Here is a 68,505-nt window from a genome sequence, read left to right as displayed (position 1 = left end):
CAATGGGACATTAAGTGTGAAGACTCATATCCCGCAACACACTACTGTGGGAGAGTGGCAAGAGTGAAAAGAATAAGGGCTACATGGATTGCTAGTAAATACCATGGTAAGTTCAAAATTAATCCATACTTCAAGTGTCAAGAAATTGTTGACACTATATGGTTTGAGTGGGGGATCAAGATTTCACTTTGGATGGCTTTGAAAGCAAGAAGAATGGTTCAGAGGTTGATATTAGGTGAATATAAAGAACAATACTTACTCCTTCACAGATATGCTCAAGAAATTCTTAGGTCTAATCCTGATAACACAATGAAGTTCAAGTTGAATAACAATGTTTTTGAAAGAGTCTACATCTGTTTTTCTGCTTTGAAAAAGGGGTTCCTAGCTGGTTGTAGGCCTTTTTTGGATTAGATGGCTGTTTTTTTTTAAAAGTTCCTTATGGGGTCAACTTCTTGTTGTTGTTGGCAGAGATGGGAATAACCAAATGTTCCCAATTGTCTGGGCTTGTGTTGAAATTGAAAACACAAAGACATGGACATGGTTTTTGTGTTTACTTGCTGATGACTTAGGTACAGCCGATGGTGCTGGTTATACCATCATGAGTGACCAACAAAAAGGGTTGCTCAAGGTTGTTGGTGACATATGGCCTAGTGCAGACACAAGAGTTTGTGCTCGACATGTCTATTGCAATTTTAGGCAGAAATTTGGAGGTAGTTTGCAATAAAGGAGAGGGTTTTGGAAAGTGGCTAAAAGCACAACAGAGAATGATTTTACTAGAAACATGCAGCTCTTCTCCTTAATGTCAGTCAAAGCAGGTGAAGACTTGATGAAGAGAAATTATAAGAAGTGGGTGAGGGCTTTTTTGACTTCAACATCACAGTGTGAGAGCAATGATAATAACATGAATGAAGTTTTCAATGCTTACATACTTTCTAGCAGACACAAGCCCATCATAACCATGCTGGAAGATATTAGAGAAAGCCTAATGGAGAGGCTTCACAAGAAAAGGGACTTCATTAGAAACAAGGACATTCAAATCTGTCCTAGAATCAAAAAGAAATTAGAGAAGTCAAAGATAGATGCAAGAGGTTGGGTTGCATTTTGGGATGGCCATTTAACATATGGGGTTAGGGAAGGGGCAACACAAACTAAATATGTTGTGAGCCTACTAGACAAAACTTGTAGTTGCAATGCATGGCAGCTTAGTGGAGTGCCATGTAATCATGCTATAGCAACAATTTGGAAAGTCGTTGAGCATCCGGAACATTATGTATCAACTTGGTTCACTAAGGAGAAATACTTAAAGGCTTATGAGTTCCCACTTGAGCCTTTAAATGGACCCAAGAGTGGCCTGAGTCCCCTTATGCTCCAATACAAGCCCCGATGGTCAAGAAACTCCAAAACAGGCCAACTACAAAGAGAAAGCCATCTTTGGGTGAGGTAGAAGGCTGCAAGCAGTCAAAGAAGGGAGAGTTACACAAATGCACTAACTGTGGAGAAGCTGGGCATAACAAAAGAAAATGTCCATTGCCATTGATAGAGAATCTTGTGCCTCAGTCATCAAAGCCACCTAAATCATCACAGGTGGGTGACTCTACTGAATCAGGGCAACATCAGGCCCCAAAGAAGTTATAGCAGACACCAGCAACTAAAGGAAAGGGGAAAGGGGAGGGAAACATTGTGCCAGACAGCAGTAGTCAAGTAAATCTCCCTATACACAACAGAGGTGTGGGAGTTTACACTTATCCTAATGGTTACACCAGGCAGTGGTAAATATACACTTACTCATATTTTTATTTAACAAATTTGCTCATGTGCACTTGTTTATACATCCTAACATTATATATTATTTCAAAATTGTAGTACATTGTAGGGAATAAATTTCAAGCGTTAAACCCACTAGCTTGAACCCCACTGTGATCATACACTAAAGTACGGTGGCGTCCAAAAGGGAAGAAGATAGAGCAAAAGAGTCGCCAACAAGTTTTTTTAGGAACTTGTAAACCGTTCACGAGGTGAAGGTTACACCCCTTAACGATCCAAGAGCTCGTCAACTCCATAAGGTCTTGAACCAAATAAGGGTTCGGGGATGAAGGTACAAATCCAACCTAAAAGAGATTGAACCTACCCTTATAATAGGCCTCTACTTTATTCTGATCGTATTCATGTGCGCTTTTTAACTAACATGCAATCATTAGGATTAACCCTAAACCTGTTTATCTATGTTGGTTGAATTTAATGCACAAATAAATCTATTATTGGAGATCACTTGAAATTATAATCATATTAACCCTAAACAAGATTATTAATATCTTATTAAGCGTGATTACAAGTATAGATTCCCTTTAAACATGCATAAAAGGTGATCAAGCAATAACAATAAATATCAAGCAACATAATAAATAAAATCATAACAATAATTATAATTATAATAACAATAAAAATAATCATCATCACAATAATAATAATAATATTCATAATCATCACAAATTATAACAATTATAATCATAATCATGTTCATGTTAATATTAAAACATAATAGTAGCAAGATCCTAGGCATGATACTAACAAGATTAATAACAAACCCTAGCATGTCACTAAGCAATAAAAATCAAATCTTTAACCCTAACATGATACTAACATGAATAAATATTAGGAAGAACATAGGAAGCATCGTAACAATCATATTTAATATTAAAATTACCCTAGACATGATACTAGGAATATCATAATAACAATATAAACATGATCTCTACATCATAACATCAATAAAAACAATTAAAGCACTTACTTTGATGTATCGTACCTCTTTCTAATAACAAAATACACACGTTAGTAACTTCAAGGAAAATAATAATCAAACAATTAAATTAAATAATCGAAATAGAGATTTGGGACCAAACCCTCAGAAATTAAACCTTTCACGTCTAGGGCGAAGGCAACTTCGAATATGGCTAGGTGTTTCTAGATCTTGCGAATGTGGAATTTTGTATTTGAAAAGCAAGTTTTAGAGAAAAGAGAGAGAGATGAATTAATGAATGAATTGGTTAGGGAAATCTTAAGGAGAATTAGCGAATGATTAAAGAGAATGAAAGAGAATTGAAAACTGATTGTTGGTGAATGAAAACGGAGTGTTTAATACGTTATTTATAGAGAAATCAGCCAAAAAGATAAAATATCAAAATAGAGCACTTGGCACACGCAAAACGAGATTGGCGCACGCAAAACAGAGCTGAACCAGCTAATTGCGCCAATGGCTAGCATCGGCGCCAGGCCTGGAGTCAGGCGCCAGGCCTATTTTCAACGCGTTTTCGAAAATCAGATAAGTTTGCCGTACTGGAGGATAAAATCATATATTTTCCTCGAAAATGCTTTTTGATTTTAATTAAAACTTTGAAAAGTCAACAAAAGTCAATTTATCAATGCTAATTGAATTAGGAATGAAAAGAACCTTCTAGAAGAATCTAGAAGACTAAAACCATTCCTAATTGCATTAGGAATGATAAATCATATCAGGCCTTCCCCAAGATCATTGGGCCGCATATAAAGCTCAAACCGGGCTCATTTTAGTAAATTGGCCATAATTTCCTCAATATTCATCGGAATTGGGCTTATAATATATCGTTGGAAAGCTCTTGTCAAGCCCCATCCAACTACACTACTATTGGACCCATATCATTGACCAACCAAACTGGATTGACTGTTTTCTTAAAATAAGTTTTCAAAAACAGAGAGAAGAGAAAAGAAATTAAAACTATCCGCAACACTAGACTTTCCACACTTTCGCTTCATTCGATTATGATTCGACGTGAAAGGTACTCATCACCGAGTTTGGTTTTGGGGAGACACATTTGGGTGTCTACATACATCAACAAAAATCAAGCACTATCAACTCCTCAGTCAAATCTGACAGATTTGACAATAGATTAATGAGGTATGTTTCATTCAATTCATTCACTTCAATTGTCATTATAAACAACATCTAACTCATTGTGATTTTTTTTTCCAGGTTACTACACATTATGGAAGAAGAAGCTATCTTTTATAATGTTAAGTTGGTGTAACGACTATTTTTTGGAATCTCAACAAATCTCTTATTTTGACAGTTGGAATATTTAGTGAATACTTGGAATTTTTTAAATTTTTTTTTAAAAGTTGGAATATTTTGATATTTTGACAGTTGGAATGTTTGAAATGTATTAAATGCTTTGAGGACTTAACTTTTGTATTAGAATTGAAGGACTTAACTTTTTATTTAGAAGGACTTAACTGTTTGGCCAGAGCTCAGGTGGGTTAATTTGCCGGAAAATTAACCACATGTCCTTAAAGGTGAAAAAAATAAGTGTCAGCCGCTGTAAGGTCCTTAAAGGTGAAAAATGTCAAATGTTAAGTCCTTCCTTTATGCTTAATTCTCTAAAACAAGAAAATAAAAACAACAAAACCCACTTAGCTAAACCAAAAGAGGGAAAACAAAGTAAATGAGTACACCCTTGTGCATCAAACCAAATTCCTTAGAGCCCGAATAACCAAAAGGTTCTTACTAAAACCTTTTCTTGGACCAAATGTTGCCAAACGAACCAAACCCTTGGAGAAGGACCGATAATGCAAGCGGACACTAGAGAAGAGAACTGAAACTTGCCATAATTCCAATGCAACATACCGGTGGAAGTAGAGTAGTAACAATACACCCGAAAGTCGAAAAGCACACTGTTTCCAACAAAAAGACCCATCACACGACTCCACCCTTAGGAATTGAAAATCATAACCCCCTCCTAAGAGTCCGGGAGCTAAACCACAAGAGTTGAATTTTCCCTCGACTCTGCCCATAGAAACCTTACACCAAAATGCAGGTTTCCTTCACACAATTCTACCTATATAGAATGCAAGAAAACGGAGGACTTTGCTTACCCCCAAACATTAAAGATGGGGAGTCTCCTTCAAGATTGAAATTTTTAATGATGACTGTCTTTGTCATCATCAACACCAAAACCGACACTGGGATGATAGTCAGTGAATGAAGACCCAAATCATCCCGCAACTAAGAAGCAAAAGGACAAGCGAACAAACCTCTCCCCTCAAACTTACCTTCTCCCTACAAATTCCAAATATAAGGAATATTTCCTAGCTGCATAAATACCGCTAGCCCCTGGAAAACAACACAACCACAAAGGACATCACCCAAACTATCAAAGAGAGAAGCCATACATGCAACACGATAAACCCCCTTAACACGATCCCACCCCGAACAAGCAACCAAAAAGGCCACCAACCAAACTAGCAAGGGATTGAATAACCTTACAATCCCTAAAACCGACCAATAAGGCTCCAAGAATAACGATAACACTTCATAACCCTCCGTAACTAGAATTACTCTATTCAACTCTAACTCATGAACAAGCAGATAAAGAGTATTGTTGACAAACAACAATCAAACTAGAGCTACCCGAAAGAGCTCCAACTCAAGAACAACAACACAAATATTAAAAAGCAAAAACCCAAGCAATATAACAAGTCAACTTAACAGGTTAAACATAATTAAAGGCAAAATAAAAGAAACAAAAAAAACCTAACTGAACAAAGTAAGGAAACAGGAACTGCGCACACACCCACAAGATGGAATGAGCCATCTGAAGACACAAACGGAACCCAACCAGACTTCACCAGCAGATGCCAAAAGAACCAAAAGATCAATCATTAGGCCAACGCAAGAACAACCGCCTCCCCTTAAACTTGAATTGAGGAAGAAAACCCTACCCTGAACTTCACCTTTTCAGTCGGGAAACTATTAACGGAATTCCTTTCAACGACGACGTTAAGGATACCGCATAGCCGCGTCACACCCATAGCTTAGAATACCGTATGCGTCGACTCTTCTACGGGGCGTGCAAGAACACAAGCCACGAGGCCGTAAAAGCTTGATAGCTATGCGCACCATGTCGCAAGCCATGCAGCACAACCCCCGCACACCACTGCCGCACCAAGCCACACACGAGCAGCAAGCCCGCACCAAGCAGCAGCTTGCGCACACAGCTATGCTGCTGCGACACTACTCATGGACCTTGCATCGTTTTCCTCTGATTCTAGTTTTAAAGTTTTTCCGTTGATCTATGTAGTGGCGGTAATAGATGGTCGAGTTTTTTGTCATGCTATGTCCTTGTGTTTGTTATTCCAATTATTGTTGGCGGTGCTGTAATTTGCCCAAATTAGTGGTGCTACTGTTGTGGATTGACTTTTGTGAGAGATTTAGGACTTTGCTTTATTTTTTGTTTCATCTACATTTTTTTTTGTCTATGTTTTTGGAGGAAAACCCAATTAATATCCTACATAACACAAAACTTGCTTATGTCACCAAATTTTCACTCTTCTCCCTTCCCCTCCCATGGCTACTATTTCCTTCTTTCTCTTCCCCTCCTATGGCCATGCCGGCAACCAACCACGTGCGACTCTAAACCGGCCAACTAGTCGAACAAAAGGCACCCTAGTAGCAAATTATGTAAAGTGGGCCCATACTAACCCTTCATGGAAAGGTATTTGCTCATGCGGTGGTCGGTTAGTGGTGCAACTGGTTGTGCAGGAGTCAGTTGATGGTGCTATTGGTCATGCAGCGGTACTAGTGGTTACACGGTGGTGATAGATATGGGGTTGTGACGACTGAATTTACAAAATAACCCTTGATATAAACAAGTTTTGTTTATATAGGGTACAAACTAGTATTTCCTCGTGTTTTTTATTCAGTGGTGGGACGAATTTTTAGATTTCTATTGAGTTTTTCTTGAGATAAGGGTCATTCCATACATATTTATGATGTTAAAGATAATACAATACAAACTAGTAAAGTGAAAAAAATAGAAACACAACCATTATGTGGCCGAGAAATGTTTTATTTTATTTTTATTTTTTTAAAATGAAGAAAATGAGTGTTACTGGTTATTCTAATAAGCAATAAAACAGAAATTACTTATCTCTTGACGCGTGAACCAAACTGACATTAGATGTGTCATGGAGAACCACTGTCCTAAAAGACGATTCCACGCTACCTCTCGTTGTAGTAGACTAGAAGCGGTCGCCCTCCAGGATAAGCACGACGCCGGAGTTTATGTGCATTCACAAACCCGGCTGGAATTCAAAATACTTGCCCAGAAAACAGAAAAGAAAGAACTCGTGTTTAGATAATTTTAGAGAAGAGAGAAGACTGTGTTGTTGTGTTTTGGCTGAGAAAACCACCGAGTATTTATAGGCAGAAGAGGGAAAATGGCTAGCATAAAACGAGGGAAGAACCTAGCTAAAAAACTGTCCCGATGAACTCGGTCAGTCAAGAGCAATAAACAAGGGATGAAACAGTAAGCTATAATCAAGGGATTAGTGGCTGATTAAAATCCGTAACAGTCAGAAAATCCCAACAATCAAAAAGAATATTCTGTCAACAAAGAAAGGAAATAAAATTTCTCCAAAAAGATAACAAGGACCCATGCCTGCGCATCGCATTCCTCAAGACCCCAAGTCCCGAGGCCCGAGCCCGACCCGACCCGGCTCGGCGCGCGCGTGTATGGTGTAACACACACCTCCCACTCACAATAATCTTATCAAGACTAATATGAATCATAAGTTTTCATACGACGTGGCTAGCTACACAATATAATCGGGTTACGCATTGAAAAGGAGTTACTCGTCGTTTAGAGGTTACTTGATTAATTCATATTACCTAGTCATTGTTTTGGTGTGTGTTGCAAAATGCTGAAAATAAATTGATAAATACCTAAATTTAAATATTCCAAAATCGAAAAGGTAGTTTGGCACTACAAATAAAATCGATTCCTTTACCAACTCGCGTTCACCTCGTTCTCCCTTAATTCGATCCCCAATTCATCTTCCCTCTTTCTCTCTCCTCTTCAACAATGGCGCTTCTCCACCGAGTCAACAACACCAAATCTCTCTCCTCCCTTCTCCGCCCCTTAACCACCTCCACCCACCACCGTCTCTTCTCCTCCGATTTCACCAAAACCCTAACAATCGAAACCAGCATCCCTTTCAAATCCCACATCATCGAACCCCCTTCTCGCTCCGTCGATACGACGCCGTCTGAACTCATGGACTACTTCCGTAGCATGGCTCTTATGCGGCGAATGGAAATCGCCTCCGATTCCCTTTACAAAGCCAAGCTCATTCGAGGGTTTTGCCATCTTTACGACGGCCAAGAAGCCGTCGCTGTTGGAATGGAGGCCGCCATTACTAAGAAGGATAACATAATCACCGCGTATCGTGATCATTGCATTTATCTTTCGAGGGGTGGTTCGCTTGTTAGCGCTTTCGCCGAATTGATGGGGAGACAAGATGGGTGTTCGAGGGGTAAAGGTGGGTCGATGCATTTTTACAAGAAGGATATGGGTTTTTACGGCGGTCATGGAATTGTTGGTGCTCAGGTTCCGTTGGGTGTTGGATTGGCTTTTGCTCAGAAGTATAATAAGGAAGATACTGTTAGTTTTGCTTTGTATGGTGATGGTGCTGCTAATCAAGGTCAATTGTTTGAGGCTTTGAATATGGCTGCGCTTTGGGATCTGCCTGCTATTTTGGTTTGTGAAAATAATCATTGTAAGTCAATTTTGTTTTAATTGATTTTATAATTGTGCTTTTTTTTGTTTTTTGTTTGGTTTGGTTCATTTTCTTGATTTGGGGTCTTTGATAGTAATTTATGGGTGTTAGGTGTATTGTGTGTCTGAATTGGTGTGCGTAATTGGTGCAATATATGGTTTTGTTTGATGTTTTGATTTTGTGTGAATTTGGTATGATTTGTGGGAATTTTGAAAGAGAAGAGATCTTGGATGATGGTTTGTGTTGTAATTGAGACAATGATTAGATCTTTCAATGTGTACTACACTGTCAGTAGCTAAATATGGGTAATATTTATATGTATATTAAGAATAAAAACAAAACCTTATCTTTTCTTATTGCAGTATTTGGTTAGATATTGGAGTATGTACATTAGTTTATGTAAGATCACCTGTGGCTCCCTGCCCTGTGAATCAAGTTGGCTGCAACCTACAACGAGCTATGATAGAATAAAATTTGGTTCACTGGACGCTAGGATGTGAATTTGTCTGTTGGAGCAATTAAATGAATAATTGGATTATATTTCATTTTTGGTTGAGTAAATTCTATTTAGTCTTCAGTTAGGACTTGTTTGAAATTAACACCACCTTAAAACTAAGACTCTACGAGGCTATGCCTATTGAATAGTTGTTTTGGTGGGGGTTATAATTAGCTTCACAAATTCTATCTAGTCTTGATTCGGGTTATTTGCTAATATACTGGGTTTTTTCGGTGTGTTATGTTTCTGAATTGTTGTGCATTGCTGCTATTTATGGCTGTGTTGGATGATTTGATTTCGTATGATATTGCTTATGATGTGGGAATTTTGAAAGAAATGAGATCCTGGATGCTGGTTTGTATCATAATTGAGACAAAAGCTTTTCTTTTTTCATTGATGGTTTTTTGGTTTGAAATTGGTGTGTGTGCTCTTGTTTATGTTAAAGATCCCTAGCGATTCCCTGCCCCCATGAATTCAGGAAGCTGCAACCTGCAACAAGCTGGGACAGAGAAATCTTAGTTGTTAGTTCATTGAACACTAGGATGCAAATACATTTGCTGGAAAAATAAAGTGAATAACAGGACTCAATTTCATCTTGGTTGAGTAAAGTTTATTTAGTGTTGTATATAGACTTGTATGGAATTAACACACCCTACAACTACAAGGCTATGCCTAGTAAATTACAGAGTATTGTTGTGGTGGAAATTATAATTACCTTTATAATGCTCTAATTTGGGGTATTTGTTTTAAATCTTGTTGTATTGTATTGTATTGTATTGTATTTGCGGTTGATTCTAATAAATGTTTAATTCATTGGGTTTCAAATGTTATGTCTAGTGATTTTACTTAGCTCATGGGTTGTATTTGCTTTAGATGGTATGGGAACTGCAGAATGGAGGGCTGCAAAGAGTCCAGCTTATTACAAACGTGGAGATTATGTTCCTGGATTAAAGGTTTGATATGATTTTGATTTGTGTTTCTGGTTGATTGGCATTTTGTGTACTAGCATGTTGTTCATAATGGAGGCTATTGGTAGAAATTGGCGGTTTAGCACCTGTAATGGAATGCAGTTTGGTAATGTTATTGTCTCATAACATTCTTGTGGAACTTTTCTGTTGCAGGTTGACGGTATGGATGTATTGGCTGTGAAACAAGCTTGCAAATTTGCCAAGGAATATGTTTTGAAGAATGGGCCAATTGTAAGTATATGCTAGGACATTATTCTATTTTTCCTCAAAAGCTTCTTACCATTAGTCTTTTTAAGATTTTGGTAATACGTGGGATGCATCGCTCTACCTAATTTATCATTTTTATTTTCATGTCTGTCTTTAGATACTTGAGATGGACACTTATAGGTATCATGGACACTCAATGTCTGACCCTGGAAGCACTTACAGGACACGTGATGAGATATCTGGAATTAGACAGGTAAAGAGCTAGCATTGGGAATGTGAAAAGAACTTAAATTTTCAGTTGGAGAATGTAGAGAGTTATTTGATAGTTTAAATGAATTTCATCACAGGAACGTGACCCTATTGAGAGAGTCAGGAAGCTGATATTGGCTCATGATATTGCTGCAGAAAAGGAACTAAAGGTAATTGTTCTCTTAACTTCATGATGTTTTTTTTAAAAGTAAGCTATTTTGTTGATTTTGTTCTTGGGCTTTATGTTAGAAGTACTGTTTTGGCGTTAATTTGTTATGTGTTGACTATGTACCCGGCCACTTTAAATTCTATCCATTGTTTGGAGTTTTCTTTTGATTTTTCCTTGCAATGATACAGGATATTGAAAAGGAGATCAGGAAAGAAGTGGATGATGCCATTGCTAAGGCTAAGGTAAAAGAAAACCTTTTTTGTTCTATTTTATACTTCATATAATAATTTTATACCTTTATTGGTTTGTCTCAGGATTCACTGTTTTCTAAATTGTTATTTGTTGTTGCTAATTTGTGGTTTCAGGAGAGTCCCATGCCTGATAATTCTGAGCTTTTTACAAATATATACGTGAAAGGTTATGGAGTAGAGGTAAGTTTACAAATTTCTCTGTACATACAATGTTTCCGTTTTTCCATGCTTTGCACCACAATTAATTCATCTTCTTTTAATGCTGCCGTTGTCCGCAATTAATCTTCAAGTTAGGTTTGGGCATGCATATGAAGTTTTTTTTTAGTAGTTAGCTTTCTTGCTGTATAATGAGGAGTTAAGAAAAAAATTTGATCGAAAGATAGTTTGTGGGTGAGAGAGCCCATGTCGCATGAATTGAGTGTATGAAGTTTCCATTACAAGTAATAGGAAGAGTTTTTATGGACATCTAAAATCAATACCTTAAGATTAATTGTGGACATAGGGAGTACTTATTTGTAAAAGCTTTTGAAGCAAGTGCAAAGTTCCAAGTGCAAAGTTATTGTCATGTTGTAAACCTAGCTGTTGCAAATCTTGCAATGGGTATTTAGTAGAGTAGACCTCTGAGAATCATCACTTCATTTATTAATGACCTTTACTCATAACAAAGTGTGCACTCTTTTTCACAAAGCTGTGAAATTTATGCTCAGTTCATGAGGTTGGCTTATTGTCTTGTCATTTGGACAGTAACTGTTGAGGCCGTCCGCTTTTTATTTGATTTGTAGGCTTATGCTGTATTTAAATTAGGGCAAATTTCATGTATAACCCACCTTGATAATTGTTGGCAACATCGGGCTAAGGTAACATTTTTAGCGAATGGCCAGATCTATTTATTGATTTTGAGTGGCAATCCACGTTTAAATTTGTAGGGGAACTTTATTATTAGTAGGCAGGCATCGGTGTGTGGTATAAGGAAAGAGGGTCATAAATGAGGGGAGAGTAAAGGCATAACATGAAAATATTGATGAAGGTGAGAATGTCGGATGATTGAAATCTGAAATTAAGATCTCCATTGACCTATCCAACAGTGTATTCCCATTTCTGCCAGGCTATGCTTCAACTTGTCCATTTTCAGTTTGAGCTCATCAATCACAATTTCATTTCCTACAACTTTGAGGGGTTTACATTTATTGACACCAACTTTGAAGAGTTTTACATTTATTGACATTAACTTGTACCGCTAGTTAGATTGACACCAATTTCGTTTAAAAAAAAACTCGTAAATAACATTAATGATGCCTGATTGGGGTCCACTTGCTGAAAACTAAACATTTAGGGCTTGTTTGGCATCATTTTTTGTTTTCAGTTTCCCATTTTTTTTAAAACCATAAACATGAAACAAGAAAAAGGTGTTTCCACTTTTCTGTTGTCAGTTTTCAAAATTATCATGATTTTAATAAGTTTAAATACTTTCTGATTCATTATGGGGCTTATATCATATACTTTTAAAAAACAAAAAACCAGAAAACTACAGCAATGCCAAACGAACCCTTAGTGAATTAAAATCATTTTTTAGTATTTTGAATAGATTATCAAAACAGTAATTAAGTTTAATGGGTTAATTATTGTTTTTTAAAAAAGCCCCAAATTAAAATAACAAAGTCCCAATTTTTTCTCTCCCCTCCTTTCTTCAATAAGTCATCTTCTTTGTTACTCCCTCTGTCCCTTTTTTACATTCCTGCTTTTCTTTTTGGGTATTCCAAAATTACATTCCTGTTTTTCTTTTTGGATATTCCAAAATTACATCCCTCCTTTCCTTTTTTAGTAAGTATTTTTTTTTTCCAAATTTTCCAAATTATCCCTCTTTTTTTGTAATGTAATTAATGCTCAATCTTATTTTCTCACTCTAACTTTTCTATTCTCACTCCTTAATTTAGATGAATATGATTGATTCTTAATTTTCTAATAGGAGCATGTTATTGGTCCTTTTTTTTTAGCAAAGGATTGATGACATAAAATCATTAAATATTAATCTATCTTTGTTTTACTCAAAGACATCATTTAATGTTTTGCACTTTCCATTGTGTTTTGTTTTATTGTTATTTGTTTTATTCTTAGTTCCTTAATTCCCGTGTAATTTTACAAACATGTTTGTAAAAAAGGGACGGAGGGAGTACAAGTTTAGTTGTTTGCAATTTAAATCAACGTGCTTTTTATTACAAAATGAGAGAAATCATATGTCAATACATTAACTAGAAGTACTACACTATTACTAGACATAGTTACACCTTAACAAATTGGCATTATGCCAAAATTAATAAATTAGAACAAATAAAAATTAGAGCCAAAAGTAGTACGATCGTTCGAAAAGTCATCCTTTTGGAATTTCTTTTTATGGTAACTCCCGAAGGTTTGCTGCTTCAAAAATTTTACCCCTGGAACATTCTTAGACCTATGCGATTGATGACTTGCATATGGATTTTAATTTGGACACCATTGAATCACCTCCAACTAGTTTTTATTGTGGCTGTTAATTTGTAAAAGCAGCGTAATTCAGATTAACTCCTCACCATCTTTATTTTCTTCAATGTTGTCTCATAAAAGTTAGGGTTTTTATAGGAGCAACATCAAAGAAGATGAGGAAGAAAGGAGGAGAAAAATTTGGGGTTTTGTTATTTTTTATTTTTTTTAAAATAATAAGTAACACATTGAACTTAATTATTGTTTAAATAATCCATTTTAAAGTACTAAAAACGATTTTAATATAGTAAATTATAACTTTTGGGCAAGTGGATCCACTCCAGCATCATTAATGATATTTACATTTTTGTAAATCTAAGTTGGTGTTAACCTAAGTAGTAGTATAAGTTGGTGTCAATAAATGTAAAACCCCTTAAAGTTGGTGTCAATGGTTGTAATTTTGCCTTTTTCATTCGTATTCCTTAAATAAATCTACTTTTGCATTATCATATTTTTTGAATTTTTTTATTATTATTATTATCATCCTTACATATTTAAGACAATCCACTAGAATGACAATGACACATGTTAAAAGTTTTAATAGTATGCATTATAATGGCATGCCACTCGTATCAACACTATTGACAACATTTAAAACCTGAAACGTGAAAATTCATTGACGTATCGTTTCCGAAACGTTTCGGAAACGTATTTGAAAGTTTCCGGGTTTTGCGAAACGTCTAACACCATTTGAAAGTTTGGAAACCTCGGGGAAACTTAATCAAGGGTATAAAAGCGTTTCTCCTTTAATGAAGCAATTAAACCTCGGTGGTTTGGGGTTTATTTTTTGTTTTAATTTAAGAAAAAAAGGAAATATTACAAATTACCGTCATCGTCATCATTCATCTGTGAATTGTCTCCATATATATTCATATGCTTGAGAAGAACTAAAGAAGAGAGATGAATGACGGTGGGAACATTGTATTAGAAAAGAGGAAAAGTTTGGTCTTAAATCAATTTGTATTTTATTCTAAATAAATATCTTTTATTTATTTAATTATTTTTTTGTTTCCCCGTTTCTCATAATTTAATAATTTTTGTTTCCCCGATTCCTTGTTTCCGTTTCCCGTTTTTGTGCAACCTAGTTTAAGACAATCTACTGGAACAGCAGTTGTTGGAAGTTTTAATAGTCTGGACTCTGGACTAGAGTTAAACTATACCTTATATTGTGGTTTATGTAGCTGGAACAGCATTGGTGTGTCGTAGTTGCTTGAAACAGGCTAAGGCTGAAATAGCTTATTTATTTATTTTTTTGACGGGAGGGTGAAATAGCTAAAGGGGCAGGAAAAGGACAACAGTTTACTTATGATGATCGCATGACAAATATTTCAACAGACCTAAATTGCGTATCATTGTTTCACCTTTGCAGCCCGTGCTACTGGATCTGATTTTTTTTATTTCTTTTTTTTTTTTTTTAATTTTTTTATCCCAGCACTTAAAAACTGTGAATTCATGATTTGTTGGCCTAAGTGGCCTTGAATGCCCAACTTGTCAGTCCTTTGCTAGAAGGTGGCTTCTGCCTTAGGTTCCCTGCCTGATAAAATCACAGTTTTGCTACAATATGCTAACAATGCTGTGACTGCTGTTTAATTTCTTAATGTCATACCCCTAAAATATTTTCTGATTGACGTGTGATTTTTATCTTTTGCAGTCATTCGGTGCTGACAGAAAAGTACTTAGAACTGCTCTACCATGAGCCAAAGTAACATTTTGATGTGAGTCGTATGGAGATGAGATGGAAACTTGAAATAAAAGATTTTGACCCAATTTTTATAGGCTTGTGCTTTCTATTGTTGTATAGGTTTTCTCGCTCCTACAAATTAGGGCCACTGCCTTGTTGCAGTGGATGCGATACAGCTCTAAATTTGTCTCATGTATTGATTAACGAAATTTCATGTGTGCTTCAGGATCTAGTTGTGTTGCTTTGATTAGAGCTTTATACGCAAGTCAATAAGTTGACTTACGTAAAGCGCTTTTTGTGCTTCACAAATCACAATATACAAATAACACACCAAGTTGTTGCTGAAAGCACAAAGGCCTTGGCTGATTATTGTTATTGTTTCTATATTATACACTGCTGATTTTTTGAAACATTAATTTTTTGTTTACGAGTGTTTTGATGCTCTGTGTTGGGTATTCATTGCCTGTTGTATCACTTGTATTCTTAAACTATTGATGTTGTTAGCTATGACATTGACCAATCAAATTTAGAAATTTAGGCCATATATAAAACAAGTGTGCGGAATTGGCCCAGATTACATAAGAATTTAGATTGGGTGTCATTTTTTTGACTCAATATTGTCAAGTCCACTGGCCACAAGAAAACAAGTATTATCTGTTATCCGAGTAGTGGTAAATATGGTACCGAGTACTATTTATGTATATCACTTTATACGCTTGATAATGGTACTTTCTTCATCCCACAATATAGTTCTTGTTTGTGTTTTTTCACAGTATTTAAAAAATAGGAGGAAAAAGTAATGAAGTATATTAATAAAAGTGAAAAATACAATTATTTTTGACTTTTAATTTTTTTTTGTAATTCTACATTTTTTTTTTTTTTTGGAAGTTCGTTGTATAATTTTATTGGGAATAACATACATCATTAATGTAATACTGGGTATAATGTATACTACAAGTACTTTTAAATATTTTCAACACAACTATTTAACAATGTTTTTGTCTACAATTTTAATTTTACTAATTTTGGCCTTATTATTTCATTTTTCTTATATACATTGTATTTATTTATTTCATATGAATTGCATCATTAAGTCATTTTTATATTATATCACAAATTACTATTGTGCATCCACGGACACTAATCCAGCAATATTCCAAACACAATTAATTGTTGTACTCTGTATAATTCAAAAAATTAATGTTTTATAAATTTTAAAATAATTCAATAACTAATATTCCAAAGATTATTATTTGGGCTAAATATAATAATTTGGTGTAATAAAAGCTCCTCTCTTATTCAGTATATTAGCTCAGATTAGAGCTCAAACTGTTACAAAAGAGCGAGCTCAAATATGTTCACAAATGTTTATTTAAAGCCGGTGTACAATAAATTAGTGAATGACGGAAGTTGTGGTTACCAACAACTGCCAATTAAGTGGTCCCGCACGTGCAAACTCATGATTGCGAAAAATAAAGGGGGGAAACAGCTGCCAACAAAAAGCACTTTCTCTCTCTTCCTCATTCATTCACTCACCAGCTTCTTTCTCTCTCCTCGTTTTTCCTCTGAATTGGCAATTTCTCTCTCTAAAACTTGCGATTTCGAGCGTTTTCTCTCTCCTCCATTGTTGATTTTCGAGCTTTTTCTCTCTTCTCTTTCACTTGTGAAGTTGTTATTTGCTAAATTCAGGTTCGATTACTTTTTTTTTTTTTTGAGATTTTTGTTAGTTTAAGTTGTTTTGATTCTTCGATTTTTAGGTTTTTTTATTTTGATTTTGTTTTCGATTTTCGTAGTGTTTGATTCTGCAATGGTGAAGAAGAAGATTACAAAGAAGGCTGTAGATGCTGAAGAAGGTATGTTTACTTAAATTTTTCATCATTTTTTCAAATTTTTCAATTGAACTTTCGCTTATATATGTCGAATTAGTAGTGCATGTTATTTTTTTTATAGGTTTCAGTTGATTTTTTATGCATATTATGATAATTGAATTTGAATTTTGAAGTTATTATGTTTAATTTTGCTTTATTTTAAAAATTTGTTATACATGTGTTGTGGTGTTGTTATATGTGAAACAAATTTTGCATGTTTGTTTTCAAAACTTTTATTCATTGCTTATTATTCTTCAAATTTTGTATGTTAGGTTTTAGTCAAAGAATGCTAATTAAACTGATTATTGGTTTAGGTTTTATGTTTTAGTTAGATTATGAGTATAGTAGGCATATCTGCATTGTGTTTGTGCATCTGTGTTTGATTAACATGCATATGTGCATTGCTCATTGTGATTGAGTAATAGACATATGTGTGATTTATACGCTTTGACAATGTTCACTTTATGATGTTAAAAGGGTGACTTTATGCTGTTAAAAGGGTCACTGTATGTTGTTACATGAGTAACTTTTTCAGTTAAAAGGGTTACTTGTTGTATTTAAAAGGGTCACTTTATGCTGTTAAAAGGGTCACTTTATGCATATAAAAGGGTCACTTTATGCTGTTAAAGGGTTCTCTTTGTTTTGTTAAAAGGGTCACTTTATGTTGTTAAAAGGGTCATTTTATGCTGTTAAAAGGGTCACTTTGTGCTGTTAAAAGGGTCACTTTATGCATTTAAAAGGGTCATTTATGCACATTATTCTAAATTTTTCCATGAGTAATTTCTGAATTTGTAATTTTTGTTATTTCTCTGTAATAATTAGATACAGGTGGTTCAATAGGTGGTTATCGTTATAAAATGCCTACAAAAGGAAAAGGAAAGCCTAACAAGCCTGCTAAGGCTAAACCAGTACCAAAAAAAGACCCAGATAGCTCTTGAGAAGAGCAAAGCAGTACCTAAAAAGGTTGTGAAAATTCCTGAGAAGGGCTTAATTATTTATAAGAATGATAAACCAGAGTTTGAGAAGGCCAAAATAGTTCCTAAGAAGGCCAAATTGTACCTAAGAAAGCTAAAACAGTGGAAGATTCTGATTATGAAATGCTTTCTGATTCTGAGTCTTTTGTGTAAGTATACATAGTTTTTTTCTTACATTTTTAATTATATTTTGTTTTTAGTTTATATTGTTTCAGTTATATTTTTTTTATATAAATTTAGGGAGCAAAGAAGCTTGATTACAAGGTGTAGACCTTATTCATTGGAAATTTTGTTGCAGAACTTTAGTCCTGAGCAAAAACATGTTGTTGAAGAAATTGGTTTTGGAGGTTTATTACATCTGAAATTGAAAACTCTTAATCGTCAAATGCTACCTTGGCTTGTTAAAAACTTCAATGGTGGTAGCTGCATGTTTACCATCGCTACTGGTAAAGAATTTGTTGTTACTAGAAATGATATATGCGATGTGTTTTGCTTGCATTTGAGTGATATTTGCGTTCCTGAACTTAATAAAAATTCTGAAGATGAAAGTGTAGATAAACGTATCGTTTAGGCATGGAGATCTGATTATGGTCTTTCTGGTAAACAACCTCTTCATTTGTCAAAATTGGAGTCTCGGATGGTTGATTTGGTTGATGGAGGGGAAGAATTTAAGAGGTGTTTTGTTCTTCAAGCTCTCTCTAGCTTTTTAGCTCCTACTACTAATAGGACTGTTTCATTGAAGTTGCTGAAAGCTGTTGAAAAAGTTGATGAAATTAAAACTTTCGATTGGTGTTCATATGTTTTGAAAAAGTTAAAGAAGGCTGTTCAGAAGTATAAGGATGATGAAACTGCTCAAAATGTTAGTGGTTGTTTGCTGGCTTTGCAAATTATGTATTTTCATCGTCTAAATTTTCAAGGTGAAAAGGAAAGTAGTACTCTTCCTTTGATTCAACATTAGACGGATGTAAAGATTAAGAAGCGGATTAAGTTAGAGATCAAAGCTGGTGGTTATGGGCAGGGACCGTTGGATACTTTTACATATCCTGTGTCACAACTTAATTTTAGGGAAACTGTTTTTAAGCCAGCTCCTACTTTGGGTTATGATAAGGGTGCTTCTACAAGTCGTACTGTAGACACCCATTTGTGTCTCCCAAAAACCAAACCCGGTGATGAGTACCTTTCACGTCGAATCGTGATCGAATGAAGTGAAAGTGTGGAAAGTTTAGTGTTGCGGATAGTTTTAATTTCTTTTCTCTTCTCTCTGCTTTTGAAAACCTATTTTAAGAAAATAGCCAATCCATTTTGTCTGGTCCATGATATGGGTCCAATAATAGTGTAGTTGCATAGGGTTTGAAAAGAGCTTTCCAACGATATATTATAAGCCCAATTCCGATGAATATTGAGGAAGTTATGGCCAAAATACTAAACTGGGCCCGGTTTGAGCCTTATATGCGGCCCAATGATCTAGAGGAGGGCCTAATATAGATTTATCATTTCTAATGCAATTAGGAATGGTTTTAGTCTTCTAGATTCTTCTAGAAGGTTCTTTTAATTTCTAATTCAGTTAGCATTGATAAATTGACTTTTGTTGACTTTTTAGAGTTTTAATCAGAATAAAAGAATGTTTTTGAGGAAAATACGATTTATCCTCGTGTACGGTCAATTTCTATCTGATTTTAGAAAATGCGTCAATAATTTAGTCACCGCCAAACGCCAGCATTAGCGCTTGACGCTAAGCTTGGCGCCTGACGCTAATGTCAGCGTCTGGCGCTAACCTCGTTTTACGCGTCAGAACTCTATTTTGATTTTTAATCTTTTTGGCGATTTTCTCTATAAATAGCCTCCTAAAAACTCCGTTTTGATTCATCAACTCTCATCAAGGATTTCTTGATTTTCTCTCTCTCTTTCTAGCCTAGCCTTTTACAAACAAAATTCCTCATACATTAGCACTAGACACACCTAGCATAATTCGAAGTTGCCTTCGCCCTAGACGTGAAAGGTTTTAATTTCTGAGGGTTTGGTCCCAAATCTCTATTTCAATTATTCAATTTAATTGTTTGATTTATTATTTTCCTTGAAGTTACTAACGTGTGTATTTTGTTATTAGAAAGAGGTATGAGGCATCCAAGTAAGTGCTTTAATTGATTTATTGATTTTATGGTTCTTAGAAATCATGTCTAGGTTGTTATTTTGATTCCTAGTATCATATTAGGATGTTTTTCTTAATTTGATGTTTTGAATAACATGTTTAGGGTAAAGAATATAATGTCAATTATGATTCATGCGATGCTTCCTATATTCTTTCCTAATATTCATGTTAGTATCATGTTAGGTGACAAGGTAAAGTCGTATCCCCTAATAAAAAGTAATTCCTAAATCCTCTAACTAATGTAGATAGGGAAGTAGGGTCGAATCCACAGAGAAACGAGTCTTTCTATTCCTAATCAATTAAAGTAATCTAAATTATGAAGTAACCAATATGTAAATTTAAATATAAAACTAAACTACGAAGATTAAGAATAAAGAGAAAATAATATATAAAAGGATCTAGGGCATAAGTTCACTAATAAATAATATTCCAGGGTAGAATATAATAATCATTCATCAATGCATACATTAATCATATAATAAAGGGCTTTCGCTACGTATTACAATCACACAATTAATTTACTGGTATTAAATCTCATCTTTCGAATCTCGACTTAACCATTTATAAATTAACCTGCCTATTGAAACTAGACCTAAACGTTAATTCTCATCTGTCGAATCTCGAATCAATGTTGTTAAACTCGTGCATAAAAGATCTGCGCAAATCAAGTCACAGAGCATTAATTCAATCAATAGGAAATTAATCTAGCATTGACAATCAACAACAATAAATTACCCCTTCATATTATTTATGGATCCCCATAAACCCTAGAAATAGAACTACTCACACATAGTAAAAACTAAACTAATCAAAACAATAAAATAAACATGATCAAAGGAATAAAATAAACAGCTAAGATTAAGAGAAGAGAAATTGTTACCAAAATAAATCTGGAATTAAGAATCAAATTAAGAACAAAGTATAAGAGAGAGAAACTAATCTAAAAGCTAAGTAGAGAGAGAAAATCTAAGAAACGGTTAAAAGAGTAAAGAGAAGGTAAAGAAAAGGGTGTAGAAAGGTACTAAACTCGTTTTACGGAGAAGTATTTATACTCCGTAAGAATCCTAAACTAAAACAAACTTAAACGTCAAAATTAACTCCTAATAATAACACGCGCCCGATCGAGCGAGGCACCGCCCGATCGGGCGCGCCTTTTTCCTCTCAAGTACATTTCTCGCGCCCGGCCGGGCGCGTCTCCGGGCGCCAGCCTTTGCTTCCCTCGCCCAGCCGGGCGCGCCTCCGGGCGCCAGCCTCTTTGGCAGGGCGACTCTCTTGGGTCACTGATTGGACTACGATTGGGCTCCAATTCTTCGGGTCAATCTGGGTTTCCTCTTCGGGTCTTGAATACTTGGTCCAAAAGCCCCGGTATCACATATACAAAGCCCTTAATCACCGGTTCAATGGCCCTAACCGCCCTGGGCTATAAAAACTGGTCGTGCTTCTCCAATGCTCGTAATTGCTCCATAATATATCGGGAAAATGCTCCAAAAGTGCAAATCCCTGCAAAATTCAACCAAATCTACGAAAACACTAGAAAACACCAATTAGTAATAAAAGTGGCTCTAAAGAGCCAAAAACGCTACTAATTATGACCAAGGGACGGGGGTAAAATACTATATAAAATAGACACATCAAACTCCCCCAAGCCAAACCTTTGCTTGTCCCTAAGCAAAGATCTCATCAATGAATAAATAAATATGCTTCACCCCAAAAAGTAAAAATCAAGCACAAACGATTCAGGATAAATCAAATAAACATGCTTTAAAATCTACCAATCAAATCCATCCAATTGCCCTTCTTCCCTAACAATTGTCAAATAGAGCAAACCACAAGAGCATATAGAATTCAAGACTAGTGCACACACACTCAACTCTCATTTATGTGGCGAGTAAAAAATGTACTCGATCGCTCTTCATCCAACCCCTTTATGTGAACAATGCCCTCCCAACTCACACTCTCGTGTGTGTAAAAAGATATACGCTCAACCTACTAGTCGACTCGAAATATGTCAAATCATAACTTGCATTGATAAACAACACTTTCACATTCATACAACTCTATGCACAAAGGTCGGAAGGTCTTTAAAGCTTGTAATGTAAGGCTAGGGTAAAGGGTAGGAATCATTTGGGAACAAGTGAGAGAAAAGCTATGCTTAAGGGAGCAAATACTAGTAAAACCCATTATCAAAATAAATAATGATCAACATCTCCTACATAACCAACTCTAACAAAAATCCACCAAATATACTCCAAACAATATAAATAATCCCAACTCTTACAATTTCACTCATAAAAATATAATAATGAAGAAGTGGAGTGAATAAACAAACTTTATTTGCCAAACTTGAAATTTTCATTGAAGCTCTTATTTTTTTTCCTCTTCTTTGATTAACCTCCAACTAGAACATTTAAACATTGAACACTTTTTTTTTCTATTTTTTTTTTTTTTATTGAAGTTCACTTATTTTTCTTCTTTTTTTTTTTCTTGAACTTCTCTCTTTTTTCATATCATCATGCTTTATTTTTTTCTCAAGAAAATATAACTTTCAAACTCATCAAAAATAAACATGATAAAAAACAAAACAACTTCTCAGATCCCACCCAAATTGTGCAAATAATAAGCACACTACATACTCTCTCACCTCACTCACTAATAGCTCCCCTAAGCCAAGCTTGGTACTAGTAACCAATGGGGAAAAATAGGCTTGTAATGTGGCTAATAAACAACAAAAAGTCAAGGCAACAACATGGGTAGCAAGAAGGGAACAAATGTATCTACATTCATCTGGAGGCTACCTAAAAGAATGAACGCCTTCGTCCTCCTCAATGTGCATAATAATGAATCATATAAACATTACTAATAGTTGCAAACCAATACTCAAATTCATTGACATACCAGGAACTAACACACATTCCTAACCAAATCAACTAGTCAAGCACTATATTCGCAAGTAGTTGGACAAAATTGACGCAAGTTAAGGAATCCAAACAATCAAACATCAAATCGTGATCAACTAATCCACAATATTTATCATCATATACCAAGAATCAAACAATTTTCTCAAGTGTGGGGCACAGGGAAGCATGATTTACAATTCATTGGAACGTATTTTTGGATTTTTATTTTTCATTTTTTTCATATATAAGAAAACAATAAAACTAACCTAGAAAGCAATAAATCTAAACTAAGAAAACACACCAAAAATAAAAGAAAAGAGAACAAGAAAGATACCAAATCCAAAATCTCCCCCAAGCCAGAATCAGACAATGTCCTCATTAGCTCAGGAACTAGCCCAGCTTAGCTAGTCCTGATCATCCTCATCCATGGATCCAAACTCTGCACCTCCACTGCCACCTGCACCACCTACACCAGAAGAGCTACCACCAAAATAGTCAGCATGAAAACTCCCCCCCGCCGGTCCCCCGAAAGGAATGTCCTGGCCGTACCCATGGAAGGCAGAATAGTCAGTATAAATGCCATGGGCAGTGGGATCACTATCGTATCCCAGGGGTGGAGGCTGAAACCAGTCAGGGTAAATAACATCGTCGGGAATGTTGCCCCGACGAGCATAATCATCGTACATAGGGTAGAGAGCTCTACCTTGGTTCCTCTCCAGGTACCCTAACCTCTGGTCTATGGAGCCTACCATCCTCCTAAGGTCAGTGTGAGAATGCTCGATACGGTTTAAAGCCTGACCTATACTCTGAAGGTCCCAAACTGGGTCAGAGTCAACATGGGGGACGGAGTGAGACATGCGAGGTGGAGAAAACGATACCTCGGGCTGAGGCTGAGGTGGTGGAACTGGTGGTGCTTGCCCACTAGTGTTGGCAACTAAAAGGTCATATGTGTAAGATGCTTGCCCGGGGGAAAGGCGGTCAAGTCAGGACTAGGTAGGGAAAAGATGGGCAAAGGCTGCTCGATCCCAGTCCTAATACACCAGTGAGGTGTCTGCTCACTGTCCAGTCGTACCCACCCCAACTCCTCAAAATACCTAGCAGTCATATGGGTATCTGGTCCACAGTTGGTGGGGTCCACCCTCAACAAAACCGACCTTTTTCACTGCTATTCTAGTGATAAGGCCTCCTATACGAATGGGGTGCGAGATTGGGTACTGGCTGTGGCATGTCTGCTCAGATGGTGAATGATGTACCTACCTATGTTCAATTTCCCAAAGCCATACACATAGTGTCCTATAACAACTAGTTCATTAGTTTGGGCGCTATGAGGCTCGTTCCTACCTAAAAAACACAAACCCGCAAATCATTGCCAGATTTTTGGGATAGGGTGATGAATAGGTTCGGTACTAGCATGTTGGGGTCGGGAGTAGGCAAACCAGTCAAAGCATGATAAATGTCACCCATTTTTGTAATCAGCATGCCATTGGAATGGTAATTCAGAATTCAATTCAAACAATTTACAAAATTCCACAAATGTTAAACTAATATTCCTATTGTTCAACCTAAAAATTAAATTCGGTCCATTTCTACTATTTACAACTTTCAAAGAGTACAAGAATTCACAAGTTAATTCACGGTATGTAGGATAGTGCATATCAACGAATTTTCTCATGCCCATGTCATTAAAAAATCGTTTAACAAAATCAAACAAACCATATGATTCTAAAGTAGGGCGGTGTAACCACCGTGAAAGAATTACCTCGCGCCCAGATAGGTGTTCTAGCCGCTCTTTTTGCTCCTGGCTAGCAATACGGATTGTTGGCCAGAACGGGAGTTGTAAATCCGGGTCATACTCCTCCCTCGAGCTAGAACTCCTACCAAAAATAGATCGAGCCCTCTTTAAAGCCATGGTAAAAATGGGTATGAAAATTAATTTGAATGGAATTCGAAAATTTTGATATAGAAATGTAGAGGATGAAGAGAGGATTAATAATATGTAAAAAGTTTTGGATTTGGGTGAGAAATAGAGAAGAAAACTTAGAGAGAATGTAGAGGATTTAAGTTTTTTAGAGAGAGAAAGTTATGGAGGAAAGTGATAGAAATGAGAAAAATACGAAGAAAGAAGAAGAAGAAGGAGGTCGGGTGTGTCGCGCCCGGTCGGGCGATCTGATTTTTAATTTCTGCTATGCTCTCGTGCCCGATCGGGCGAAACTCGCCCGATCAGGCAATCTAAACTACCCGATTTCATATACTCTCGCGCCCGGTCGGGCGCCCTTCGCCCGATCGGGCGATCTGTTGAAAAAAAAATTTCGTCTCTTCTCGCGCCCGGTCGGGCGAGATTCTCCCGATCGGGTGATCTGGAATAGTCCGTATACGACGAGTTTCGCGCCCGGTCGAGCGAAAACACTCGATTTTTTAACCCAGCTCTCGCGCCCGGTCGGGCCCGAGGCTAATTGACGAATTTATTTGCTTTCTTCTTTTCTTAAATTTTTGGCTAACTCTTTTCCTTCAAACCTGTACAAAAATTCATAAAACTCATTAAATTCCCTCATCTCTCCTCTCATAAGAAAAGGAAGAAAAACTAGTCTAAAAAGCATTAAAAATACGGGTTGCCTCCCGCAAAGCGCTGGTTTATCTAGGTCCCGCACGACCTTCTTACCAAGTACAAGAACTAAGACCCTTGGCCTACCGCTTGGTCGAGCGGTGTTTTGGCTACGACGCGGCTTCCTAACATGCCCTGTGGGACGCCAATTCACCTTTTATGGTGGATCCTCCTTGACTTGGATTGGGGGCTCTTCAATGCTACGCACTAAAGATCCCTCTTTGATCGAGGGTTGCTTCAAATTATCATTGCTTTTGGCACTTGCAACTCGATCTGGCAGAACACTCACCGTAGGCTCAATTTCCACAACTTGCTTGATTGATTCCACCTTTTCGTCCTCAAAGCCAAGACCGACAGTGTAGAGGGCTCATTCTATTGCATCAACTTCCTTCTTCCATTTGTCTATCTCATCTGAAAGGGATGCAACACAAGATACCGCCTCCAAGAGATCTTTTACAAGAGCTTGAGGCTTGTTAGAATAATTCTGAACCACATTAACACTAAAGCACTTCTCCTCTTTCATGGGGCTTTTAGGGGTATTATTAAGATTAAAAATAATGTTATCGTCCCCTACTGATAGTGTTAATTTGCCACTTCTCACATCTATAATTGCTCCTGCAGTGTTAAGGAATGGTCTACCAAAAATGATTGGGGTTTGCATATCTTCAGCCATATGAAGAACAACAAAATCAACAGGTATATAAAATTTACCTACTCTAACGGGAACATCCTCCAAAACACCTAAGGGGTATTTGAAAGAACGGTCGGCCATTTGTAGAGTAATGTTAGTAGCTTTTAATATACCCATATTTAGTTTGGAACACACAGATAATGGCATAACACTAACGCTAGCACCCAAATCACACAATGCATTATCGATCATTAGATTGCCAATATGACAAGGGATAGAAAAACTACCCGGATCTTTTAATTTAGGTGGAGATTTATTTTGAAGTACGACACTACACTCTGCAGTGAAAGCTACTATCTCTAACTCACTAAAATACCTTTTTCTTGTCAATATATTTTTCATAAATTTTGCATATGCAGGAATTTGTGTGATTAATTCAGTGAAGGGAACTGTTACCTTCAAATCTTTTACCATCTCTAGAAACTTACCAAACTGCTTATCCAAATTTGTTTCAGTTGACGATTAGGGAATGGAAGTTTGATAATTGGTTTTGGAGCATTATTACTCTTATCTGGAGTGGCCACCTTCTCTAGAGTCGTACCCTGCAATGTAGAATTAGATATATTAGTACTATGCTTTAGCCCTGTAGGGCTATTAGCTACATTGTCAGGTTTAACGGAATCAAGATTAGCATTATTTAATAAAACAGGTTCATCATCTCTGGGCATAGGGGGCCCTTCATAGTTTGAACCACTCCTTAGAGTAATTGCATAGGCTTGATCCGTAGGCCTGGTCGGCTGTGCTGGCAGAGCTCCCTGTTGGCGGGCTTGTAGAGTAGCGGAAAGTTGCGCAATTTGATTATCTACAATTTTATTATGTGCTAGAATTGAATCAATTTGGGCATCTCTACTCTCCATGTGCTTCTGCATATTAACCAGCATCGCTCTAATTTCTACCAAAGAGGGGTCGGAAGATGAGGAGGATTGTTGTGGTTGGTTATTCTGGCCAGCGTTGGGATGGTAATATTTCTGTTGTTGTTGTTGTGGCGCTTGTGGTTCTTGTGGTGGTGGATTATGAACATTAGTACGCCGGTAGGAAAGGTACGGATGATTCCGGTACCCAGGATTTTAGGTGTTGGAGTATGGGTTGTTTTGCCTATAAGCTTGAAAGGCATTAACTTGCTCCACAGAACTCCTGCAATCTTGTTCCCAATGACCTATAATTCCACAATTTTCACAGAAAGCCTCATTAGAATTATTATTAATTGCAGAAACATTAGCTATATTAGCAGTGCTAAGATTATCTAATTTTTGGCAGATAGAAGTTAATTGAGCTTGCAAAAAGGATACGGAGTCAACACTATGCTTCCCCTTGTTAGCAAAGCCTCTAGGATTCCCATATTGGGAATTACGTATCGCCATATCTTCAATAACCTGACCTGCATCATCAAAATTAAGATTCATAAACCTCCCACTACCTTCAGAATCTAAAATTATTCTAGATGAATTTCCAATGCCATTGTAAAAGGCTTGGATTAATTGCCATTGTGCCAAATTATGATGGGGGCATTCTCTTTGTAGGTCCTTGAACCTCTCCCAAGCCTCATATAAAGTTTCATCGGCTTCTTGGGCAAACATCTGAATTGCACTCCGTAGTACGGCTGTTCTCTCAGCAGGATAATACTTGTTATAAAAATTCAAAATAAGAGTTTCCCAGTCAGTTATACCAAGTGCAGTTCTATTTAAACCATTAAACCATAATTTGGCTTTTCCAGTTAAAGAGAAAGGAAAGAGAATCTCCCTGATTTGGTCTTGTGTGACCACGGCTTGCCTGATGGTATTACAATACTGACAATAGTCTGCAATGTGAAGATTTGGGACTTCACCCTTGGCTCCACTAAATTTCTTCCTCTCTATCATCGTTATAAATTGGGGTTTAATCTCAAATTGTACCCCATCAAGAGCCGGAGTGGGAGTGAGATGTGAAAATCTGTAAGATTTGGTTGTGAGTAATCACTAAGCTTCTTTGGAGCCGTCATCTCTGATTTTGTATCTGATGATACCTCTGAATCGCTAGAACTAGTTGGAGGGTCCCGGTGATTATTATTATCACAGAATCCGCCAGAATTTGCTTGTAGAAGTTCTTCTGTCTATGAAAGGATCGTTCGATCTCAGGATCGAATGAGATGTACCCTGATCTGGAACAACTGGGCATAAACAAAAAAAAACTAAAAGAAATAACCTAGACTACAAAAATAATCAGAAACAAAAATAAAACCGTTTCCCCGGCAACGACGCCAAATTTTGACAAGGTAAAGTCGCATCCCCTAATCAAAAGTAATTCCTAAATCCTCTAACTAATGTAGATAGGGAAGTAGGGTCGAATCCACAGAGAAACGAGTCTTTCTATTCCTAATCAATTAAAGTAATCTAAATTATGAAGTAACCAATATGTAAATTTAAATATAAAACTAAACTACGAAGATTAAGAATAAAGAGAAAATAATATATAAAAGGATCTAGGGCATAAGTTCACTAATAAATAATATTCCAGGGTAGAATATAATAATCATTCATCAATGCATACATTAATCATATAATAAAGGGCTTTCGCTACGTATTATAATCACACAATTAATTTACCGGTATTAAATCTCATCTTTCGAATCTCGACTTAACCATTTATAAATTAACCTGCCTATTGAAACTAGACCTAAACGTTAATTCTCATCTGTCGAATCTCGAATCAATGTTGTTAAACTCGTGCATAAAAGATCTGCGCAAATCAAGTCACAGAGCATTAATTCAATCAATAGGAAATTAATCTAGCATTGACAATCAACAACAATAAATTACCCCTTCATATTATTTATGGATCCCCATAAACCCTAGAAATAGAACTACTCACACATAGTAAAAACTAAACTAATCAAAACAATAAAATAAGACATGATCAAAGGAATAAAATAAACAGCTAAGATTAAGAGAAGAGAAATTGTTACCAAAATAAATCTGGAATTAAGAATCAAATTAAGAACAAAGTATAAGAGAGAGAAACTAATCTAAAAGCTAAGTAGAGAGAGAAAATCTAAGAAACAGTTAAAAGAGTAAAGAGAAGGTAAAGAAAAGGGTGTAGAAAGGTACTAAACTCGTTTTACGGAGAAGTATTTATACTCCGTAAGAATCCTAAACTAAAACAAACTTAAACGTCAAAATTAACTCCTAATAATAACACGCGCCCGATCGAGCGAGGCACCGCCCGATCGGGCGCGCCTTTTTCCTCTCAAGTACATTTCTCGCGCCCGGCCGGGCGCGTCTCCGGGCGCCAGCCTTTGCTTCCCTCGCCGGGCCGAGCGCGCCTCCGGGCGCCAGCCTCTTTGGCTGGGCGTATCTCTTGGGTCACTGATTGGACTACGATTGGGCTCCAATTCTTCGGGCAATCTGGGTTTCCTCTTCGGGTCTTGAATACTCGGTCCAAAAGCCCCGGTATCACATATACCGATCCCTTAATCACCGGTTCGATGGCTCTAACCTGCCCTGGGCTATAAAAACTGGTCGTGCTTCTCCAATGCTCATAATTGCTCCATAATATATCGGGAAAATGCTCCAAAAGTGCAAATCCCTGCAAAAGTTAACCAAATCTACGAAAACACTAGAAAACACCAATTAGTAATAAAAGTGGCTCTAAAGAGCCAAAAACACTACTAATTATGACCAAGGGACGGGGGTAAAATACTATATAAAATAGACACATCATTAGGGAAAAAGCTTTGATTTTTATTTTTTAGTGACATGCTAGAGTTTGTTATTAATCTTGTTAGTATCATGTCTAGGATCTTGCTATTAATATTATGCTTTAACATGATTATTTTAATTATGATTATTATTTTTATAATTGTTATAATTATTTTTATGATTATTATGTTGCTTGATATTTATTGCTTGATCACACCTTTTATGCATGTTTAAAGGGAATTTGTACTTGTAATCACGCTTAATAAGATAATTAATAATCTGGTTAGGGTTAATTTGATTATAATTCAAGTGATCGCCAATAATAGTTTATTTGTGCATTAATATTCAACCAACATAGATTAAACAGGTTTAGGGTAATCCTATTGATTGCATGTTAGTCAAAAAGCGCACGTGAATACGATCAGAATAAAGTAGAGGCCTATTATTAGGGCAAGTTCAATCTCTTTTAGGTTGGATTTGTACCTTCATCCCCGAACTACCAGTCATTGTTCAAGACCTATTGTAGTTAACGATCTCTTGGATCGTTAAGGGGTGTAACCTTCACCCTGTGAATTGTTTACAAGTTCCTAAAACTTGTTGGCGACTCTTTTGCTCTATCTTCTTTCCCTTTGGACGCCACCGTACTTTAGTGTATGATCACAGTGGGGTTCAAGCTAGGGATAGCGCTTGAAATATTCCCTACAGGTAACACTGGCCGCATTGTTGCATTTGAGCTTCCAGAAGGTATTATGACTGATGAAGAAATTAAAGAAATTTCAACTGATGTAAGTATTCTGTTTTCTTATATGTTTAGTTATTATTGCTTTATGGCACAAAAGTTACCCTTTTTGTATACAAAAGTTACCCTTTATTTGCACCAAAGTTACCCTTTATATGCATTAAAGTTATCCTAAATATTAAGTTAAAAGGGTTACTTTATGCATATAAAAGGGTAACTTTATGGATTTAAAAGGGTCACTTTATGCATTTAAAAGGGTCACTTTTAGCATATATTTTGAATTTTTACTTATTTTATTATTTTTATTTGTAACTTTTTTTTTTCTTTGTTCATATGTTTGTAGGTTGTTCATGAAACGTTTCTTTTGTTTAAAAGAAATATGGATGTTTTATTATTTGTTCAGTCAACTGGTTTTTCAAACCTTGAATGATCTGATTACTTCTCGCAGAAGTGTTTCATTATCTTCTGATGATTCTGTTTCAGTTTCTCAAACTGAACAACTACTCTTTAATCCTCATTATCTGAAGATTTTAGATGGTTTAATTGATGAGTGTAATAAAATGAAGTCTGTACATGATTTGTTTCGCGGTTTTTATGAACCTCAGGTAACAAAGATGTTGTTCCTGAAAAAGAACCCGCACAAGGTTTCAATGAAAATATTCCTAAGGATGATGGCAATGGTCATGGAAAAATAGTTAATGAAGGTCTTAATGGTTCTGGACCTTCTGCTATCATTCCTGGTCCTACTGAAAATATTCCTGTCGGGCATATTGATCAAAATGAACCTGCTCGACGTATCTTCAGAGCAAATAAATCTCTATGCTCTCTGGACTGTGGACTAGTAGGTGTGCAGGTGCCTTTTGTAACTTTGTTTTTGAAGAGCAATTCTCGGATTTTCAGGAATTTGCCTCAGTTACATTTGGAAATTCTAGATATTGTTTGCTGAAGGATGTTTCAATGAATAGGAATTTAAGTGTCGTTTTTTATGATAATTATTTTTTTATCTATTTTTTTCTTATATTTTTTTGTTTTTTTAATGCCGATCTTATTTTTTTATTGTTTCAGTGAGAGCCTTGTTACTTTTGGAATGAACTTTTTAATTCCAAGAGAAGACATGGTGTCCCTTGTTGCTCCACTCAGGATTCGATGGTGCATTATTGATTGCTACTGTCTGTATTTGAATGAGAAAGCATGTTTCAGGCTACTGATCCTCGAAAATTCTTCTTTGGTGTTGGGCAGAGGTGTAAGTTATTTCATTCTTTTTTTTTAATATTTTAACACGTTTACTTTATATATATATTATTGAGATCTTATACTTTAATAGTTTGCATTCTTGCAGGTTTGTGACAATATTGGCAAAGGTAACATTTCTAGTGCTGTTAAGGATTTGCACGACCTATGGGAAGGTTGGGTTAGCTATGAGAATCCAGAATGTGATATAATGGATGCTGATCTGGTATATTTATGCTAAACTTAATGTAATAAATTTTAAAGAGTTCTGTTTATGATATGCTCTGTCTAAATCTCTTTTAATTTTGCTGTTTCAGATCTATTTTCATGTTCTTATTGAGAATCACTATATTTTGTATGTTATTGATCATACAAAAGAGTTAGTATATTATCTTGACAACGTTATCTGGAGTGATTCTGATCTTGTTTATACAAAAGAATTGTGTTCAAACATTGTATGTTTGTGTTTGTTTTTTTTGTTATGTTTCTGTTGATTCATTGTTTGCATTTTAACTTTTTTGATTTTAATGTATTCTAAACTTTTATATTTTATGTCAGTGTGTTCAAATGGGTGCTTTTCTTGGCAAAAGAAATCATCCAAAGAGTTCTCAGCTACCTTCTTATGGTTTTGAAGTTGTTGAGTTGGAATGGAGAAAAGAAAAGGTTGAAAATTTGGACTGTGGGGTCTTTGTCATGTATCACATGCTCCAATTTGTCGGCGAATCGTTCAAATTAAATGAAATCAAAACAATAATTATCTATATAGTTTATGTAGTTTTTCCTTTCTAATGCTTTTATTAATTACATATTGATAATTTTTTTTTCCTGTTGTGAGATTATTGGAAGGAAATTTTTACGAGGAGAGATCTGTACCACACTAGTGCTGTGTGATTTGAATGAATCTAGGAATGATGTGTTGTCAGAATTACCCAAGTTCAACGAGAAGAAGAAAGATCCTGCTTATGTAAATGGAGTTGAAGAAAGATTAAAGGTTGCAATTGTTGAGAAGAAGAAGAGAGAAACAGAAGAAAGAAAAATGGTAGCAGAAGCAGCAGCAAAGGCAGAGGCAGAAGAGGAAAAGACCAAATGAAAAAGGGCAAAAAAGTTTACTACTCCTAAATAGTGAAATAATTGATAGTTATTAGCTTATTAGGTCAGGGGTTTTTTTATAACAATGAAAAAACTTAATGTATGTGCATACATTAAGTTCAATGATGTAATTAAACTTAGTGTAAAGTCTTTGGTTGTTATTTTGGAATACTGATGTATGTGCATACATAAAGTAATTAAAAGGTTTATTTTTATGTTTTTTATGGGGTAACTTTTATGCAGAAAAAGGGTAACTTTTATTTATAGAAAGGGTAACTTTTAAGAAAGAAAAAGATAGATTTTATTGTTAGAAAGGGTAACTTTAGCTATGAAAAGAGTCACTTTTATGTAGAAAAAGGATCACTTCTATTCCTGAAAAGGTTTACTTTTATGTAAATGGTTTATTATGTGAAAAGGGTAACTTTTTTCTGTAAATTAAAAGGGTCACTTTTTTCTGTTAAAAGGGTCACTTTTTGCTTAAAAAATGTTCATTTTTTTTTGTTAAAAGGGTCACTCTTAATTTAAAAATTTAACTAAATAAAGATATGCTAATAATAGTGTCAATCACATATTCATTAAACTAGTCACATAGTAAAAAAAATATATAGTTTTAGAATACAAGTTACATTAATTTTGAAAAAAAAAATGATCTAAAAAAGTTCCTAAAAGAGTCTCAAATTAGGTGTTTTAGATCCAAATTCTGAATGTGGAGGTGGTAGTGCTGGTTTTTTTTTTTCTCTTGCTTTTTTCAAGACCTCCTTTTGCTCTCTTGCTTCTTCCTTTTGTTATAGCCCTTTGTGGATCAAGTATTGTTGGTACACTTGTGCTTGTACTCGATGCCGAAGAAACATCATCATTGCTGTGATTGCTGCCTGCCACATCAGGAATATTAGAAGCAGCTTCTGCACTTTCTCTCTGGGCAGCACTAGCAAGTAAGTCTTCCACCATTTTAAGACTGTTTCTGAAACTCTCTTCCATAAATTTTCTTGTTTCTTCATTTTCTTGACTCTTTAAGATTAGATTGTAGTATTTCCTTATCATTGTTTGTCTCCATGGAATATATTGATGTGTAGGATCCTGATTCTTCAACCTATCCCATGCCTCTGTTTTTGCAAACTTAGTCCATCTTTTTGAAACATACTTGTATGGTATTCTTGTTTTTGAATGCAAGTGTAGAATTCTGATGCAATGATAACATAACCATCCAGATGCTTCAAAATTTTTGCAAGTACACCATACATTCTGGCTCTCATGTATATAGTTTACTTGATGTGCAGACCATGGCTTGTCTTCCAGGGCTACCTGATAAAGTAGACATTCTTCATTTCTTCCTATCATTTGAACAGTTGTTGCCATAGAATATCCAAACTCCTCTTCAAAATCTTTAAAGAGTGACAAATTGAAAACCTGTTCACCAAAATCATTTAGCTACATTTAAACTGCTATAATTTATGTGTAATTTATGTAATTATCAGTTAACTTTTTACTTGAGCAGCATGTTTTAGCATTCCAAATAGTGGCAATGAAGTGAATGATATTGACTTGCTACAGGTAAACTCATCATATTTCTCTGTGCTTCTCCAACGATTGATTGTTTTCTTAAATATGGTATAAAATTCTGTCAAGGTAGTTGCTTTACTTGCTCTGAATCCTATTGCATGATTAGTGCTTTCACTCCTTTGTGACGATAAGATTCCTGCTGAAAAGAAATCTCTACTAAGGGCAGGACACCATTTCTCTTTCAACTCGTACACTTTTTGGTACCAAGAGTGTACTGTCAACTCATATTTCTGCATCATTGCTTGCCATTTTGCTTCAAATTCTTGTTCTGTCACACACATCTTTAAACACTGGTTGAATGAATACTTGAATTCTTTGTCTTTTTTAAGAGCTCCAAATCTGGTTATAGCATTTTGTTCCAAATGCCAGATACAAAGTTTATGCCTTGTATTAGGAAGCACCTACATTGAAAATAAAGGGGTCACTTTATGCTGTTAAAAGGGTCACTTTATGCTGTTAAAAGGGTAACTTCATGCAGTTAAAAGGGTAACTTTATGGGAAAAAGGAAAACATTATTGTCAGAGTTTAAAATCTGTAAAATGTAAATATAAATCTTTTACCTGCTCAATTGCATTTGCCATCGCTTGGTCCTCATCAGTGAATATTGAAGTTGGTTTTTTTATTCTCCATAGCTTTCAAGTATGTTTCTAGTAGCCACACGAATGAATCTGTTTTTTATCCCCAATAAAAGCACATGCAAACATACAATTATGCCAGTGATTATTTATTCCAACAAATGGAGCACATATAAGATTATATCTGTTGGTTCTGTATGTTGTATCAAAGACAAGCACATCTCCATATATCCTATAGTCTTCTAGCATCATTGAATCTCTCCAAAAGATTTTGGAAATTCTTCCTTCCTTGTCAAACTTCACTCTAAAAAAGAAGTTTGGATCCTTTGATTGTTCCTGATTTAAAATGTTCACTAAAGTTTGAGCATCTCCAGCCTCAATTTGTTCCATTCTTAACCTTGAGCAAAAATTCAGGTGATCTACAACACTATGACCTATATTCTGTTCTCCTCCAGCCTTTGTATCCATGTAATTGTAAGTGTCCATTGTAGTTAGACCTGAAGATTTCATTGTTTTTATTGCTTCATCTTTTTCTTCTGTCATTTTTCTTTCAGAACGATGCAAATAATGCCACTGTGACCTTGTTAGCTCATGGTTATGCTGAATAACATGAGCCACTACCTCAAACTTTCCTTCTTTATTCACTTTTGCTCTTATGCATGCCTTGCAATTCGATCTTGTAATGGCTACTTGTCTTGGCTTTCTTGTTTTCACATTCACATCCTCTTCATTAACCATTTCAACTAACTTTGTTTTCTGGTAACCTGAATTTCTCTTTCCTTCACCACAACACACATAATTTTTCTCAGTTACTATTTTTGTGTGTGTCTGGTATCTAGTTGTATGTTTTCGTATTGAAAACCCCAGTATAGCAGCATGTTTTTCATACAATTCCAAAATTTCTTCAAAAGTTTCTCTTACCACACCAAAAAATGAACCTCTAAGATCTAAACCAGAAGCATGAATTGGATTTGTATCTGTTATTTAATACAGATATATCAGATTATAATCAGAGGCGACATATAATTCAATTTAGAGGAAACAAAATGGTAACATTTGTTCGAAAATAGGGGTCACTTTTATGCATGAAAAGGGTAACATTAAGGCATACAAAGGGTTACTTTTTGCATACAATCTGAATTTTCTGCATACAATCTTAGGGTAACATTTGTGCATAAATAGGTTCACTTTTATGCATGAAAAGGGTAACTTTAAGGCATACAAAGGGTTACTTTTCTGCATACAATCTTAGGGTAACATTTGTGCATAAATAGGGTCACTTTTATGCATGAAAAAGGTAACTTTAAGGCATACAAAGGGTTACTTTTTGCATACAATTTGAAATGTTTATAGAAATTACCTTCAGTTGCATTTGATTTGGTTGTTTGTTCTGAATTTGAATCAATTCATTTGCCAGGAACCACTTGATTTTCTCCATTCTCAATTGCTTCTTCTACATTCTCAATTACTTCTTCTGCAATCTCAATTGCTTCTTCTGCATTCTCAATTGCTTCTTCTGCATTGTTAATTACTTCTTCTGCATCGTCTACATTGTTTGGATTGTTGAATATTGGTACGAATTCATCTCCAAAACTCTTAGTTTCTTCTTCTTCTATAATCGATCGATTTAAATCGATTTCAAATTCAGTTTCAATTTGCCTCTGTTTTTGTAGCAATTCGTGGATGAGATTGCTACAATTTGTGGTATCGAAAGTCGAATTTTCCATTGATGATCGAATTCTCCAATTTTTGCATCTTCTCACTTTCTCTCTTCTCAATTGATGATCGAATTCCTCAATTTGTAAGTTTTCTCACTTTCTCTACCTCAATTGATGATCGAAATTTTTAATATGTGCGTTTTTTTCACCTTTTTTCTTCTCAATTGATGATCGATTTCTACAATTTTTGCGTTTTCTCACTTTCTCTCTACTCAGTTGATGATCAAGGGCTACGTTTTCTCACTTTCTCTCTCCTCCATTGTTGTTCTGCGTTTTTTTTTATTTTGAGGTATTAAATTTCGCGATTTTGCTTTTTTTTTAAAAAAAAAAAAACCTAGTAAATCAGTGGCACGTGCAAACAGTCCGATGTACAGTAAAAATACTGTACACCGGGTGCATGAAAAATGGATTGAAATATGTTTAACAATAAACTGAATGATCAAGGCCCATATTATTAAAAACCAGCACACTAGCCCAGGCATACATTTCTCAGCACGGCTGTAGCGGGTTGCTTGGCCTGCTTCATGTTTAGCTTCTCTCATTGCCCAAGCTATGAAGTATGAACTACGGAGTAAAGTTCATAAATGATTTCAGTTATACACTCCTTTCATTCCATTAGTATTTATCCCATCTGACAGTGTTTTAATAGTTTTTGAGTCAAATGGGGCAATTTATGTGAGACGGAAGGAGTATGTGTTATGAATCATAAAAATAAATTTAATATAGAGTAATCAAAACTTTTTTTAGTCGATAAAAATAATTTTATTTGTGTAAGAACTAGGTAAAGGGAATAGGAATTGATTGAGGATGTAAGAGGAGAATTGAAGACTATAAAGTTTTTCTACCCTATTTCTTGAAAGAAAAAAAAAAAGTTATTCTACCCTATATTTCAAACCCAAAAAAAAAAAAAAAAAATAAATAAAAAATCACCCTCTAAGGGCCTATTCTATTCAGCTTAATTTCAGTTCCAATTAGTTCACTTTAGTTCATAATTTCCTTCTCTCATAAACAATTCATTTCATTTCAGTTCCAATCAGTTCAGTTCAGCTCAATTCAGTAAATCAGAACAGTCCCTAACTCTTTATCTATCTAGTTTCAACTTTTATTTATTTACTTACTTTAGTCGTTTGAAAAATGACTACCATATTATTTTAATGATATATAATATAATTGGTTTATGTTTTCACGTTATAAAATTGTTACAGTTACTCTTATACTATCAACAATGTAAATACGAAGTATAAATTTTGGAATTTTAATTCAACCATAAAATAAATATTTTTTTAGAAACTATAAAAAGGATAAAAATTACATAAATGAAACTAAAATTATGATAAATAAAAAAAAAAATTGATAATACAATTTAATACCATTAATAAAATAATATAATTAATTACTTGGAAAAAAAATATGTCAATTATAAACTATATAATCATTAAAACATTATAGTAGTCATATTTCAAAAAACTACTGTAAAATTTTCATAATAGATATTACTGTGAATCATTAGAGTGAACTAGGTAAATGAGATATACTAATAGAATGAAGTGTTTTCCTAGAACTTATAAAAAGCTTTTGAACTCAAGCTATATATTGAGAAGCTTAATTTAAACTTTTTACTTTTTTAAACTATACGGCTCAATGCATTCAACTTCATTTGGCCAAATACAAAGAATTTGAAGAACACGAAATCATCATACAATTAAAAAATTAAAAAACTTACCAATAGTTTTATCATATTTGTGACTCGAACATGTAAACATGATGCCCTCGAAACATGAAACGAAGAAGTTGCTAATCGTATCGGACACAAGATACTACTACGACGGTACTTTCTATATTTGTTAGCATTTCCACGTGCATAAATTGGTCCAAATTTATATTCATAAATAGTACAAGTACTATAAATCACAATCTATATGAGATTATAGTGATTAATTTAAGAGTAAAATAGTAATGACTGACAAAATTAGGTGCACCCGTGCACTAATTGCTGATTTGCTTAGCTAATTCTAAAGTACTGCTGTAACTTTTAGGTTCACCCGTGCACTAATTACAGTAAAGTACCACTGTAATTTTTTTTTAATTTAATTTTTTACCCTTTTTGTTCTGAGTTTTACAGTAGGAATAAATGTGAATAAATAAGGTGGAACTTTGTAGTTAATCCCACACTTTTATGGTGGTTGCAGAGTATCCTAAGCAAGCAGCCCACAAGACCCACATTATTAGTTATTACCTACTTTGTCATCTTCCTCACCGGCCTTTATGGCCCATTTTTTTTTTTTATCACATTCTTCGTTAATGTGATTTTTATTTTTATTTTTTTTTGTCACATGATTTTTTTTCTCTTTTTTTTCAATTATAGATATGGTAGTGGACTTTTCAAAAGTGGACTTCCATAGTTTCATGCTCTCTAATTTAAGCAATAATTAGATGAAGCCCGTGCGATGCACGGTTTGTTTGAATTTTTAAAAATAATTTTTTGGGTTTTTCTACATTATAACCCTGTAACTTTTGGTTTTCTACGTTGTGCCCTCCGTTTTCAGGAAATCTACGTTGCAACCCCCATTTTTGAATTTTCTCTCCACAGTAACCTCACCGTTAGTACGCCGTTAAGTGCTTCCGTTAAGTTAGTGAGGCATTGTACTTTATTTCTTTTTCTTACGTTTGGGTGGGAAATTTTCCCTCCAAAAGAAACAGTTGCCCCCCCCCCCTCTCCCTTCTTCTTCCCCCTTTTATATTTTCCCCATTAAAGTGAACACTTTTTCTAGGGTTTCAATTTTCGCAAGTGATGTCTTCTTCTTGCTCGTCATTTCCTTCCAATTCCACATGTTCGTTGCAATTTTGCAGCCCCCGATGTTTTTGCAACCCTTCAAGACAAGCGAAGTTGAAGATATCGACAACTAATCGCAATCCAAGGAAAGCGTTCTTCAAGTGTAATGTTTGCGGATTCTTCAAGTGGTTTGATGAAGGTGATTTACAAGGCCTTGAAGCAGTGCGGAATGATGAAAGGGAAATTGCAATTGTTAAGGAGAAATTAACAGAGCTTAATTGTTACTTTAGGGATGTAGTTAAAATAGCTGTGATTATGTATGTTGTGTTAGTCATAATTGTGATGTTAATGAAATGAATTGAGATTCTAACTCCATGTACTGGTGTAATGTGTTAATGAATTAATGAAATGAATTGAGTATTGTTTGTTTGTGAAGTACTTGGCAGCTAATACTTATCTTTTTGATATTAAAGCAATAATTGATACAGTAACACAATTATAAAGCAAAGTAGTGATTATAATGCAATAGAGTTAATAAAGTCATATACATCATCAGAAATCAGTGTTTGACACCCAAAAACAGACTACCATCATCCCAAAAAATAATTGTTTGACACCCAAAAACTATAGTGTTGTACACCCATAAATACTGATCAGTATGATCCTACAAATATGAAACCAAAATGAAGCATAGTTCATGATTCACCCAAAATAAACAATCATAGGCAAGGAACTCATAACATGGATAGCCTATTCATGATTCACCCAAAACCATAGGCCTTGTTGCTGGGGCAGGCTGTGTGTGAGGGCCTTCATTGTGTGGTGGCTGCCTAAATGGTTGTCTTGGTAATGGTTGGCTTGAAGACTCACCAGCTGTATGACTTGAACTCATACCCATTATTTGATCAATCAAGTTGCCTTCTGTAACTTGTTGCTTATGTTGCCTTGTAGTCTTTTTTGCCTTGGCAGTGCTGCTGGATGAATTCCCTTGCTGCTGTAACATTTCCTTCTTTGTTAATCCACCCTTACAAGTTGCTGAGTTATGTCCATACTGTTTGTAATTCTTGCATTGCACAGTAGTCTTCCTCTTCCCTTTTCTTTTCTCACCCTCTTCCCTTCTCCTGTTTCTTGAAGGTCTGCCAACACTTCTTTTCCTTGGGGGTGGGTTTAGCTTGGGAACATCCAACTCAGGCCATTGCTCATGATCAGGGATAGGCAAAATATTCCCACTGTAAGCTAACTTATACCTAGCTACAGAATACCATTCACTCACATAATCATTTGGATCTTTTCCAGCATCTAAGATAACCCTAATTCCATGCCTACAAGGAATGCCACTAATCTGCCACCTACCACAAACACAAGTTTTGCTATTCTGTGAAACAGGGAACATACTCATATTGTCAGAAATCTCATACTCCCCCCTGCCAGAAGGATAGGCATGGCATAATCTTTACTCCTTGGTTAAAACTCTGACCCTCTCTCTGATATTAGGGCATATTCCCTCATCTACCCATTGATTAGCTAACTGTTGCCTTGTTGCATGCCTGACCATGGCAATCCTCCTAACTCCTGTTTTAACAACAAAAAATGGAGTCAGTAAAAGCTAGGTTAGAATGGGTCTCTAAATTCATTAGGGAATTGTAGTTACCTTCAAGCATTGTCAGTATAGGGTATGACCTATCAACACCAATTGTGTTGTTGAAACTCTCCACAAAATTGTTTGTGTTATCATCTGAACACAGTTGGCAATCAAATTTCCATCTGGGTCCATCTATCCAGAGGCCCCACATCTTTAAACCATTTTACAGCACCTTGGCCAGCAGCTTGTTGAACTTTGATGAGTGCTTTTTTGAAGCTAAAAGCAGAGTATGCATTAGTCACTTGCCAGAATAGCTTGTGCATTAGAATTCCTAGGTAATCTGTCTTGAAATTTTTGCACAAATTTCTTGCACAATATCTCCTTGCAACCCTTGGCCAAACATCATCCAGTGAAGGGTAAATTCCCTTACAATCAATTCAACACAAAAGTTAGTAATTATCAAGCACATAATAAAACACTTTGAACAAAATCAAGACTTAAAGAAGACAAACCTTCTGTCTATCTGACATTGTTGTCCAGTCATCCCTTCCACCTTCAGTTAGAATGGTTCTCAAGTGGTGGAAAAACCAAGACCAGCTACTCTTGTTCTCAGAGTCAACTACAGCAACTGCTACTGGGAATATTTCATTACTCCCATCTAATGATACAGCAGACAACAACACTCCACCATAATTGCCTTTTAGATGGCAACCATCTACACCAACAAGCCTCTACAACCATGAATCAATCCTTGGAACTGAGCTGCAAAACTGATGAAGATTGATCTGAATTGGAGAGGCTTCTCTAGTTGTTGTAGTGCCTTCCATGTGCAGAATGCAACAGAACCTGGATTTCTCTCTTTCATCAAGTGACAGTAGGCATTCAAATGAAGGTATGACTCATCATGACCTCCCTGGATCATTTGTAGTGCAATAGACTTCATTTTGTACAATGTTAAAGTGGCCATTGTAACCCCAAATCTTTCCCATAATAATGCATTCAATGCTTTGCCTTTGATTTCTAGACTAGCTCTTATATCTTCCACCAATTTTTTAGCAGCCCACTTGCAGTTACACATAGGATTGTTGGTCATGTTAAGGTCACAAGTGTGCTTATTCTTAATGCTTTTGATGGCCCAAGTTAACCCATCTAGAAGCACACTTGCATGTATTCTCCAAAAGCACCTACTGTCAGCACACTCAGCAATATATATGTCCTGCTCTGCTTTCCTAACAACCAAACTAAACCCCTCCTGGATGCAATAGTCTCTTAGGGCATCTTTGAAGTGCTCCCTATCAACAAACAATTTCCATGCTCTCAAACTAATTCTACCTATTTCAGCATCATCATAGACCTCACCAGTATTTGAATTCAGTCCCAACTGTCCCCCATCACTATCATACTGATTCTCATAATTGCTAAATGGCTCTCACCCACCATCAACATAATTTTGCTTTAATATTTCAGCAACATTCTCCTCCTCCTCATCTAGATCATCATCCCCAAATTCACTGTCAATCTCATCCTGTTCTTCAGGTACAAATTCCCTAACACACTCAGAATCACTCTCAGAAGCACTCTCATCATCACTAAGCACACTGTCATGATTCACAACCCTGCTAGCACCCCTTACCCTTTTTCTACTACCAGCCCTATCATTTTCAGTAGAAGGTATGACTTGGGAAGACTGACTAATGGGAACAAACAAACCCTTACCCCTAGCAGTTGAGTTGGGCATTTTTTTCCCATGAGGAAACAGAACCACTTTACTTTGGCATGACCTGGTTTTTTTGGTAGGGTCTACATTGGGTTCAGGTTGGGTACTTTGAGGTGGTGGTCTTACAGGGGCCTTTCTGAAATTTGGACTTGGATCAGCTTGTAATAGCCTAGGACTTCTTCTGGTTACAGGAGATGAAAGTTGGGATGCAGAATTTTTAGAAAAGTACTCATCAGTAGACAGTAGTATCACATGTGGGGGAGAATGAGGAGATATTTCTTCTAACAACCTGGGTAATCTCCTACTATGACTGCCTGGAGGGGACATCTGTGGGGGTGATTGGGTCAATCTTGGGCTCCTCCTAACAGGTTCAGTAGGGGATTCAGTAGCCAATGGTTCATTTTCTCTTTTTTTTTGGGTTTTTTCTACTAGGATATTTTGGTCTGAAGGGGATTGGTGGGCTTGTTTTCAGTGTATTGGATGGGTCTGGTTCATGTGAAGATGGTCCATCCTCATTAGTTGGGCCACTAATAGGTGGGGCAGTTATGACATTCTCAGATGGTGGCCCTACTTGTTGGGGTTTAACTGTTTTAGCCAATCTAAGTATAAAGCTTGGCTCACTCAAACAATGTACCCACAGATCAATCTCTTTTCTGTCAATATTCTCAAACATTTTCACCAGTGTACTATCATCAACTAACACATAAGCCTTCTCCTTATAACAGTAATGCAACCCAGGATATTCAGGCAACTCAAACCCTCTTCTTCCAAATTCCTCAGACATATCATTAAACACATCTATTAACAAACACTTGTCAATATCATCCACTGTTATATCAACACAATTAGCATTATACTAGATTTTCAAAATCCCTTTGTTCTTCCATCTGCAAATTTTAGCAATACATATATCAAAACCAAACAATCACCCAGAAAAACCCTAACTTTACTGAAGATAATCGCAATCAAACCCACAAATTCCCAGAATAAAAAGACGCAAACTTTACCCTTTATACCACACATAATCACATCTAATTTCTGCAAATAAACCAATTCAACCAAGACATATATAGCCACAAAACAACTACAACAACAAACATTGATTACATACATGAACTCGACATCACATTTGTATGAAAATTCAACTATAATAAAACAACATTGAACCAGCGAAAAAAGGAAACGATTACATACCTTACTTGATGGCTACACTCCAGTATCAAATTGATCTCCAGTGAATTCGCTAAAGGAAATCGTAAATTCTCCACACGAAATTGTTTGATTATCTGAATTTTCTTAGTTAGGGTTTATGATTAAATATGGAACAGGGGGAGTGATGTAATACAATAGGAGGGAATGTTCGAAGGAGAGAGAAATTTAGGTAGGTGACGGAATAAATGCCAACTACCAACTTCCGTCATAAATGCTATGTGACGTAGGTTACTGTGGAGAGAAAATTCAAAAATTGGGGTAACAACGTAGATTTCCTGAAAACGGAGGGCACAACGTAGAAAACCAAAATTTACAGGGTTATAATGTAGAAAAACCCTAAATTTTTTTATACATATATTTATGTGCTAAAATTTGTTATATGTTTAGATAAAATTCCTAATATGAAAAGATAATATTTTATATTTAATTAATTTAAATTGGAAAATCTCATTCGCCAATTTTGCTTACGTGGCATTTGAATTATTTAATTATAAAAGATTTTAATAATCTCCTATTTAATTCGTTACTGCTAAAATTTATAATCCTACATGGCACACTATGAAAATTAGATCCTATGTGGCTCTCTAAAAACTCGGGAAAAAACTCCCATATATATATATATATATATATATATATATATATATATATATATATATATATATATATTAGATTGATTTTTTTGGGGCACATATCATTTTATATTGTTCGTCTCACTTTGAGAAATTTTGCTTAGAAAAAGATTTTTAATAAGAAGAATAATATAAAATGGAACCAATATCATAATTGAGGGCCTATTTTGACTAAACTGAACTTAACTGAACTGAATAGAGTTGAAATGAATATTGGAGTTGAACTGAACTGAATTGAAATTAAGCTGAAAAGAGCAGGCCTTGAGTTAATTAAAGAAAAAAAAAACCTTGTTTTAAAGAACCACTTATAATAATACTCCCTCCGTCCCAAAAAGAACGACCCATTTGGCCAAAACTTTGTCCCAAAAAGAATGAACCATTTGCATTAAAACACCACCAATTTGCAACAATATTTGTGCAAAATTAGCTTCCCCATATAAAAATTTGATTTTCCATGTTATTTTATTACTTTCTCTCGACCCATTTGGCCAAAACTTTGTCCCAAAAAGAATGAACCATTTGCATTAAAACACCACCAATTTGCAACAATATTTGTGCAAAATTAGCTTCCCCATATAAAAATTTGATTTTCCATGTTATTTTATTACTTTCTCTCTCTATTTTTTTTACAAACCCCATGTAAATTTATCTTTCCAATATATTTTACTTCTTTTTACTTAACTTCCTTAATACCCGCGTAATCAACCCAAATGGGTCGTTCTTTTTGGGACGGAGGGAGTAGAAAATAATATGTATTGCTTTTAAGAAGATAAATAAGAAAAGACAAGAAAATAATAATTCAAGTATAACATTAATTAGATTCATTGACTCATTATTTTCTCTCTATTAAATTTTGCATTTTAATTGTTTGTTTTTTTTATGCAATGCATTTTAATTGTTTGTAGTTTAACATAAAGTGCTCCGTAGTACTTGCCAATTATGCTTAGGATATAACCACACTCTAATACCAATTGTTATGGATTAATCCAACTATTAGGTTGAGTTGGTGAAAGCACACAAATATGAGAGAACAATACAATATACTTTGTCGTGGTCTTTACAGTGGAATAACATAGCTATTTCATGAGAAAAAAAAATTGACTATATATACTTGAATTGATATTTTATTATTTTGTAATGAAAGTTGTATCGTTCAACTTATGATATTGCCCATATTGGTATATAATACTCCGTATAACATACATTAACCCACTTACAAAAAGATAAACTCCACTACTATGCAATGGTCCTTCCAAGTTCCATGGTATATTTTTCTGTCTTTTTTAGAGTCTACTTCCTCCCCATCTTAGTTCTCTTTGAAAATAGTACTTCCTTCGTAATATTGATATTGCAACAATGGACTTTTTGCACTATTCATCACTCTTGTTTGACCTTATAATATAGATTTATACGCTAAGTAAAATATAGTCATGTGGGATCTTATTGGATTCGTCTCATAAAATACTTTCACAATATCAAGTTTTATAATTTTTACTCTTATACATTTATAGATATTTAGCATATAAAATGTGTTTTGGGGTGCATAATTTCCTCTTTGTTGCAATATTAAAAGAACGGAGGAAGTATTGTTTAGTAGGTGATAAGCGGGCCGGGTCTAGGGCATGGCCTTATTATATAGGGTACTCCTCCAAGAGCAGCCTCACTTTGAGAATTGAAGTGGAAGTCACGTTAGTGATCTTTGAATCACCAACTTTTTTACATTAGTGTAAGACAACATTGAGATGAAATTAATAAGATCCTAGGTGACTACAAAGTACACTGCATTTTCCTAGTTAAGCATAAACCATAAAAGACAATCTAAAATTAGTTTGCAGGCAATCTTAAAATCAAAACATGTCAACCGAAAAATTTCAAATGTACACTGAAGCCGTTGTGTAGATAATTTATCACATAGGCACGCAGTATTATGCATAGATAAAACCTATGATTAAAAACACAGGCTGGGGTCTCAAACATACAGGCTGGCCGCTGGTGTGGGACGTGAAAGTATCCAACATTACATACACTACATGACTATATATAGGCATATAGCAACACTTTTGTTTTTATGTTTTTGCCAGTGCTACACTTTCTATAACACTACTCACTCTCATCCTCTTAACCAAACAAAACACAAAATAGACAGCTTATATTGCCTAATTAATGACCTGAACCCATTGCTAACTGTGCTATAGTACTTTCAAAATATTCCACTTTTTATACGGTTATACTATTTTATATTTCAGTACTCTAAATTAGCAGGATTTGTTGGGGTTCAATTGATACATTAATTTAATAGTAATGACGAAGTATTATATACGAGTAATTTTTAAACAATGAATATGCACTTATATATGCATGTTGTATTGGAGATTTGGAGGCATTATTAGACTCTAGTAATAACTCTAATAAGGGCATATTCGTCCATTCAGTTTTGTCGCACTTGGGAAAAAAAATATGTATCACAACACGCGTTGGTATTTCATTATACTTTATATGGTATCATCATGATACCAACAACCTTACTCGGTGATATTAGCGAATGCAAGAATGTTTTGTTGGTATCGATATAATTTATTATTGGTATCATGTGAAATACCAACGTTTGTTATTAGAGTCATTGACTCTGATTATTAGAGGCTAAGAATTCCTTGTTGTATTGATCCTAAGGCTTTATTATGTTCATCGTGTTTTTACTTTTATAAAGAAAAGTAAGTTTAATTAGTAAATACACACTTGGAAATTCTACAAAATTAGGAATTCATGACAAAAACACGCGTAAATTAGTGTAATTAGTGTTTATATTTTATGATTTCTTAATTTTTTACAATTTTCAAGTGTAAATTTAATGCTTATATGTAGCCTAAGGGCTATGTATAGCATTTTCCATAATTTTAAATAATATAAGTTATGATAAATGATCAATAATGAATTAATGACTGATATTTCTTTCAAAAAAAATAATTAATGATTTATAAAGTTATGATTAGTTCTAATAAGTGAAAATCAAATGATTATTGACTAAGGGTCTGTTCTCATTGACTGAACTGAGTTCAATTGAACCGAACTGAACTAAATATTTTATAAGAGAAGGAAATTAGGAGTTGAACTGAACTGAACAGAAAATAAACGTATGAGAACAGGCCCTAATATGTGTCAAATAATAAAATTCGGAATTATAAGTACACCTAAATATGGTTTATTCAGCTGCTAAAGTCAAGATAATTCATAAAATATAAGATCAAATCTTGTTTCCCGGGTATATCTTAAGTGGAGCTAGATCACTTCCATGCATCAATCATGTAATGAACTGTTACATCAAGAACTCCGAATCCAATGTACAAGTATATATGCAAATAAAGGATATTGGAATACTTAACCCATACTCAAAGTTACGTAGTTACGTTATACTAGCATATATAATACTCCGTAATACTCCGTAATAAATTAACTATTGCCAAATGATTTATCATTTGGTGATTCATTAATTTTTTTCTCTAAAATGATAGGGAGAAACTTTTAAATAAATAATTGGCGACTACTACGCGGAAGTAATTGTTTTATTAAAAAAAAATGTGAGGTGGAAGGTAAAGCTCAGAATAAATTTGGCGAAAGAAAAGCCAAAAAGGGAGTTGGTGAATGGCAATCCAGCGAGGAAAAATCATTTAAATAATTAAATTGGTTGCTTCATTCATGAACCTTCATAATTGAGAATTTATATTCAAGTTCTAAACTTCTAAAGTACTTGTAGTATATATTATATGCAATCTACTTGAAGCTTTAGTTTCTACTAATAGTCTATATTACAATATTGTATAGATTTGTTTGCCTTTTGGTGTGGGGCATCTAATGATTTGTCATACAAATTGGTATATGTTTCTTATTTTACTAGACCACATTTAATGATTTAAAGGCAATGATATATGGCTAGCTAAGGTAGATTATTGGTAGAATCAATAAAAGAATGAATTAAAGATTGGGGTTAAGGAAGAATGTGGGTTGTCCCTTGTTTGCCTGTTGCCTCCATATATATGGCCATATGACTATCAATAATGTAGATTGATTATGTGGTTGATGTGGTGTTGTAGAGCTCTCCTATCGCATTTGCGATAGATTTAAGTTTGAATCAACTACAAACGGATTAGATCACGTTGAAATTGGATAATGTCGAGTCAGTGTTATCATTATATGATCAATTAGGATCACTTATTCACTTTGCGTTCGTTACTTTAGATTTAGTTGAACTCAAATGTTCATCACCATCTATATATCTTGGATTTGGAAAGGTTTTAGCTCATGCAATTTTATTTTGAGTCAATCTTGGGTTCCATTTGAATTAGTTTGGGTTCAAGACGAATTCTTATTGATTTATTTTAAATTTAGATTTTTTCAGGGTGTTATCAGATTCAGATCGAGTTTTGATAGCTTTATTATTGGTATGACAAATTCGAATAGACTTATCTAAATCTGTTGATATGATCTTTATCCGGATATGAGTAATTAATTTATAAGATCCATAAATATAACCCTGATAAGTAAAGGTTTATACCGCTATAACCTACGAAGCAAGAAATTCAAGTTAAGGCGATTAGGAGTCCTATCTATTAATATCTATTGTAACATAAACAATATTTAAAATGACCATTACATGTCTTTTTTTAATCTATCCACTTCAACTCAGGGTTACGTTTAATCGGCAGGCCAAATTAATTGATTGCATTTGTTATTGGGTTAGTCCGAGTTTTAGATTTTTATTGGGTTGGATGTGGGTTCAATTCAATTTAATTAAAGTTGTTTGATTAAGGCAAGTGGTGTGTTTCCTTAGGTTGGTTATTACATTATATTGGGTTCGAATTTAGAGTTAGGTGAAAAATTGAATGAAGATTAATAATCATATCGATTCAAGTCAATTTCAATTTCAATTACTTTCAATAGGTTTCTGGTATTGTAAATTTGTGAACAGGACATCACTTTTTGCAAAGTACTCCGTATATGGAATATCAAATTTTCAATGTATTGGTACTCCATGCCTCCGTAATGAGCACATATTCCCAGGGATGAAATTAGACACTAAGATTAGAGAGGTTATTGTACTTTTAAATATTGAGAACTGTATATTTTCTCAATTTGGCCAAATTAAGCTAAAATAGTGTTAGAGATATGAGATATCAGAAAATATATGTGTGATATCTCATATCTCTAACAAATAGACTTTTTTATTAAGTACGTATGGAGCACTTGTCAGTCTTCTTTCTCTTATTACATACTAATACTAGCACAATTTGTTTATTACAATAATACTCCTATAAAATTAGTTTTAGAGACAAACACATACATACATACTTATGAACCTCTCGTAGAAGGTGGTGAAAGTGTCATTATAGGTGCTAAAATTGGGTTTAATTTATTAAATGGTTACAAATCCTTTGATTATGACATATTAGAGCTGGCTTGGCCGGATTATACCTAGAAAAAACAGTTTAATTGTTTTTTGATGGCTACATCATATAGTACAAAACTTGAATAAATTCGTACAAAGAAGTGGGACATTTGTAAGAGTAGTGCCGACTGCCTAGTGCTATAACTTGCATCTAATTAATTACACTCTAAAATTAATTGGTGAAGATCATCAATGACCCTTATTTTGTCTATGGTCCTGTTCAACATGACTATTGTTTTTTACAAAGACATGGTCAAATAACTCAAGTCTCAGTTCTCAAGTTATGCTAGTCATGTCTTTAATTTACTTACCCGTTTTTTTAGTACCACATAAACGATCAAGAGTGTTGTTGTTATCATAGTTTCATAGTATGGGCCCATTGCAATGTACTCCTCTCCGATTAAATTTGGTAGTATGACATTTTGCATGAGATATTAGAAGAGTGAAAAATTACAAAAAATGGATCAATAAATATGAAAATCAACTTGGGAAAACTTTAAGGTGAAAAAAATTACTCCCTCCATACTTTTGTACACTTTTATGTATTGATCAACAGTTTTTTCCAAGTTGATTACTCCTATCTCACCCACATTTTTTTTTAATTTAATATTACCCTTCTATTACATCCATACTTTTTCAGAAAAAATTCATCCAATATTGTATCTCACCTATGCGTACATTATATTTTAACTTATTCAAATTAACTGCATAAAATTTTGTGCCGATCAAAGTGTTATAATTTCAAAACAGAGAGAGCACTTAAAAAAGAATGAAGCTAGTATGTTGATGAGATGCTTAAATACAATTGGGGTAAGTAAAAAGGGGTCGATGGAGTACAGTGAATATCATTCCAAATTTACCATGCATAGAGCCAATGAATGTTAATCTTATGGAGTTATACTTTCTTTTGAGTGCTAGACTAGGAAGCTTGATTGGATCCGGATCCGGATCCGATTTGAGTTTTTAATCCTCAAACGAGAAAAAACTCGCATCATGAGTTTTGTTGCATTCAGCTTTAAACCTCTAAAGAATAATTTCTGTACCAAATCATGCAATAGATAAATATGGTAAGCTAAGGGCTTGTTTGGCATCAGTTTTGGTTTTCAGTTTTCTGTTTTTTTTTTAAAACCAAAAACAGGAAACAAGAAACAAGAAAAAGGTGTTTCCACTTTTCTGTTGTCAGTTTTCAAAATTATCATAATTTTGATAAGTTTATATAATTTTTGATTCATTACAGGACACATATCATATACTTTTAAAAAACAAAAAACCGAAAAATAGAAAACCACAGCAATGCCAAACTAGGATGCACGGAAACGGATACGGACACGGACACGGACACGATACGGACACGGGAAAACGACAATCCTAAAATAGGGGACACGGGTACGGCGTATAACAAGGCATATAATATATTAAAAAAAAACGAGAATTTGACAACTAATTCAATAAAACACTAAATAATTAGCCTCAAAACACACAATTTTAATTAAACAAGTAAATGAACAAAGTGTACGGACATAGTCGGATACATATCAAGAAACCATCAAACCAGACATGTCTTAATAGTACTCTTCAAGTAATCAAACAAAACTAGAAACATAACACAAAATCAAACATCTCATCAAGTAATCAACAAAACTGTCAAAACACGGTGGTGGGCGGTGGTTGTCTGGCTGACGACGAACTACAAATTGAATTATTGAAGCAATTGAATTTCAGAAAATCAGAAGTTCTTACACACTTACACTGATTAAAACCCTAAAAAATTCCCCAAATTAGCATTACTCGAATTCACTTCAGAATCACAGCAATTGTTGAATGGCAGAAATTGAGCTCCAGTAAAGATAACAATGGAGCTCAATTGTTGAATGGCAGAACACCAAGAAATAAGCACGAAAAGGCTGAAATTGAGCTCCATTAAAGACAACAATGGCGGAGACTCAGAAAATGAAGACCGATTAAGTTCTCTCCCAGACTCCATTCTCTCACTTCTCGACATCCAAGGATGCATATTCAGAACTTTAATTGAATTTAAAAAAAAAAAAAAAGTAGAGAAGAACCATACCTGGTGGCTGACACGGACGACGGGCGACAAGGTGGGCGGTGGAGTGATAGGTGGTGGCTGAGGACGAGCAGGCGAACAGCAAGGGCCAGGCCAGCAACTCCAGCAACCCCCGCAACAATGAGAGATGAAGGCCACGAGCAGCAAGGGCCAGGCCAGCAACCCTGACAACCGGCAAGGAGGCGAGTGGCGGTGACGGAGACAGCAAGCCGGCGGTACGGTGAGACCTACAAGTCGACGACTGAGCAAGTGAGCAGCAAGGGGTTCAGTTGAGACTTGAGAGGATGAGAGGATTGAGAGTTTGAGAACTGGAAACTTGGAAAGAGGTAGAGAGGCAAAGCATAGGAATTTAGGTATTTCGCGTGTCCATACCAAAACGGCCCGTGTCAGCCCAAGACACGGCCCGTGTCCAAAAATCAAAAACGGTTAAAAAAAATCGGACACGGTTTTCTGCGTGTCGGACACGTGTCGCCCCGTGTCTCATCCGTGTCCGTGTCCGACACGCGTGTCGACTCGGACTCTTCAGATTTTTGGCGTGTCCGTGCATCCTTGATGCCAAACGAACTAGTTATCATGTTTTTTTTTGTTAGCCAAAGAGAAAATCTTATCAATCCAAAACTTCACACAGTCTACCTAGTTTGATTTAACGGACAAGTCCCTTTATCTTAGGAGTGGGGAAGGATTGAAGGAAGGTAATTAAGGAAATCTCCTCTCCTCAAAATGGGGATTTGATTGTGATTGTGAGATGTAATATAAATTTTTTCCACGAGTAATAGCCTTACTTGTTACTCTCAAATATTTGCTTCTTTATTTACTGGGTAGTTAGGGTTTTACTATTATACAAAATGCTCATTATTACTAATAGATTGATATTAGAAAATTCTTCAAATGCGTGGCGCATTTATAAAAGGGGTTCGACTATATGACAATTGGAAGGTCGTATTCATAAAATCGCATGCAATAATAACATACAAACTTCCTAGACTATTCTTGAATTGTCAAAGATGAGGGATGTTATATGCTACTCGTATTATTATTTTTTTTTTTTTCTCTCTTTTGGTTGCAATCATGCAATCAATGAACACGCTTGTTCAACGCGCAACATAGGCCATAGGGTTACATAACCAAGTCTTCAACCAAATACTTCGTACTTGTATTTTTTAATTTATATTGATCAAGTCCTAATATATTATTTTAGCAATATGCACGTTGCATATCATCATATAGACTATTACATAAGTTGATAGTTTGAATTGAACCTTTTTATTTGATTCACAAAATAAGAGGAAAAGGAAAAAACGATTACAATATAGTTTCTCTATTCCAGCTTATATAACACAGTTTGACTTTGTGCACTATTTACATAACTTGCTTTGAGTTCGTTTTGTGATTTTGTATTGAGAAAAAACGTAGTCATGTGGGACCTTGTTAGTTTCGTCATATCAACATATATTTATCAAATATTAAATTTTTATAATTATTGCTAATATGTAATCAAGGATATTTGCATAAGAAAGTATGTATTAGCAAACGTTCCTAAATGAAATGTGTCATCTAATATGAAACGTAGGAAATGTAACTTAATTAGTTATGGAGAGTAATACTTAACTCTAATTATTACCTTATCAGATCATTTTTATTTGTATTTTCAGTTTATTTGACCCATTTTCCTTTTCTTCTAATTTCGGTTGAGTTGGATGTCACACATAATCCAACTTTTTTTTTTTGGGAAACATTCTAAATATAGGACAGTAGTTTTGATTCAAACTTTCAACTTTTTTTTGAATATAGGACAGTAGTTGATGAGCAGAGTATAATGAAACTTAGGGCCCGTTCATATTTACTTATTTTCAGTTCAGTTCAGTTTATTTCAGCTTCAATCAGTTCAGTTCAGTTTAGTTCAGCTCCAATCAGTTCAGTTCAGTTCAGTTCAGTTCAGCTCCAATCAGTTCAGTTCAGTTCAGTTCAATTCAGCTCCAATCAGTTCAGTTCAGTAAATATGAACAGACCCTTACTTGCATACTGTTTTTTCTTCGCCTTTTACAAAAATCTCGTATGTACAATTAATCATGAGATAAATACATAGGAACATAAGGAGAATTTTACATACTAGCTTAAATAATGTGAACAAGAATATTTTTTTACGTACTAGTATTTTATATATATATTTATTTATTTATTATTTTTTTTTCTGAGTACGTACTAGTATTTCTAAGGTGGGCAACTCTTTTTAATTTGACGGGGATATTTGTTTTGGTATAATAAAAACGAAATTTCTTCTGTTTTTTGGCCATTATTTGTTGGAAGATGCTAATATTCACCTAATGTGATTCCCTGCAGATTATTATCACTAACAAACGATGTTTAAATATCACCTAAACTAACATTTTGGCATTTATAGGGTCCTCATTGATATGTACTGTATAATTGTGTATACTAATTAAATTTTGCAAATTGCAATAAATATATATAATGCACAAGTTGTATGCAGGAATTCTTTATATTTTTTGAAATAAAGTTGTATGCATGCCTTAAATTAGTCTGAAGCATAAGGTAGAAGTACACATATTTTTAGAGTTCTTTTTTGAGAAAAAAAAAGGAACTCTAAACATTAATGTATATTTATTTATTAAAAAAAAATTTAAAAAGGAAAAATAAACCTCAAACTTCAAAGCTTGAAAACTTTACCATAATTGATTGTAAAATTATGCATGCATGATTGCATGGTAAGTTTAGGGTATGTTCACATTTACTGAATTGAGCTGAACTGAACTGAACTGAACTGATTGGAGCTGAACTAAACTGAACTGAACTGAATATTTTATGAGAGAGGAAAATTAAAAGCTGAACTGAACTGAGCTGATTAGAGTTGAACTAAACTGAAATTAAATAAATGTGAACAATTCAAAGTAAATTTTCTGAATACCAAGTGTGAAGAATTTTTAAAGAAAAAACAAAAAAATTATTCATACTCGGTACAATTTTTTTAGTTTCATATGCACTCCAGTTTACAAATAATAACTCCTACTCCCTCCGTTTTTAAATACTTGTTCCATTTCTCTTGAACACGCATGTCAATGCTAATTTTTTTATTACTAATATATTTAATTATCAATAAGTATAAATTCTAACAATTGAAAATTAATAATCTATTCATTGAGATGATTCCAACAAGAACCCATAAGACTATATTTTTTCTTATGTATAAATCACAAACATTAGTCAAAGTAAGACAAATGAATAGTGCAAAAAATAGAAATGGAGCAAATATTTTAAAACGAAAGGAGTATTCAACAACAACAACAACAACCAAAAAAAAAAAAAAAAAAAAAGAGGGAAAACCTGTACGAAGTATATAGAATTATTGACTATCCAAAAACTAGTTTGAGTTGGGGTTTCCCTCAACTAACTCTCCACTTGAAAAGTCAAGGAATAAGATAACAATGACATATTTGGTTTTACTATATGATTTATGTGCAAAACCTATAAAATTTTTTGGTTACTTTTTAAAAATAATCTTCACTTTTTTTTTTTTTAGAATGGCCAACACTAAAGTAATCAGTTATAACTTAAATGTTACTGAAGTATTTGTTAAGAATAAATTTATTAAATACGGAGTAATATGTAATATGGATTTGATAAAAGTAATCGTAATATTTATCCTCTGTTGAAAACGTTATCTCAAATATTGTCAAATCTACAATAACGGAAATGAATGAATATTTTCAAATGGTATATAGTCAAACCTCTAAAAATTAAAGAGTTACTGTCAAACATGCTTTAACACTTAATTCGATACTTTGTATTAAATATAGAGTTTGAAAGGAGGGAAAATTAGGATAAGGGATTAAATTTAATTGAATAGAGGATTAATTGAGAACCCACTATGCTTTTAAACTTGAAAATAAAAATCTGAATATAATCAAACAGTCTATAGTCTAGTTGTCAAATATCAAAACCATAAAAGATAAGATATATCCCAAAATAACAAACTTTTAAATTTCCTTAACATAAGCTCCCAATTAACATCTCCATCTTCAGTCTCACCCAAAAAAAAACATCTCCATCTTCCTAATAACGTGTTACGCTCATGTTACATCCGTAACCATACATTCAATACTTCACTACTTTACTTTAAATCCCTAATCAAAACCGCGTCATATTTCCCACACTATAAATACCAGTACGGAGTACTCCTTTTAGCAACACTTTTTTTTTTTTTTTTTTTACCGTCTCTAAAATCAATAACACCTATTTCACAGCATTTTATTTTCACATTAGTCAATAAATATGTAGCTATAAATATTTTCGGCATGAATCGAACCAAATGCGTCCTATAAATATGAGTATTACTTCATAATTTTAAAGTACTCGGTTAAGAATTACTCCGTACTTCTTTTACTAGTTCATTTCCTCCTACGTTTGCAACATTTTATTTTCACATTAGTTAATAAATAGCTACTCATTCAATTTCATCATAAATATTTCGACTACAATCTTGAGGAAAGACTCACTTAATTTAAATATTTCGACATGAATTAAACAAGATGCGCTATATAATTACAAGAAGACTTTATTTTTTTTTATGGGCTCTTATTAAGAAATGGAGGGAGTACTCTCGTAGCACATTGACGCGGTCCTACTTTGTATACATTTCTTCTGCCGCAGCTCCAAATTTACCTTCAATAATTTTTATTTATTTTTTTTTAAAAAAAAAACTCTTTCCTCGTTTTAATTCTTTCATTTTCCTACTCTGTTTCGCACTACTCTATATAAATACACCTTCCCTTCTCTCTCTCTCTCTCCTCTCTTAAAGACTCGTCTTCTTCCTTTTTCTTCTTACTCTCCTCCATATCTTTTCTTTCCTTTGAATCCAAATACCCATATCATTCCAAATCATATCATATGATTTTTTAACTTCCACTTTCAATTTCATTTTCACCCACAAAAAAATAAAAATAAAAAAGTAAAAATCTACAGAAATTCATCATAGCATTTCAGAAGAACAAGAAGCTGTTTATCAAGAAACGAGCAATGGCGGTCCATCACCGGTGGAACGCCGTCGTTTTACTTCTCCTATTCACTTTCTTAACAATCCTCTGCTTCTTCTCTCCTTCTTGCTTAGGCATCCGATCCCTCTCAAGATCAGGGGCAAATTTGAAATTTCACCACCTGCTACACTTCTCTGAAGCGCCGGACTACCGTAACGGCGTAGGCTGCTCTTCAACTTCCTCCCCTTTCACTCACTGCGACCCCTCATTGGTCCACGTGGCAATGACTCTTGACTACGAGTACTTACGTGGCTCAATCGCCGCCGTCCATTCCGTCCTCAAACACTCCTCCTGCCCAGAAAACATCTTCTTCCATTTCATCGCCGCCGAGTTCGACTCCCTCTCACCTCGCGTCCTGAGTCAACTCGTTCGGTCAACGTTCCCTTCGTTGAACTTCAAGGTCTACATCTTTCGAGAAGACTCTGTAATCAACTTAATCTCTTCCTCAATTCGGGTCGCACTCGAAAACCCGTTAAACTACGCCCGAAACTATCTGGGTGACATTCTTGACCCGTGTGTTAACCGGGTCATTTACCTCGACTCGGACCTTATTCTCGTCGACGACATCTACAAACTCTGGAACACTTCTCTTTCCTCCTCTCATATAATCGGAGCTCCGGAATATTGTCACGCGAATTTCACAATGTATTTTACTTCCACATTTTGGTCCGACCCGAATCATAAAACCACCGCATTCGGGTCAACAACCCGGAAACCCTGTTACTTCAATACGGGTGTAATGGTGATGGATCTACATCAATGGAGGTTGGGAAATTACAGGAGTAAAATCGAGAGTTGGATGGAAATCCAGAAGAAAACGAGGATATATGAGCTGGGTTCATTGCCGCCATTTTTACTGGTTTTTGGAGGTCGAATTGAGCCGATTGATCACAGATGGAATCAACATGGATTAGGGGGTGATAATGTTCGAGGTTCGTGTAGATCGCTTCATCCAGGTCCAGTGAGTTTGTTGCATTGGAGTGGAAAAGGGAAGCCATGGGTGAGGCTTGATGGGAAGAAACCGTGTCCGTTGGATCATCTTTGGGAGCCCTATGATTTGTTTAAAGGGAGGAGAGAGAGAGAGATTCATCGTCAACAACAGCAGTTTGCTGGGTTTGTGGGTTCTGCTTCTTCTTTAATTGGATGGTTGTAAGTCAATTTCAATTCATTTTTATTTTTTATTTTTACAGATTCTTTCCAGAAAAACAAGGGGAAATTGGGTGAATTTTTTTTATTAATTTTTTAGGGGGTTTGAATTCTTTGGTAGAAATGGTGGTAGATGAGGATGTACAGATTGGGAAGATGAGGATGCATTTAATTCGTACATTTCGATTTTTTAATTTGAAAGATATTATAATTTCCGGGTTCTTTTCTTGGGAACCAAATTTTGAGGTCTATTTTTCTTGTACCTATATGAATGAAAGAAAAAAAAATAAACAGAATAGTAGAATTTTTCGGATTCATCCTTCTTTGATTATGTTTACGTATTTTTGCCTAAATTTTTATTGTTCGATTGGTGTAAATGTGACCATCTAATACAAGAATTTACGTTGTCGATTGGTGTAAATGTGACTCTAATACAAGAATTTACGTTGTTGGATTGGTGAAAGTGTGTTAAATTGGAGTACATATTGTTTAAGGTTAAAAAACAAAACAAAATCCAAGACAAAAACGGTGCATTGGGGAAGAATTTGACAAAAGAAAGAAAAAATTGACGTTTCTTTTTCATCACTTTCCTCTGTTTTTTCTGGCCGACAATAATGCAGGACCTCCACTACTGTATACAGATGGCATTTTCTGTTTGATATTTTTTCAAGGAACTTTTGAATTTTCCATTTGTTTGCAATTTATGTTGTTAATTGTTAATTGGAAAGAAGGTTGAAGAAATTAGTAATATGAGTAGTATCTTTAAATTCAAGAATTTGGTAGTGATCAACTAATTATTTGTAAAATTTTAACAACCAAATTAAAGAGTTTACTAACTAAATAAATTACTTGTTTATCTTTTACGGAGTAGTGATTATTGTTATAGGGGTTAAGGTTAGGTACTTGGATGTTTCTATTCAACAAACCTTACGAAGTTACGATCAAGCATTGCTTCTCGAGGAAGGTAACTAGATAAGTAGAGAAATTGCTTTAAAAAGATGAAGAAATTAAACTAGTTAGTCTTCCAATCCCTCTATTTCATATTCTTTCATTATTCTTTTAGGTCAAAGGAACATTAGCTTGCCTTGTGTGCAAGTCGTCTAGGAATGCATTGTTGATAAGTTATCGTACGGGAAAAATAAAGGATGGTTCTCTTATAGTGGCGCGTGAGTGAGAGAGCATTGGAACTTTATGCTTGGGTGGCTTGAGATAAGTTGCACTTTAAATCAAAACGAAATATATAGGAAGAAGATGTGTCAAAAATCGTGAATATTAAAAATGTGCATAATTTAACTTTGAAAGTAATGTTGGACCATCGTTCAATTTCAATAACTAACAGTTTTTTATTACAAAATTGTTAATCGGTACGTATATTCTTTGTCACTTACATCACTCATCACATAATGGAAGAATTATTTATCTAGTTCAGAACTCATTCGAGAGAAGATAGTAAGTACAAGACCGATTTAGTTATAGCTCTTACAGGACACCATCGACATACAAAGGTGAAGCATGAACAATTCAACATACAAATACAATTTGAAGGCTAATAATAGTGCTAGTGATGGCTATGTAAATTGACAATTAGGTTAAGTAAAATAAGAAGAAGAGGGTTTCAATGTAACATCAAGATAGTGAGTGGCTGACACGCTAATATTAGAGTTAATAGAGTTAAGCAAAGCATTGTTTTCAGTAAGTCACTTTCATGGGCCCCATTGACAGCACACCATAACAATTCATAAAAATGCCTTACTTGGCTTGGACACCTTTGTTCCCTCTTACTTTTCAAATCTATTTTCTCTAAATTAATAAAATTAAAACAAGTATCTTTCTCTTTTTATTTTTCTTTATATTATTTTTTATTTGGGTCAATTTGGACCTAAATTATGGGCTTAATTAAGAATTGACAGGTAAAAAATAGAGGTTTTATACATGTGCATCAACCAAATAGGCCATGTGAACATAGCGGGGTCCATGGCCCAACGCATAGCAAAGTATAGAAACAAAACTTATTTTTTTTTTTTTTTGAAAGAAGAAACAAAACTTATTGAAAGTATTGTTTTTTTTTTTTTTTTTTTTAACTCAATGAAATTTTATTGTTATTATTAGGCATTATTATGATTTTATGAGCAGCCATTTTATTTATTTTTGTCAACTTGATCTGAGAAAAGAAAGGATTTGTAGTAGTGAAATTAAATTATTTATGTTTAGTAAAATGGGCCAAATAAGACTTGGTTGGCTATGAGCTGTGTTTATGCTGTCATTTTCTTTTTATGCAAAAATGTCAGAGCATCTGATTTTCTTCTTTTGTATTTTTCTTTCATAATTTCTTATTCTCTTGGGTTTCCACATTTGTTTTGGCTCCATAAGACAATCTCTAATGGTGAGACTCAAGTTTGAGTATTAAAATACAAAATAAGTCGTTTTTTTTTTACCTCTAATGGTATTACCATACCCACTTTTCAATTTAGCAACTCATATAAAGTTTAAATTCTCAATGGTGAGACTCTCGAAAAAAATATACAAATGTCACTTTCAATTTATAACCCATCAATTATTATAAGATTAAAAAATAATTAAAAAAATGTAAAACTTAAATAAATTACAAAATATATTAGAATATTAATAAGGGTCCACATTTTTTGTCAAATGAGACTCAAAATTGAGTATCTAAAGTTAGCAATTTTATTTTGGAGTTACTAATTTTAGATACCAACTTATTGGTATATATTGCAAAAAAAAAAAAAAAAAAAAAAAAAAAAAAAAAAAAAAAAAAACTACGGAGTATCTCTTTCCTAAAAATACTCATTGGAGATGGTCTAAGTACTTCGTATATGTAATATTTTTTGGGGGTAATTAGGGTTAGGGCTAGTTGCGATTTTGATAAAAAAAAAAAAAAATGATTGGCTGATTTCGAGAAATTTCTAGTTGCTCATTTGTGTATTTGACATCATGCTTATCTATTAGTTGGAGAGGTGAAATTGTCACAGAAATAGGTTAAGTAGGATCAGCTTCAAAGAATTTATGCATCTATATATTTCTTTCGTTCCAATGATATTACAACAATGAGACTTTTACACTATTCATTACTCTTATTTGACCATATAATACGAGTATAATTTATATGTTAAACAAAATATAGTCGTGTGTGGTCTTGTTAGATTTGCGTCATAAAATACTCTCACAATGTCAACTCTTTATAATTTTTACTCTTACATAATTATAGATATTTTGACATATAAAATAATGCTATATGTGTAATTTCATCCTTATTGCAATATTATTGGAACGGAGAAAGTGTTGTTTTTATTTTTTTATTTTTTATGTTTGTACCAAATATTATTTATGAGTATATTATTTTCAAAAAATCTTTGTTTTAATGAAAGTCGGATGAAATAAACTCAAATCCATAATACACTTTAATTACTATCTCCGTTAACCATTATCTGCAACTTTTACTAAAAATGAACGCTAAAGATTATGTGCAACATTTCCAAACATTTCTATATTTAGTAAAAAAAAATTAATAAAATTACAAAAATACCCTTACTTAAAACTTTAGAGCATAAATTATATTCTTAAAGACATGATTAATTAATTACTAATCTAACCTAATTAATCTAACTGCTCCTATCAAATTTAATTCATCTCCCCCAATAACTCATTGAAATCAACCAAACTAATTCAAAATCATCCAATTTCTTCTCATTCATACCCTAATTTTTCACCTTCTTCATCTTCCCATTACCTTTCTCCCTCCTCCTTCAAACTCATTCCAGATCTGGTACGACGAAGAAGAAGACGACGTAGGCTGTTGTCAGTGGGTTGGATGGGTATTCGGTGGTGTTTGGGCCAAGTCCATTGTCCTAAGCCCATTGACCTGGAATTACGAAAATACCCCTCCATGATCCAACCCATCATTAACAGAGTAAAGTACGAATTTATCCCTAATATGTCTATACAAGTACAACTTCTGCCACCTGAAAGTATATCTATAAATAGCTCTCCAATCATTAATGATGGTAAATTTTTCCTAATTCTCTAACCTTCTCTCTACTTTATCTCTCTAATTTCTCTCTCTAGAAAGTACATTCGCTAACTTTAGCATCGAAGGGACTTTCCCGGGTCACACCCCCGGGACAGTTAACCTTCTTTCTCTTTTGTAGGCCTAGCTCTCGGACAGCAAGACATAACGGAGGGAAATTCGGACATTCATTGGACATAGCTTTAGGACATCTTGATACCTTACTACCCTAAGACTCCAAGGAGCATTATGTTTCCAGAAACAAGTGGTGCCGTCTGTGGGGATTGCTAACAAAAAGTCATGGTGAACACTAGGCGTCTCCGCAGCACATATCAAGATGCTACTAGAGAATCTCGAATCTCTCAGCTTGGCATAAGCATGAAGTCGAGGAAAATATTAGAAGCAAACCCTTATACAAGCTGAGATCTCATCATTTTACAACTCACTAAAATGAAATGAACAATTCAAGAATCATGGGCAAGCCGAGCCCCCAGCTAGTCTACATTAGGCTCTCGGCATGCCCCACCAAACATCAAGGCCCTAGGCTTGCCTGGCTACCCCCTCGGCCTGCCTGGCTACCCCCTGGGCATGTCAGCATACCCCTCGGCCTGCCTGGCTACCCCCTCGGCCTGCCAGCATACCCCCTTGGCATGCTTAGCTACCCCCTCGGCCTGCTTGGCTACCCCCTGGGCATGTCAGCATAACCTCTCGGCCTGCCTGGCTACCCCCTCGGCCTGCCAGCATACCCCCTCGGCCTGCTTGGCTATCCCCTCGGCCTGCCTGGCTACCCCCTCGGCATGTCAGCATACCCTCTCGGCCTGCCTGGCTACTCCCTCGGCCTGCCAGCATACCCCCTCGACTTGTCTGGCTACCCCTTCGGCCTGCCAGCATACCCCCTCGGCCTGCCTGGCTACCCCCTCGGCCTGCCAGCATACCCCCTCGGCCTGCCTGACTACCCCATTGGCCTGCCTTGCTACCCCCTCGGCCTGCCAGCATACCCCTTCGGTTTGCCTGGCTACCCCGAAGGCCTGCCAGTATACCCCCTCGGCCTGCCTGGCTACCCCCTCGGCCTGCCAGCATACCTTCTTGGCCTGCCAGCATACCCCCTCGGCTTGCTTGGCTCCCCCCTCGGCCTGCCAGCATATCCCCTCGGCTTGCCTGGCTACCCCCTTAGCATACCTAGCCGAAGGCCATGCTTCGATCAATCGCCTCGACATGCCTAGACGAGGGCTATGCCTCTAGCTATCATCTCCTCGATATGCCTAGTCGGGGGATATGCTTCTATTAACCATCTCGGCATGCCTAGTTGAGGGTTATGCCTCTATCATCTCCTCGGCCTTCTCGGCATGCCTAGCCGAGGGCTATGCTTTATCATCTCCTAGGTATTCCTAGCCGGGGGATATGCTTCTATTAACCATCTCGGCATGCCTAGTTGAGGTTTATGCTTCTATCATCTCCTCGGCTTTCTCGGCATCCCTAGCTGAGGGCTATGCCTCTACCATATCCTTGGCATGTCTAGCCTAGGGATATGCTTCTATCAACCGTCGTTGAAGGCTATGCTTCCACTATCTCCTCAGCATGCTTAGCCGGGGGCTATTCTTCTATAAACCTCCTCGGCATGCCTAGCCGAGGGCTATGCCTCTATCATCTCCTCGATATGCCTAGCCGGGGGGATATGCTTCTATTAACCGCCTCGGCATGCCTAGCCGAGGGCTATGCCTCTAGCTATCATCTCCTCAATATTCCTAGTCGGGGGATATGCTTCTATTAACCATCTCGGCATGCCTAGTTGAGGGTTATGCCTCTATCATCTCCTCGGCCTTCTCGGCATGCCTAGCCGAGGGCTATGCTTTATCATCTCCTCGGTATGCCTAGCCGGGGGATATGCTTCTATTAACCATCTCAGCATGCCTAGTTGAGGGTTATGCTTCTATCATCTCTTCGGCTTTCTTGGCATGCCTAGCCGAGGGCTATGCCTCTACCATCTCCTCGGCATGTCTAGCCTAGGGATATGCTTCTATCAACCGCCGTTGAAGGCTATGCTTCCATTATCTCCTCAGCATGCTTAGCCGGGGGCTATTCTTCTATGAACCTCCTCGGCATGCCTAGCCGAGGGCTATGCCTCTATCATCTCCTCGGCATGCCTAGCTTAGGGATATGCTTCTATCAACCGCCGTTGAAGGCTATGCTTCCATTATCTCCTCAGCATGTTTAGGCGGGGGCTATTCTTGTATCAACCTCCTCGGCATGCCTAGCCGAGGGCTATGCCTCTATCATCTCATCGGCATGCCTAGCCTAGGGATATGCTTCTATCAACCACCGTTGAAGGCTACGCTTCCACTATCTCCTTAGCATGCTTAGCTGGGGGCTATTCTTCTATCAACCTCCTCGGCATGCCTAGCCGAGGGATATGCCTGTATCGTCTCCTTGGCATGCCTAGCCGAGGGCTATGCTTCTATCATTTCCTCGGCAAGCTTCTATCATATTCTCATCATGCCTAGCCAAGGGCTATGCATCTATTAACCCCTCGGCATGTCTAGCCGAGGGATATCCTTCTATCAAGCCCTCGAAATGCCAAGCCGACTTAACATGCCTAGCTAAGGGTAATGCTAAGGTGCAAGCATCCCTCTTTAAGATGAACTTTATAAAATCAAGGAGGCCATTCACTCGAGGGTCTTCCACTCACAAGTTCCAAATAGCAAGGTCCTCAGCTATTATTCCCCATTTATCATGAATATCTACAAGCTGGAGCCTGCAACTGGTATGCTTGGAATGCGGACTTAAGACATTGTGTCTGAGCAACTTCTCAAATGACAATGATTCCCTAGGGGCAATAAGAGCTTATACTAGAAGATATTTCTTTTAATAGTCCATCATTTTCATTTTTCGGGTTGGCTATCTACATAGCTGCCTAAAGCTCTAAAATCTCGGGAATTCATTATCTTCTCAAAAAGCATCGGGTCTTCCTTCGTACAAGACACCCCGGCTAACTAACGTTATCAATAACAAGTTTGTTCCAATGTTTGGGGCAAGATGCTAGCCTATACTTAATGTTTGAGATAGTGCCCTGGCGAATCGCTAAAATAACAAAAGGCTCGTTTATTAGCCCTCGGCCTATCCCAAAAGTTGGGATAGCGTACCTGTAGACACCCATTTGTGTCTCCCCAAAACCAAACCCAGTGATGAGTACCTTTCACGTCGAATCATAATCGAATGAAGCGAAAGTGTGGAAAGTCTAGTGTTGTGGATAGTTTTAATTCTTTTCTCTTCTTCCTGTTTTTGAAAACTTATTTTAAGAAAACAGCCAATCCATTTTGGTTGGTCCATGGTATGGGTCCAATAGTAGTGTAGTTGGATAGGGCTTGAAAAGAGCTTTCCAAGATATATTATAAGCCCAATTCCGATGAATATTGAGGAAGTTATGACCAATTTACCAAACTGGGCCCGGTTTGAGCCTTGTATGCGGCCCAATGATCTAGAGGAGGGCCTAATATGATTTATCATTCCTAATGCAATTAGGAATGGTTTTAGTCTTTTAGTTTCTTCTAGAAGGTTCTTTTCATTCCTAATTCAATTAGCATTGATAAATTGACTTTTGTTGACTTTTCAGAGTTTTAATTAAAATCAAAGAGCATTTTTGAGGAAAAGATACGATTTTATCCTCCTGTACGGCAAAATTTATCTGATTTTAGAAAACGCGTCAAAAACAGGATTAGCGCCAAACACCAGACATTGGCGCCTGGCGCTAGCATTGGCGCCTGGCGCCAATTAGCTAGCGTTGGCGCGAGCTCTGTTTTAGGTGCGCCAATGCTCTGTTTTGTTTATTTTATCTTTTTGGCTGATTTTCTCTATAAATAACGTATTAAAAAATCCGTTTTCATTCATCAATAACCAGCTTTTCAATTTTCATTCACCTACAACCAGTTTTCATTCGCAATCATTAATTCTCATTCTCTTTAATCATTCACCATCTCTCTATCTCTTTTCTAAACTTGCTTTTTACATACAAAATTCCGCATTCACATGATCTAGAAACACCTAGCCATATTCGAAGTTGCCTTCGCCCTAGACGTGAAAGGTTTAATTTCTGAGGGTTTGGTCCCAAATCTCTCTTTCAATTATTTAATTTAATTGTCTTTGATTATTATTTTCCTTGAAGTTACTAACGTGTGTATTTTGTTATTAGAAAGAGGTACGAGGCATCAAAGTAAGTACTTTAATGGTTTTTATTGATGTTATGATGTAGAAATCATGTTTAAATTGTTATTATGATATTCCTAGTATCATGTCTAGGGTAATTTTAATATTAAATATGATTGTTACGATGCCTTTTATGTTCTTCCTAATATTTATGATTGCTAATTTCATGTTAGGGTTAAAGCTTTGATTTTTAATGCTTAGTGACATGTTAGGGTTTGTTATTAATCTTGTTAGTATCATGCCTAGTATCTTGCAATTTTTATTATGCTTTAACATGATTTATGATTATTTTTATAATTGTTTTGATTATGATTATAATTTTATTATTGCTATAGTTATTATTATGATTATAATTGTTATTATGAATATTATTATTATTATTATTATTTTGATGATCATAATTATTATTTATGATTTATTATGTTGCTTGATATATATGATTTTTTTGTTATTGCTTGATCACGCCTTTTATGCATGTTTAAAGAGAATTGGTATTTGTAATCACGCTTAATAAGATATTAATAATCTTGTTTAGGGTTAATGTGATTATAATTCAAGTGATCGCCAATAATAGTTTTATTTGTGCATTAATATTCAACCAACATAGATAAACAGGTTTAGGGTTAATCCTATTGATTGCATGTTAGTCAGAAAGCGCACATGAATACGATCAGAATAAAGTAGAGGCCTATTATCGGGGCAGGTTCAATCTCTTTTAGGTTGGATTTGTACCTTCATCCCCAAACCCTTATTTGGTTCTAGACCTTATGGAGTTGACAATCTCTTGGATCGTTAAGGGGTGTAACCTTCACCCTGTGAACGGTTTACAAGTTCCTAAAACTTGTTGGCAACTCTTTTGCTCTATCTTCCCTCCTTTTGGTTGCCACCGTACTTTAGTGTATGATCACAGTGGGGTTCAAGCTAGGGGTTAACGCTTGAAATATTCTCCACAGTATCCCTCATATATTTATAACTTGGAGCTCGTTTAGCCCTCAGCCTATTTTAAAAGTTGGGATAACCTAGCTCTCATACATATATAACAAGGGGCTCGTTTAGCCCTCAACCTATCTCAAGATTAGGGATAACGTACTTCTCCCCAGCCTATCCCTATGATTGGAATAGCATACCTCTCATCTATTCTTATTAGGAGGCTTACTTCGGCCGGAAGATCTCTTCAATGCAAGTCAAGCGCACCCCGGGGACTAGTTTCTACAACATCAACAAAATTCAAAAGTTTGAAATAATCATCAAGTCAAGCCGGCAAAACATTCAACATATTTCAATTAGGAGAAAAAGAATTTTCTCCTTGGTTTGTGACAAACTCAAAAGCAAGACATACCCTAGGCTCTCAGCGTTGCTATATAAAGCTCAGCTTCCGGCTTATCTATATCACCCCTTCAACCTTGGGTAATTTTTAGCAAAGATAATGCATGCCAAGCTCTTGGCTAATAGACCCAGCTCGAGCACGCTTTTGGTACTTGAAGTCAGGCCCTCGGCCTAGAGGAGGCTTTACCCTCAACATGACAAGTCAAGCCCATCGTCATCTCTCAGCCTAGAGTTGGCTCTTTACTCCTTCCGCTCGGCCTATTGAGTCACCCTCTCAGTGTAGCCTCCCTCCGCTCGGCCTATAGCGGGATTGACCCTCAGCATGACAAGCTAGGCCCTCGTATCTCTCAACCTAGAGTTGGATCTTTACTCCTTCCGCTCGGCCTATTGAGTCACCCTCTTAGCTCGACCTCCCTCCACTTGGCCTATTCAATCATTCTCTCAACT

The 68,505-nt window shown here is 35.5% G+C and overlaps 4 protein-coding genes across 4 annotated transcripts; 2 read left to right on the top strand and 2 right to left on the bottom strand.

Moving 5' to 3' along the window:
• Positions 1–7,802: 7,802 nt before the first annotated feature.
• LOC110713867 (pyruvate dehydrogenase E1 component subunit alpha-1, mitochondrial-like) lies at positions 7,803–15,539 on the top strand. Its single transcript, XM_021892305.1, has 8 exons — positions 7,803–8,589; positions 9,959–10,038; positions 10,207–10,284; positions 10,418–10,513; positions 10,608–10,679; positions 10,867–10,920; positions 11,044–11,109; positions 15,098–15,539. The coding sequence occupies exons 1-8, from the start codon at positions 7,896–7,898 to the stop codon at positions 15,140–15,142; spliced, it is 1,185 nt and encodes a 394-aa protein (XP_021747997.1). The 5' UTR covers positions 7,803–7,895; the 3' UTR covers positions 15,143–15,539.
• Positions 15,540–33,727: 18,188 nt separating this feature from the next.
• Positions 33,728–35,181, bottom strand: LOC110713757 (protein FAR-RED IMPAIRED RESPONSE 1-like). Its single transcript, XM_021892203.1, has 3 exons — positions 35,161–35,181; positions 34,528–35,001; positions 33,728–34,447 (listed from the first exon to the last, which is right to left on the bottom strand). Exons 1-3 carry the CDS (start codon positions 35,179–35,181, stop codon positions 33,728–33,730), a joined length of 1,215 nt encoding a protein of 404 aa, XP_021747895.1.
• Positions 35,182–35,247: 66 nt separating this feature from the next.
• Positions 35,248–36,902, bottom strand: LOC110713756 (protein FAR1-RELATED SEQUENCE 5-like). Its single transcript, XM_021892202.1, has 2 exons — positions 36,590–36,902; positions 35,248–36,152 (listed from the first exon to the last, which is right to left on the bottom strand). The coding sequence occupies exons 1-2, from the start codon at positions 36,900–36,902 to the stop codon at positions 35,248–35,250; spliced, it is 1,218 nt and encodes a 405-aa protein (XP_021747894.1).
• Positions 36,903–56,898: 19,996 nt separating this feature from the next.
• LOC110713601 (probable galacturonosyltransferase-like 8) lies at positions 56,899–58,999 on the top strand. The gene has a single exon (XM_021892050.1). It carries the CDS (start codon positions 57,346–57,348, stop codon positions 58,513–58,515), a length of 1,170 nt encoding a protein of 389 aa, XP_021747742.1. The 5' UTR covers positions 56,899–57,345; the 3' UTR covers positions 58,516–58,999.
• The last annotated feature ends 9,506 nt before the right edge of the window (positions 59,000–68,505 follow it).

Source organism: Chenopodium quinoa, unplaced genomic scaffold (genome assembly GCF_001683475.1).
Source record: "Chenopodium quinoa cultivar QQ74 unplaced genomic scaffold, ASM168347v1, whole genome shotgun sequence".
Lineage (NCBI taxonomy): Eukaryota > Viridiplantae > Streptophyta > Magnoliopsida > Caryophyllales > Amaranthaceae > Chenopodium > Chenopodium quinoa.
Note: the sequence above shows the minus strand (reverse complement) of the source record. Positions and strands in the feature narration are given on the sequence as shown.

What these genes read in the sequence shown, in the direction of transcription:
- LOC110713867 (XM_021892305.1), top strand. Translation starts at nt 7,896, where the DNA reads ATGGCGCTTCTCCACCGAGTCAACAACACCAAATCTCTCTCCTCCCTT. An exon ending in TTTTGAAGAATGGGCCAATT is followed by an intron (nt 10,285 to 10,417) that starts GTAAGTATATGC and finishes GTCTGTCTTTAG; the next exon opens with ATACTTGAGATGGACACTTA. An exon ending in AGATATCTGGAATTAGACAG is followed by an intron (nt 10,514 to 10,607) that starts GTAAAGAGCTAG and finishes ATTTCATCACAG; the next exon opens with GAACGTGACCCTATTGAGAG.
- LOC110713757 (XM_021892203.1), bottom strand. Translation starts at nt 35,181, where the DNA reads ATGGCAAATGCAATTGAGCAG. An exon ending in TGGCAAATGCAATTGAGCAG is followed by an intron (nt 35,002 to 35,160) that starts GTAAAAGATTTA and finishes TTTTCAATGTAG; the next exon opens with GTGCTTCCTAATACAAGGCA. An exon ending in TGCTAAAACATGCTGCTCAA is followed by an intron (nt 34,448 to 34,527) that starts GTAAAAAGTTAA and finishes TTTGGTGAACAG; the next exon opens with GTTTTCAATTTGTCACTCTT.
- LOC110713756 (XM_021892202.1), bottom strand. Translation starts at nt 36,902, where the DNA reads ATGGAAAATTCGACTTTCGATACCACAAATTGTAGCAATCTCATCCAC. An exon ending in AGAAAATCAAGTGGTTCCTG is followed by an intron (nt 36,153 to 36,589) that starts GCAAATGAATTG and finishes ATTAAATAACAG; the next exon opens with ATACAAATCCAATTCATGCT.
- LOC110713601 (XM_021892050.1), top strand. Translation starts at nt 57,346, where the DNA reads ATGGCGGTCCATCACCGGTGGAACGCCGTCGTTTTACTTCTCCTATTC.